This window comes from Thermobia domestica, chromosome 10 (genome assembly GCF_964235325.1).
Source record: "Thermobia domestica chromosome 10, izTheDome1.hap1.1, whole genome shotgun sequence".
Classification (NCBI taxonomy): domain Eukaryota; kingdom Metazoa; phylum Arthropoda; class Insecta; order Zygentoma; family Lepismatidae; genus Thermobia; species Thermobia domestica.
Genome location: NC_137463.1, coordinates 162,760,843 through 162,832,931, shown reverse-complemented (window position 1 = coordinate 162,832,931; position 72,089 = coordinate 162,760,843).

Here is a 72,089-nt window from a genome sequence, read left to right as displayed (position 1 = left end):
GGAAAATATATTAAAGACAACTCAGTTCTCAGAAGAAATTGTGCCTAAGAAGACGGCAGACAGGACGAAATAAACAGTTTAAATGCGGTTAACATGTAGCGACTGAGAGAAGTATCGCCATTGTTGATTGAACTTCCAGCAATGAAGCATTCTGCGCTGTCGATTGAAGTATAAAATAGTAGTAAACCCAGTCACGGGGAAAAATACGTTCTTTTCCATTGAAAGTGATATTCAAGAAATAATTTACATAACATATATGGCCTCTCTTGAATATTTTTCTAAATTCTTTTTTTCCCGCTGAAAGTTAAACAACCCAGTGAACGAAAGAATGGATGTGATTTCAAACTCCCTGATGTTTGTTTAGTAAAATTAATTGGTTACACAAATCTTCCGAAAACCTTCTGTTTTAGGTGAGACATACTAGTTCATCTGAAGAAGAAAAACCGGGACAAACAGGCGTCCCGAAAGCCTTTTTCGGGACAGTTAATTCTTTCATGGAAAACCGGGACGTCTGGCACCCTAATCCCACGATCTTTCAATGTCCCCGAAACCGAAGCCGCTTTCTTATACAAAGAGAAAGAAAGAGGCCACCATAGCAATTTATTGTCTAATAGTATCAAAAATTTGAATAATGTTATCCGGGATACAACACTAAATATTCAGTGAAAATATGTTCGTGTTGCATTTTAAAAGCAAAATAGGCTATAAGGTCTAGCCGAAGTTTTAGTTTCATTCTATACAGTTCAGAGTTACTTGTCTACACAGTTTGTAGAAATATTGAAGTCAGCTAGCGTACGTAATGCCACTTTCGTTCATAAGTACTTAGTTTCTATTATTTACGATTTTGCGTATGAACAAACTTCATCAACTTTCTAGATGAAATAATACAGTAAGAATTCAAGTACATGAGTGCAATAATACCTAATATGTAGTAAGCATAGACACATCAAAAGAAAAAAAAACGATAAGACAATGTAATTACACATTTCCACTAAGGAAGATATGTTTAAAATTATGTTACATCGATATTGTTTAATACTAACGATATTTCAGTTTGGCATAGTCTATTATATAATTAACTCCTACAATACACTTCGAGTTACTCTGTCTAAACCTTTAGAAATTGTAGTTTTACTTTAAAATAACCTTATTAATTTTTTAAAAAAAAGTAATTCATGACGGGCATAGATATCCTATTTACATGTAGAAACAGTAATGATTACTACAGTAAGTTTAAAATATAGATTATTCGTTATCAAAAGTTTTCTGCTTATAACTGGTTGTGTCATCCAGAACAAGAAAAATAATTTCTCAACCAAGCTAATTAATGTAACTCGCTCCGATACAAAGTGAAAAAACACCAGCGATTGTTTCTGCAAATGAAGAGAGATTATAAGGATTGTACCTAGGTAGAAATAAATATTTATATTCACTATGTGGCAGAATTTTTATTACAATACATGAGGAAATATTGTACTTCAAAAAGGAAGAAAAACAGCTTTGTGAAGAACAATTACTTGTTATTGCTACTTTATTTTGCTTTGTGTTACGGAACTTTAAACATTCGTATACGTAAGTACTATTCTCGTAAATTTAAGTGCAAAGTAACTTTAATGAAAAGTACTCTGACATCCAGAACATTATGATCACCTACTTAATGTAAGATATGTGATATCCAGCTTTAGAACGCAGGACAGCAGTAATGCTTTCTGCCATGGAAACAATGACATCTTGGTAGATGGCTGCAGGCATGGCACACCAGATCTGCACACGTAAGTAAGTGAATTCCTGTAAATTCCACAGAGGAGGTTGATGAGTTTGGATCTGACGTTCAATTGCAGCCGAAAGATATTCAAGATTAGGTTGGGCTAAGATCAGGTAAAGTTTAGGGCAATTGTAGCAATTGAATTTCACCACTGTGTTCCTCGAACCACAGCAACACAATTTTGACCTTGTTAAAAGGAGTAGTGTCCTACTGAAAGATATCCTTACAGTTGGAAATATGACCCACATAAATTCATGTACGCAATGAGCTCCCGATGCTAAGAGAAGTCTTGCTGACTTCCAAACGCACAACCGGGCCATGGATGATCATTGAAGGTTCTTCATATCGTAATGGAGACACCACCGGCCTATCATCATCATACTGTGCATGTCTTGAGTAAGGATGGCCATTTCCGAAAAAAAAATTCCGGGTTCCGGAAATCACATTTTTTGTTTACCGTTTTCCGGAAAATTTTCCGTTTTCCGCTTTTCCGGAAAACTTTCCGTTTCCGTTTTTCCAGAAAATTTTTTGTCTTCTTTTTCTAATATTATGGTTTCCGGAAAAAATATTTTCCGTTTTCCGTTTTTCAGGAAAATGTAGCCATCCCTAGCCTTGAGTAGCTTTTGCCCTAAAAGACGATGATTCGACTCGGTCATCGATGTGATTAAGGCATATCGTGTTTCATTAGAGTATTAAGTTGTGCCATTGGCTTGCGGCCAATGGCAATAGACACGAGCCAACTCCAGTCCTTATCGATGCTGTGAGATTGACATTGGTACACGTGTGGGATATCGACTGCGGAGGAACATATTTAACGGTGTTCCGTAAACTGTGTGCACAAACATATTCGTGCTTTGTGCACTGTTAATTGTGCTACAGTTTGCGCCCTATCATGTAATGCCAACCTCAAAAACTTTTAATGAGGTGAGGTCGCCCCATGTCTTGTGATTTGTTGCTTGTGGAGAGTTATTTTCCCGTCTTTCAAAGACACTCACATGGCACCTCGCTAACACTCGACATGTCACTATATATATATATATATATATATATATATATATATATATATATATATATATATATATATGTAGCCACCAAATCCACTTTTACAGAAATTGAGTTATAGGCTATATCGCTTATTATAAGTTTGATCTAAAGGAATTCCATGGAAACAGAATTTTTGTGTTTGAATCAGTCTGTTTCCAATATCAGGACAACTCAAACAAACACATAGTGCAATTAAGTGACTTTCGAATGTAAAGATGTACTGAAACTGTGAAGAATCGGATGGCCATTCCGCAGAATATCAAGTCATGTGGATCGGGAGAGACAGCAGTAGCAAAGGAATGAAATGCGATATTAAGCGATGGTAATAGTTTCTTTCTTCGCCATACTTGTGACAATGTGAGTATCTGTACGTGTGCAATAAGTGAGAGTTTCCACCTTATTTTCTGTCACCGCTTCTTCAGTAGAGAAACGCACATCCTCAAACTGCCAGAGAACGCAGTCTGTCCGTCGCCGAACCTAAGACTATTGACCATTTGTGAAACACGTTAGCAGGGCGCTACATCACCGGCCGGACTTTGGTAAGGATCACTGCTTAGGTATACCAAATTTACAGCGAACTTGAGATATCGTATAACATAACAGACATTCAGTATCTGTATGATCGGCTAAAAAGTATGAATTGATGCTCTTAAAGTCACTCAGAATGATTATACCTGCTGTTAATATGAGCGATGTAATCTTTTGAAATCTGCGTAGCATATTTCTGCAGTCTTATAGTCACTATGTTGGGATCATTAACATTGCCCTTACCTGTTTCTATTTTCTGAACGTTTGGACCAGATCCGTATATTTTCCTCAATATTCTTAAATGTATTTCCACCAGTTATTGAAATACGAATCTGAACACGTTTTACGATCGTTTGGTATTAGGTTACTGTGCCCACCCCCTTGTCCGAGCACTTCGCCTTTTCGCCACCAGATGCTCACTTTTTCATTTAGCAATCACTACTGGCACCTCTACTGGGAAGAACTGAAAGATCGTACCGCTCAGTTTAAATGTGTCCAGGATATCCACAATTGAAGTGGGCGGGGAGAGGAATCCAACAGTTTTTTTTTCCTTCGTGCACCTGCAGTCAGTCAGAGTCTATTTTTACAAGCCGTGTTGTTCAGCCGCAGGGCAAAATCTCAACCATTGACGGGTAACAGAAATCTTTTCTTTTTGCAGGTAGGAATAGAGTTTTTGTACGAAAAACGTGAATTAGGTTGCAGAGAACGTCATTCGCATCGCGTTGACAAATTTTCTTTCGTCCGTTTATCACATGAAGCTCTTTTCTTTTTTTTTCGATTATTACCAGAATATGAGATAAAAAACCTAAATGGTTCTTTGTATACAGAAAACAAACAATACCAATATTTTCTTACATATCAGTATTATATGATTTTTTTCCCCTGAAGTGTATGATGCTTGAAAAATGGACAGAATTAATTTTGATTATTCTATTTGTCCCTATCCTTCTGAGTAGAGAGAATGCTGTGGCGCAACTAAAGGGCCTGCAGGGCCCAGAACAGAAAGAGGCCCATTTCAGTTTCGAAGTTAAACTTTATAATGTTAGGATGTTAAAAATTATGTGATGTTCCAACTATATATCATTTTTACTTGTGAAGACGGTAACACCTGAGCGATTATTTAGTAAATTAAATGCCAACAAAACTTATACTGACCAGCGAAAACATTATGACCACTCGCTACTTTTTGAACGAAATCATTGTGCAGAGATAAGAGCTACAAGGCATAACAACCGCGCGCCAAACGTGACAAGAATCTCACTCGATTAGTCAGTGTGGTGCTTGTGCCTTGAATGGGGAAGGACGACGATATATCAGGGTGAGTAAATGGCTGGGAGCTTCATTTCGGAAACAGCGCGACTTGTCGAGTTTTCGCGATCTGCCGTGCTTATGTATTTCAAAGGTGGAAAAAGAACAGTGAAACCAGCATCGAACCAAAGAATAAAAAGTGGGGCGACTACGCCTCATTAAAAATGTCAGATGTCGTAGACTCTCGAGGTTGGTACAGCAGAATAGACGAAAACTATAGCACAATAATAATAATAATAATAATAATAATAATAATAATAATAATAATAATAATAATAATAATAATAATAATAATAATGTGCATTTTTTTGCATATGAGCAAGTTGTGACTTACTGATAGAACATAGAAAGTCAAAACTGTTCTCTCTAAATTTTACGTGACTCATGGATGTGGATAGAGGGGGTCCGTTTAACATTTTTGCGGGGAGGCCCATTCGTCCTTACTTACGCTACTGAGAGGTAAGGTAAAATAATAACACCAATATATATATATAAACTCCTGGCGCAACAGTCCCTTGTGATCTGAGTCTGCAGCGGGCTTATGTTAGTGATCAGCACAACTACACCCAACGTAGCCGGCTGTCTAGATTGAAGTCCGCTATCTTTTAGTTTCCCAACTTTTCTCTCGATGTTTGGTCAACACAGCAATGTTTGAGTGCCACACCGGGAATTAAACCCTGGACGACGCATACCGTATCACTTTCGCTAATCTTTTGGTAAAATTCAGGTTAGGGTGGTACTGAATTATTTTTGGAATATGCCATTTCTCATAAGGTAAAGTTCAAAAGTATTGTGACATAATTAAAAAGCTCATTATCAACCACATATTCTTGCCTCTAATATCACTAAAAGTTTTCGAGATATGTGTCAAAAATGGTTGAAACACTTGAAGTTAGTTTAGCAACTTGAAGAAGATAGTGGCCTTATACATACATAATTGCTCCAATTTTTATTTTTATTCTTCTCTCTCGTAAAGAAATACAAAATCATAATTTCAACCATTTTGGTACATTTTTCATAATTTGAAGGGCGAACAGCCGGTTTCTTTCCTTAAGTTTTGAACTTGGGATTTATATTCTTCTTGTCACTTATCGTGAAAGTCATATAATGACATGGGTCCCAAAGCTAGAATATATTATGCGACAGAGGTAATGACAATTTCATCTCTAAGATCTATTAAATTTGACATTTATTGAACGATAGCGGTTTTATAATACGAATACATTTTTCGCAATAAGGTGCATATAGTGGTCGTAAGAAATGACAAAAGCTACCATTGACCTTTATAGTTTGACTGATGCTTTTTCGATCATGGTATTCCCCTTAAATTTTGTAATCCTCTTGGCCTAATTTCCTAAAGCCTCTCATTCGTACGCTAAAAGAAAGATTTCTATTTTTTATGTATAAGAATTCAGGGAATGCAAATTTATTCAAAATTCGTTTACAATTAAAGTCGGCTAAACAGATATTCCTTCGAGATTTCTGTATTTTGAAAACAAATTCACGATTTCAGTTCTTTGTCTTTACTTGTTTCCATTTTTTAAATATATATATATATCAATACTGTATGATCAATTCCAAGAATTAGTTTAGTTCCCCGGTAAATCAATTTATAACAAATTGATTATACATGTAGCTCCAAATACTGCTACAATTTTAGTGTGGTTTCAGGAGAATCTGCATATCTCATCCTTTTGTTACTCTCTATATATTCATCTACTATGTAAACAAACATCAGTGAAAGGAAGAGGCTGAGAGCTAACACGTGCTCCGTGAGGAACGTTGTCATTCCTTTTACTGATATAACTAGAGAGTCTAGTGTTGCCACGAGACAAGACGAGATTTCTGGCTGTGTCGTCTCGTCTAGAAAAAATGTGCCCGTCTCGTCTCGTATCGAATGGTTCTGTCTCGTCTCGTGGCAACACCAGAAAGGCTGAGGCCCACAAAAAGAGCTGTTATACCAAGTGGTTAAAATTACAACTTTTAACCAAGTTTTGTTTGGTAGCACAACACACAACAAGACTGCAATCTTCCAGCAACGACTGCTTAGATTCGACTGAACCAGTAATTACTTCGATAGGAACATTTGTCAATACCGTCAGTAGAGTCGAAAGGCAAGATTTCTCCATTTATTCTGATATCCTTTTTTCAGAACCCCTGGCGCCACTTCAACAAATAAGGAGGCCTATGTAACTTTCCCATTTAAAAAATGGTTTAGCTTCGAATAACATCATAAAACAATAAAAAAGATAAATTTTGTTGTCAAATCAGCATCTTTTCAAAACTCAGTATCGAGAAAGGCTGACACGTTTCTGTCTTGGTTCGGAACGAGAAAGACCATGAAACAATAGTTAGTTACTGATAAAATTGCCACTTCTACTTGTACTTCTATAACAGGATTTTTATACGTAGATATCTCCACCAGCCCCCGGAATAAAATCTTCTGAAATACTGATCTCAATGAACGCTTTACATTTGTATTTGAATCTGGAGCACTATCACAAAATAATTAAACTTGAATCGATTGAAAAATGGAAGTGAAAGCTGTTTGTAAGAATCATTTTTAAAAAATTCTTTAGGTATTCCCTGTTCTTTGTAGGATTTGAAACATTGAATCATTTGGATCATTTGAAATAATAAAAGATGGTTTACATTTCGAAGGCAAATAATTTATTCCGAGTTAATAATTTTTTAGCAAATTCAGAAACTGTGTTTGTATTTTTCGAGACACGAGACGAGACATTTCACAAAACGTTTCGTATTGTATCGTGTCTCGCTTCAAAGAGTCGAGTCCCGTCTCGTTGGAACACTAAGAGAGTCTTACGCATTCTCTTTCCAAGAAAGTGATACTTGAAAAGCACATTCAGTCAATTGTTATCATAGAATATACTATGGGCATAGCCACTGATGTGTAGAAGGTGACACAGGCGGAATTTGTTCTTATGGAGCCCTTGGCGAGTTGGAGCCGTGGGGCTCTATTATTTGGATTGGAAACATTGGTTCAAAAATATTTTACATTTAGCATACATATATACATATATATATATATATATACATACACACACACACACACACGTACATGTGTGTTACATATACTTTAATTAATGTGTGGACCTGCGGACAAGGTATAGTTCGCCCGCCCAAAAAGCCGCCTCTGGGGGGTGGGTTCGAAGCGCACTCCTGAAACATAGAATTATGCTAATCGTAATTTTCTGAGATAGACTACCCCCCGAGGAATAAGTAAATAAATAATTAAATAAAAATAGTTTCGTAATGTTTATCTTCCGTATACGAGTAATTGAAAAATTTTAGTGTCTCAACAATGAGAGCTGTATACAGGTGATTCTGCGTTCCTGGGGGAATTTCCCTAGTTCCGGCCCAAAATTTCGGCTCTCTCCCCCACGGTAGTTTTAAGAATTTTTGTCTATTATCTACTCCCTTGGAGTAACTGTTGCTCTGTATTTTCACGGGCTTGCAACCGTCAGAATGAATATCCTGGCTGCTTTCCCAGCTACCCATTCAGCATGCAATAACAATCAAATCCAACACAAACTACTCTACCCATCAAATATTTTAACATGGAAAGTTCTTTTACGCAACGTATTTCGTTTGTTTAAAATGGAATAGACCTAAATACAACTTTTTTAAATGTTCTTCTGGAAATTCGATAGCGAGATCGCTCACATCAAAAAATGAGATAATTAGTGCTCTGACAATCTGGTAGAAATACAACATGCCATATATACACATTACTGTGATTACATTGCTATTTATTCAATAGAGCTTTCTTACTCTCCAGGGTACTCTTCAAGGGTATATAATTACTCTTCACTTATGTCGCGAAAAAATATTCAGCTTGCAAATTTATTTCGAGAACTTCTCATTCCCTAATACATGTTTATTCTCTGAATTTGTACGTACAGCCGACAAACTTACATAGAATCTCAACAGAGTTCAAATGTGAGGTGTCTGCTGGGAAGCACAGGTCAGTTGTATGGGAGGGGCTTTTAGAGTGCAATTCTAGGAACACTGTGGGCTTTTAGAGTGTAATTCTAGGAACGCTGTAGGGGGCCATCCCGCTCCACCTGAGACAGAAAAAAAAATCTGGAGGCACACAACTAGTTCGCACTGGTTATAAACAAGTTCTGGCGCAACAAAGTTCTGAATGAAATATATTTTTTTTTTTAACTATTCCATTTTCCGAACAATAACATTTACCGATGACCTGTTAGCCCCTCCTCCACCATCCACCATGAAAACAAATTCAATCGGAATTTGTCCAGCTCGTTTGATCACGAATAATTATCGTTTGATCCCAACGCATACTGATGTATTACACACAATTTGGCTAGGGCTTGTTAGCCCTTGATAATCGACATGTATCATTCCATAGATATTTCAATCGTAAATAGGTAAGCAAAGTTTGCTTAGTTTCTGGTAGCAAGTATGGAAAATAGTTTACTGTTTATTTAAAAATGGAGGCCTCCAACAATGAAACTAACAACAATATGAGAAATCGACATGTACCATTCTCTAGATATCTGAATTGTAAATATGTCAAGTTTGGTCAGCTTCTGGTAAAAAGTATGGAAAATAAAGTGAATCGTTTATTTAACAATGGTAGTCTCCAACAACGTAACTAAAACAATATGTGAAATCGTCACGAAGCATAGGATAGATATTTCAATCTTACATAGGTACGCAAAGTTTGGTCAGTTTCTGGTAGAAAGTATGACAGATAAAGTTTATTGTTTATTTAACAATGGTGGCCTCTAACAACAAAACTAACAACAACAAGTGAAATCGACAAGTACCATTTCATAGATATCTAAATCGTAAAGGAGTGTGCTAAGTTTGGTTAATCTGTGGTAAAAAGTATGGTAGATAAAGTTGATTGTTAATTTAACAATGGAGAAATCCAACAATTATTTATTGAACAATGGTGGCCTTAAACGATAAAACTAACAATAATATGTGAAATAGACAAGTACCAATCCCTAGATATCTCAGTGGTAATCCGATTGGTGTGCCAAGTTTGGTCAGTTTCTGGTACAAAATATAGCAAATAAAGTTGACTCTTTATTTAACAATGGTGGCCTCCAACAATGAAACTAAGAACAATATGTGAAATCAACACGTACTATTTCCTACATATTTCAATCTTAAATGGGTGTGCAAAGTTTGGTTAGTCTGTGGTAGAAAGTATGCATATGGCAGATAAAGTTGATCGTTTATTTCACAATGTAGAAATCAAAGGATTGTGTATTTAACAATAGTGGTCTTCAACAATGAAACTAACAACAATATGAGAAATCGACACATATCTTTCCCTAGATATTTCAATCTTAAATGAGTGTGTAAGGTTTTGTCAGTTTCTGCTAGAAAGTATGGCATATAAAGTTGATTCTTTATTTAATAATGGTGGCCTCTAACAATGAAATTAACAACAATAAGTGAAATCGACACGTACTGTTCCATAGATGTCTCAATTGTAAATGAGTGCGCCAAATTTGGTTAGTTCTGGTAGAAAGAGTGTAACATAAAGTTGATTGTTTAGGTAACAATTTAGAAATTCAACGATTGTTTATTTAACAATGCTGGCCTTCAACAATGAAAGAACAACAATATGTGAAATCGACACATACCATTCCATAGATATCTCAATCGTTCATGAGTGTGCAAAGTTTGCTTAGTTTGTGGTAGAAAGTATGGCAGATAAAGTTGATCGTTTATTTAACAATGGAGAAGTACAACGAATGTTTATTTAACAATGGTGATCTTTACAATGAAACCAACAACAATATGAGAAATCGACACATATGTTTCCCTAGATATTTCAATCTTAAATGTATGTGCAAGGTTTGGCCAATTTCTGGTAGAAAGTATGGCACATATAGTTGATTGTTCATTTAACAAACCTGGCCTCTAACAATGAAAGTAACAACAATAAGTGAAATCGACACGTACCATTCCATAGATATCTCAATCCTAAATGAGTGTGCCAAGTTTGGTTAGTTTGTGGTTGAAAGTGTGGCAGATAAAGTTGATTATTTAACCATGGGGAAATCCAACGATTGTTTATTTAATATTGGTGGCCTCGAACAATGAAACTAAAAACAATATGTGAAATCGACTAGTACATTAAGTAGATATCTCTGTGCAAATCCGATAGGTGTGCCAAATTTGGTCAGTTTGTTTTAGAAAGTGTGGCAGATAAAGTTGATTGTTTATTTAAGAATATTGGCCTTCAACAATGAAACTAACAACAATATGTGGAATCCAAACGTACCATTCCCTAGATACTGCAATCTTAAATGGGTGTGCAAAATTTCTTCATTTTCTCGTAGAAAATACGAAAGATAAAGTTGATTGTTTACTTAACAACGGTGGCCTCTAACAATGAAACTAACAATATGTGAAATCGGCACGAACCATTCTATTGATATCTCAATCGTAAATAAGTGTGCCACGTTTGGTTAGTTTGTGGTAGAAAATATGGCAGACAAAAGCTGACTGTATACTTAACACTGGAGAAATCCAACGATTCTGTATTTAACAATGGTGGCCATCAACAATAAAACTAACAACAATAAATGAAATCGACACGTACCATTCCATAGATATCTCAATCGTAAATAAGTATGCCACGTTTGGTTAGTTTGTAGTATAAAGTATGGCAGATAAAGTTGATAGTTTATTTAATAATGGAGAAATCCAACGATTGTTTTAAAATGGTGGCCTCGAACAGTGAAACTAACAACATGTGAAATCGATTGGTACCATTCAGTAGATACCTCTGTGGTAATCCGATGGGTGTGCCAAGTTTGATAAAGTTGACTGTTTACTTAACAATGTAGGCCTTCAGTAATGAAACTAACAAGAATATGTGGAATCGACACGTACTATTCTTTAGATATCTCAATCTTAAATGGATGTATAAAGTTTGGTCAGTTTGTGGTAGAAAGTACGGCAGAAAAAGTTGATTCTTTACTTAAAATGGTGTCCTCTAACAATGAAACTAACAACAATATGTGAAATCGACCCATACCATTCCATAGATATCTCAATCGTAAATGATTGTGCAAGTTTGGTTAGTTTGTGGTAGAAAGTGTGGCAGAAAAACTTGATTGTTTATTTAACAATGGTGGCATCTAACAATGAAAGAACAATGTGTGAAATCGATACGTACCATTCCCTAAATATTTCTATCTTAAATGCGTGTGCAAAGTTTGGACAGTTTCTGGTAGAACGTGTGGCAGACAAAGTTGATTGTTTTTTTTAACAATGGTGGCCTCTAAGAATGAAAGTAACAACAATAAGTGAAATCGGCACGTACCGTTCCATCGACATCTCAATCGTAAATGATTGTGCAAGTTTGGTCAGTTTGTGGTAGAAAATATGGCAGATAAAGTTGATTGTTGTTTAATAATGAAGAAATCCAACTATTATGTATTTAACAATGGTGTCTTACAACAATGAAACAAACAACAATATGTGAAATCGACACATAGCATTCCGTAGATATTTCAACTTTAAATGGGTGTGCAAAGTTTGGTCAGTTTCTGGTAGAACGTATGGCCATTAATGTTGATTGTTTGTTTAACATGGTGGCCTCTAACAATGAAACAAACAACAATATGTGAAATCGACCCATACCATTCCATAGATATCTTAATCTTAAATGATTCTGCAAATTTTGGTTAGTTTGTGGTAGAAAGTGAGGCAGAAAAAGTTGATTGTTTATTTAACAATGGTGGCATCTAACAATGAAAGAACAACAATATGTGAAATCGACACGTACCATTCCCTAGATACTTCAATCTTAAATGCGTGTGCAAAGTTTGGTCAGTTTCTGGTAGAACGTGTGGCAGGCAAAGTTCATTGTTTTTTTAACAATGGTGGCCTCTAAGAATGAAACTAACAACAATAAGTGAAATCGGCACGTACCGTTCTATCGACATCTCAATCGTAAATGATTGTGCAAGTTTGGTCAGTTTGTGGTAGAAAGTATGGCAGATGAAGTTGATTGTTTATTTAATAATGGAGAAATCCAACGATTGTTTAACAATGGTGGCCTCGAAGAACGAAGCTAACAACAATATGAGAAATTGATTGGTACCATTCAGTATATATCTCTGTGGTAATCCGATGGGTGCGCCAAGTTTGGTCACTGTGTTAGAAAGTATGGCAGATGAAGATGATCGTTTATTTAACAATGTAGAAATCCAACGCTTGTGTATTTAACAATGATGGTCTTGAACAATGAAACTAACAACAATATGAGAAATCGACACATATCTTTCCCTAGATATTTCAATCTTAAATGAGTGTGTAAGGTTTTGTCAGTTTCTGGTAGAAAGTATGGCAGATAAAGTTGATTCTTTATTTAACAATGATGTCCTCTAACAATGAAACTAACAACAATAAGTGAAATAGACACATACGGTTCCATAGATGTCTCAATTGTAAATGAGTATGCCAAGTTTGGTTAGTTTGTAGTATAAAGTATGGCAGATAAAGTTAATTGTTTATTTAACAATGGAAAAATCCAGCAATTGTTTGTTTAACAATGGTTTCCTCGAACAGTGAAACCTGTCGAACAATCGACAGGTACCATTTGCTAGATGTCTCTGTGCTAATCGGATGGGTGTGCCAAGTTTGGTCAGTTTGTTTTAGAAAGTGTGGCACATAAAGTTGATTGTTTATTTAACAATAGTGGTCTTCAACAATGAAACTAACAACAATATGTGAAATCGACACGTACCATTCCCTAGATATTTCAATCTTAAATGAGTGTGTAAAGTTTGGTCAGTTTCTGGTAAAAAGTACGGCAGATAAAGTTGATTGTTTACTTAACAATGGTGGCCTCTAACAATGAAACTAATAACAATAAGCGAAATCGACACGTACCATTCCCTAGATTTTGTAACGTCTATTAACCAGATTATATCCGTTTTTGCTTAATTTTTGAATTGTTCATTTTATTTTTGATTGTTTTAATTTTATTAGTTGCATATGTTAACATTGGTGACGGTGGCGCCATCTACCGTTTTAGACACAAACTATTTGGACGTAATGAATAACCTTTTGCCTGAATATTTTTTCTTACATTTCAAAAGTTTGTTACAAACCTTGTGCACTTTATGTTAAGAACAACTCTTACAGAATTAATCTTGTTACTTGTGGCACTATCGAGTGGATTATTAATTTTGAAACTCCCTTTCAACTTCTACACTATTGTAATAAATGATAAACGCTGACAGTTTGTAATAAATATTAATAGGGGTAAATCATTTGTCATATTCTGTGATGTCACTAGATGAACAGCGTTATCAACTCAACTTGAGATTGTAATTTTTGAAATAGTACTGTCAGATTAGTTCATATTTCCTATTTATAGGTAAAATAAAAATCTATAAACTTGCTATGCAACACACTAAGTCCGCTTCAGTGTTGTTACAATTTGTCAAATTAACTCTTGCAAGCATAAGTTGCCATGCAACTTCAAACGCACAAGTGAGATCCATTGGACCCTCGTAAGATAGATATAACAAAAACATGTTTAACATTTTACAATTACAGAGCCTTATGTATACAGAAGTACACGTGTTAATAATGTTTATGAGGTATTTATGCCAATGCAAAGTGTATGTTGTAATATCTGTTATTTAACAGTTTGAGAAATACGAGGAGCGTCCGAAGAGTAATTTCCTCTAAGACGGTAAACACAAAGATCATACAGTGATCTTGAAACGTATTGCCACACAAACAGCACAGGTGAAACTACTTTTCAACATAGTCACTACCGGAATTGAGACACTTGTCGTACTGTGGAAATAACTTTCATATCCCGGTGTCGTAAATGTCAGCCGCCTGGGAATGGAACCAAGGTATGGGATCGTCTATAATAGTTCATCACAATCAGAATGCTTACTTACCATACTGAATCTTGTTGAGGTCTATGAAGATCTCTCTCAACTCACCTCATACGGCTCACGTGACAACTGGTGTTCTGTGGTCTTTCCTCTGGAACGTGTTTTGATCATCCACTTCATAGTTCGGATCTTTCTCCGAGCAATTCTTTTACAAATTATTTTGTAGTGATATATGTCTAGTGATAAAGTATTGTGACAAATGGTTAATTTGAAACCTGATTGATATGTAGTACAAGCAGAATACAATTTTCTCTTACATTTTGAGCAAATATAAAGGAATTTACATTTGTAATTTTATCTATAGTAATATGCAGTAATTATATTATCCTTACTCAATAGCTATTCAATTTCGCATATTATGCTAACTTCAATTTCTCTCTTGTCTCCCCTTCTAAATCTCCATTTATCTCTCTATTAATAAACAAATTGAGATTGAGAAGAGAGAGAGAGATAAAATATGCGAAATTGAATATTTATTGAGATGGCCGCTGTGTTCAGCAAGAATAATGGGTATAATTATTATATATTGATTAGGAGATTGAAAGATCAAAAAGGCACAGACATTAAAAAGGCAAAAATATGCTTTATAAACTATATCAGGATATAGGAAATGAAAATAAAATGAAATCTTTAAGTTTTACGTCCCACGGTTATGCCAGTTAGGCTAAAGGAGACGATGAAGATGAGAAATGAATGAAATGGTGGAATAAGGAAAGTGGAAGGAAACGGGAGAACCCCGAGAAAACCCACGAGCACGGTGTTTGTCCACCACAAGGTCCACACGGAGCGAGCTGGGATCGAACCAGGGACCCCAAGCACCGGAGGTGAACGTTCTACCACGGAGCCACCGCACCCCTATCAGGATATAGGGTCTACTGGACTCATATTATGTGCTTGTTAAAATTGATGAATTTTTTTACAGCGTCGCTACTAAAAGTATGTAAACTAATATCCAGTGCGCAAATAAGGTATCCGGGTAGAAGAATATCTAGAGTACTTAAGGTGGATCGCTACCCGGAAGTCAGTATAAGCATTAGTTTATTGCCTTAACCAACGCGTAAAGAAATGGCACATATTATAAGTATTACACTATAAAATAGAGTTATGCGTCAGCTACAACTTGAGATACTATTTTCTGTGCTTATGTATTCTGTTAGCTAAAAAAGTAAAATATAAGAGGAAAACTTGATCAGTTTTAAGATGAGTACGCAAGATGGCGCTTGCTGTTAGATTTTGCTACTCCTGTGCTCAGTTTTACGAAATTTTTACTTACAAGCATAAATTATTTTACAAGTAGTTGTCTCATTACGGAACATGAATATTATATTACCGTTTTTCGTGTTATGTTTTACATTTTATCCAAATATTATTTTGTGTTTACGGAAATAGTTTTAGCGACTGAATCTCATGCTTGCGCAGGACGCCATAATGCTTCGTTGCCAAACTTACATGTGTACTGTTGCAGTCACAGTAGTAGGGCAATTCCTTGTTAGCGTTTGTAGTCCAGAGGCGGAGCCTGTGAACTGTGACAAAACTATTACAAATAATACAAGTGGAAAATGGGAAAACGGAAGGAATCATACACAAAAAAGAAGAATCCAACTCAAAAGATCGAAGAGCCAAGGGAAGCGAAGAGAAAGGGAGAATAATTCGAAGAAACAGCTAAGCGCTTTTCAATTTTTAACTGTTTGTTTCCACATAAATATTATACACACGTGTAATACGAAGATAGTTTATTTTGACGATCATTTTGAACGTTAAATATGTAATATGTGTTCTTTCATTTTCTTCTTTTCTTTTCTTTCTTTTTTCTGAAACTCATTTTGCTTAGGTAAAATATTATATCTTCTAGAAAATAATGTATATATGTTTTTGAGCTTTCATACATACCCGTTAGTGTCTGAACCCGTTAATGAAAAATAGTAATTAATTCCACTTACTAGGGAAGTTGTGGGGTGTTACACTGACTTCATTTTGATACTATGCTCAGTCGACTCCTTTTTACATATGAAACAATTAGGAGAAATCCTCGATCGCAAGCTTGTTCGAATTATGGACGTTAAAATTTCAAAATTGAACAGATTTTGAAAAAAGTGTGAAGAAACCATTTTTTGAGATACACGCTTCATTTTTGGTACTGAGGTGTTTTCTTGGATACTCGACGGAATGGTGAGGCATTTTGCAAGATAAGGGAACTTATTGGGGAAGGGATGAAGGGTAATGGCGTCTTACAACTTGCAAATTGCACCCTATTTGGCACATCGGATAAATGGGCTAATAAAATTTATTTGAAACCAACTGCATTGTCCTTCAAATGTCACTTTCTATGTGGCCATCTAAACATTAAACAATGACATGTGTCTCCGAAACGCTTTGCCGCGGGACTAACTTCAACGCGACACTCACCCCAGCCGGCCTCTGTGGATTGTGGAAAAAATAAAATATTTCGTGAAAAAATAAAATGAAATAAAATATTAACATCCGATGATTATACCCTTTAGGCTAAGGAAGACGATGATTAAGGTAAGTGAATGATGATGGAAGAATTGATGGAATGAGAAGAAGGGAGGAAACAGAAGTACCCCGAGAAAACCCATGGACATGATGGTATCCATTGTGGAAGACGGTGTTTCAATATTTCATCGCTAGCCATTTTTTAAAATTTTCAACGGATTTCAATGGCGATTGTTTGAAAATAGTGGCCAAACTTTAGACAATATTTTACGTATTTTGCGAGAAATGTGACCAAAAAACAAACAATCGGATAGAGATGATGTATTGAAACAGCGGTTTTCTCGAGAATAAAAGTCACCTAGTTCACAACTTTGAGCGCACATTCCCGTTAACCATTTTTTCTTCTTTAAATTTTTTGGTCTATTTTCTCATTGAATATCTTAAAATATTTCCTGGAGTTTGACCAATATTTCCCAATAATACTGGCATTCTAATTGCTAAAAACTAAGCACATGGCTAGCGATGATGTATTAGAACACCGTATTCTGCGATGCATAAGCATAGGCCGACAGGATTCGGAGTACCGCGACAGTGCAAGCCTGCCTGGCGCTCCTCGAACTGTTTGGACCTAGCTACAAAAGGGGAAGAACCAGGCCAGTAGTCAGTCCAAAAATGCGGGGGAGCGGTAGAAGTTAGGGGGGCAGATCCAACCATATTATAGTTCATCATCATATTATTGTTCATTTGCAAGCTTAATGTGAAAATTTTAGTGGAGCAGTAAAAATTTAGGGAGAGCCCGGCCCCCTAGATCCCCAGGAATGCGGGCCTGGGAAGAACCACAATATAGATCATCACAAGTTTAATTATGAATATCACGTCGTTCTTCATTGAATTTTGCACGCCTGGCAAACCGTTCCCAAGACAAATGTGATTGTTCAATTTGAAGGTGGCCACACAGGATAGAGATATTTGAATAACAATATAGTCGAATGGGAGTATCAAATACATTTTATTAGCCTATTGGCCCCAGGGGTAAAAGTGAAGAATGCGCGGATGCCGTACCCCACCTCGAAAAAAAGTTAAGGCGTCCCCCAGTTCTGAAAAAAAAAACTATAATGGGTATAGATAGGCAGGGGAACGGCGTGGCGTCATGCCGCTACCTACCGTCTTCCTATCCTTTCAGATCCACTTTTACCACTGGTTGGCCCAGTATGTCAAATGGGAGGCAATTTGCATGGTGTAAGACGCCATTACCCTTCACACCATTCCAAATAATTGACCTTATCTTGCAAAATGCATACGTTTTGAACTTACTACTGTGTTGGGTATCCAGGAGAACTCCATGATATCGAAACTGAAGCGTCTATCTCAAGAAATGGTTCTTCAAACTTTCTGCAAAATCTGTTCAATTTTGAACTTTTAACGCTCATAATTCGAATACGTTTGCGATCGAGGATTTCTCCGGTTGCCTAACTGTTTCATATGTAAAAAGGCGTCGACTGAGCATAATATCGAAACGAATTCAGAGAAATATCCCGCGACCTTCTCTAGTTAGTACTTAAAAATTCATAAAACCGTAAAGTTTGATTTTTTTTTTCTATAATGAAAATAAAGTATTCAGACCCTATAGCTTCACTTGAGAAACGCAACCACTCATGTAGAAATCCCTTTTCTACTCCGGAGCTACAGTGACCCCGTGGTAGAACATTGACATCTTGTATGCGGGGTCACTGGTTCGATCCCAGATTAGCCAGGTGAGCTTTTTGGTGGACACACACCATGTGTGTGTGTGGATTTTCTCAGAGTTTCTCTTTGTGCTCCTACTTCCTCATTCTACCATTTAATTCATTCTTATCATCACCGTCTCGTTTAACCTATATGGCATAACCGAGAGACATGAATGTTTTTTTCTGTAATGTCCTATCATTGTGCTTCGAAGGAAAGATAGAAGGTGATGATGACAACGAATGAAATGGTTGAATGAAAGAAAGAGAGGGACCCGGAAGAAACTCCACTCATGGTTTCTTCACCACAAAGTTCACTTGGCGCGAGCTGGGATCCAGCCAAAAACCTGACCCACCAGAAGTGAGTGATCTATGTCTAGCTCTTATTGATCCAATATTCTGACGAATATTGTCCGTGAATTCTGATTTGTAAGTGATACGTTTACCGCTTGCGGTTCAACATAAGAATAAGGAGTGGAAATGGAACCCATGCTTGGGACGCTGAATCTATATCAACAAATAATTTCTTGTTATCGCTTACCGTTTTGCTCTATGTAAATGGAAAGTGAGATAAGGGGCAATGCAGAATGACTGGATGAAGTAGCTACAATCATTGGCATAAGTCACTGTTCAATCTGTAATATTATCCACGCTGTACTCAGATTTCGGAAGGTGTGTGCCAGGATGGTATCACGCCAGTTCATAGGCGAACTAAAGCAGCGATGTGTTGATGTGTCACGAGATTTTGCTACGCCATAAACGAGAACGTAGTGACTTTCAGAAGAGATTCGTTACTGGGTATGAAACACGAGTGCACTACTACATTCCCGAGCTCCTCCGTGGCTAAGCGGTTAGCGTACGCGCCTTTCGCGTGGGAGGCCCGGGTTCGATTCCCGGCGGGAGCTCATGTGGTTCGGATTCCAAGTTAATCAGTAGGTCCACGTCTCATATAGCCTCGCTGCTAAACGGGACGTTAAACTCAAAATCAACTCAACTCAACTACTACATTCCGGAAGTAAGAAAGCGAGCATGCAATGGCAGTATCCATTATCGGACACAACCATCTACAGGGAAGTTAGTACTTTCTTCTGGGACCAAAAGGGTGACATTTTGGAACGTTACAGCATAGTGAACGCATAGTCAATAATATCTTGTATTCCGATCTCCAAAAAGGCCCTAAACTTACTATACGACGTAATACGGACTTCTGAAAACAAATTTCCTCTATAACATAACAATACTCGGCCTCATACTACTGCCTGTGCAATGGCTGAGATCATTGAAAATCTTCATTTCATCCTCCTTTCGTACCGAATCTCGCCTCAGTGGTGAAAGATAAAGAAGTTGCAATCTGATGAAGAGGTGCAACGAATGGTGTATGACTGATTGCGTATCAAAAAAAAAAAAAAAAAAAAATCTTTAGAGGCATTGGGACACTTTGGAAGTAATGGGAAACTTATATTGAGCGTAGAGTGGATTATGTAGAAAAATGAAATTTATTTTTTCCATGCTCTCTCAATATTTTCCTTTTTTAAGTTTTAAAGGTTTTTTGACACCTCGTAACACTAGAAAATTGTTGTTTCCGTAAGTACCGAATATGGAAGTGGAGATACGATTTTAACAACCGGTTCCAAGAACCTGAGAAATTTTAATAACCGGTTCGGACGAACTAGGTGAATGACACCATTGAGTAAAACAATAGACCCGTATGCTCTGTCAACGATCAGACTATGAGCGTACGCAGTGGAGGCAATGGGACAATCGCTTTACCCTGCATTTTCGAAAGGTGTTTGGTTGTTTCAAAACGCTTTTACCCAGAAACACACATGAAGGAACATTATATTTGGTTACACCTACTAGAATATTTAACATAGACCTATTTAATGTAGTCCACAAAGATATACAATGTGCCTGAATAATAACTGTTTTGCATCATGCGTTATGCGCATCAATGTATGTCGGGCTTTTGCCCCTTCCCCGGTCTTGGGAAAATCCTGCGGGTGTTTCTGGATAAAAGTGTTCTTATTCGGAACTGTTATTATCTTCAGGTGTGCATAGTATCAAATATGAACCAGTACTAAAATATAGCGTGAAATTGTTTTGAATATATGCCACTATAAACAAGGATCACAGAATTCATACTTGAGCTTATTATTGTTGAAGATCGTGTTATATACATATGAAGTACATCAATCAAGGTTCAAAAGCAAATACTTGCAAAACACATGAAGAAATGAAGTAGGTTAAATATACTAGTAGATTTTAATAAAATTAGCTGTAAATAGCTTGGTAGGTAGAACACCTCTGGCGCACGAGATCGCTGGTTCGATTCCACTTTTCGCCAGGAAGACTTTCTGTAGGACCCATAGTGTGCGTGGATTTTCTCGGATTTTCCCCCACTTCCTTCAATCCACCATTTCGATAATCATCATCACTGCTTCTTTTAGATTCAGACTATAATCGTGGAATATTAAACTAGAAAATTTCAAATAGCGCCTTCGGCACCCGTGCTAATCGCGTAGTTTTACTCGCTGCGAGAATTTATGCAGAGTCATTCTGACGCGTGATTACTAAAGAGTTCGACTAATATATGTTTCCTGCAGTAGTCAGGCCTTTAGTATGACGCTAATCATACGTCACAACGACTCTGCATAAAGCCCTATCTTAGTTTCCTTATTACACCTGGATTGTGGAACAAATCTGTATGTAAGTAAGGAACCTAGTAAAAGTTGGTGATAGTTTTCATTTAACGTAGCCATGTTTGGTCCAGAAAACGCTGGAATTTTAGCCATAATGAATATCATCCCGGTAGCCACTCCAAAATTGTAGGGGGGCTCGGCTGAAGTTAGAGGGGGCTCGATCCAACAATATTATAGTTCATTTGCAAGCCTACGGTGAAATTTTAGGGGGGCCCGGCCCGCCTAGACCACCCCCTGGATATGGGCCTGATGATTATGCCATCTAAAATAAAGTTACACTAAGACATTCAACTTAAAAAATATATATACTGGGGAACACAACTTACAAAATACCTGCACGGGAATACAACTGACAAAATACCACGCTTGAAGGAACTGAGTCTGTTTTGTTGAAATGATCGGAGCCTGATAGTAAATATGACATGTGAGCATATGACAAAAACTTATTCCTTGGATTCATTGAATTCTAGGTGTGATTTTTAGGGTTAAAGGTCTCCACCAGAGATGTAATATGGGTATACCCTGTAAAGCGTATACAGGAGTATAAGAAGTATACCATGTCCAGCGTATACTCACCTTAGATTTACGAAAGAACGAACGTATACGGGGATGGGTATGAGCTATGTTTTTTTAGTCGATCTTATAGCAACCAAAAATTCTAGTGTTACATCACTAGTATCCACAACAATAACAGCAGAAGGAAGTGCAAAGGGAAGGCACAGAAGTACTGCATAGTATAACTTCACTCAGCGTTAGAGTCGAAAATTACGGATTTACGCAGCCGTAGAGATAGGATGTTTGAACCGTAATTTCTCTACTTACCTTCAGTGCGGGAGACCAAGGATTTCCGTGGGAACATACGATTCGGGTCCCATATTAAGTTGTAGGTCTTTTTTTCATATTTACTCAGTGCTCAAGGGAGTACTAAACTCCAAATCAATCAACCAAATCATTTCTCAAACGACTACTTCCATAAATATTATGGTTGACCATTTAGATGTTTTTTTCTTAGGCATAAGGGCTCATAAAGCCATTTGCACGAAGTTGATATCTTATACCGTTACGGAGATATGAAGTATACGTGTGAAATTTGTAGTTGTTTAAAATTCCTTGTACTCACGAAATGTTGACCTTTTCCATATATTATGGTATTGCTAAAGTGCCTTCAATATTTTGAATCCAGTTTACCTTGAAATGTAATTGTCGAAGTTCTTTATGTGCATGCGACACAAAGTTATCCACAATACTCAGCAAGCAAATAAATTTAATAAAATCGTTGAGTAAACAGGTCTCCCCTATAAATCTCTTGACAACATTCTAGTAGATTAGAGGAAAGTCTCTTAATTATAAATGCAATATCGAGAGAACAAACTAAAAAAAAATAAAAATAAAATACGAGTGATTATATCAGATGTGTTTTTATCCTACTTCAGCAACAGTCGTTTTACTCTAGATAGCTATAACCTAAATAGTACGAAGGTAATATACTTTTCGATACTGCAATTTAGAAGATACAAATCCATTTTAACAATATAACTTACCTGTAATATCAAGTATATTATGCAAAATTTTGAGTCTGCGTCTTGTCTTTGTCAAAATCATTCGCAGCGTAACTTTGCAATATTATCCTACATTCGTATTACCATAACTGCAAAAATAACAATATATTATAATTAACATATAATTACTAATGCGAAGTACAAAACCTTCTTCTTCCCTTCTATTTTAATCGGTACAGTGAAACTACAATTATCCGGATTATTGAGTTCTGGATACAATCTGGATAATTGGCCAATCATCAAGAAAGGTTACGTAGTTAAATAAGAATTTATCTAAGGTTTGATCACAAGAATTCTTCCATTGCTTAAACCCTTTCCGGATCCCGGCTTTTTGGGCTATTTTTTTAGACTTTCAGTCAAGCAGCTACTGCATCGTCACTATTTATCCTAGGATCATGGTTCATACCTCATTCTCTTCAGAATAGAGCTGGCTTTCAAATGATACCACTCATGCATGCATGCTCATTCCATATACCAGAAGCGGGGAAAATGATGTCAAAGGGAAATTTTCGGAGGGAAATATTTTCTCGCACTTTGTCCCCCCCCCGGACCCCCCTGTGTGAAAGTAGCCATCTAAAAAATCTGATAAATAGTACTTGGTATACTGAATGTGTGTGCCAAATTTCAAGTTTCTATCTTGAATACTAAGGGCGGGAGAAATTTTATCAGGAATTCCCACAATGCCCCAAATCACCACAAAAATCTATGACCTCAGGGAAAAAATTTCCTGAGACATCCCTAATTACCCTAGGGTCATGTGTCGCCCATATTCTCTTCTGAATAGAACTGGCTTTCAGGCGGTACCATTCACACGTCTCCATCATGTATCTAAGGCGGGAAATTAACGAAAAAAGGGATTTTTTAGTCTAAATTTCCCTTTTTTGAACTTTTAGCCCCTCTGGACCCCCCCTGTTTTAACACAGAAATCTGAAAAAAATCTGTTAAATACTACTCGGTGGACTGAATGTTTGTGCACAATTTCAATCTTCTAGGTGCGAAAATAAGCCCGCCAAAACTTCAGAAAATGCCCCATATTACCCTATACAGAAGTATATTTTGAAAAAAATTCACTGAGACGTACCTAATTACCCTAGAATAATAATTCGACCGTCATTCTCTTCAGAATGGAACTGCCTTTCAGACGGTATGACTCACGTGTCCCCATCATGTATGTGAGGCGGGAAAGTCCTGAAAAACGGGATTTTTGGGGTAGAAATATCCCTTTTTTTAACCCTTTGCCCCTCTGGTTCCACCCTGTTTCAACTCACAAATCTGAAAAAAATCTGGTGAATACTACTCGGTGGACTAAATATTTGTGCAAAATTTCAATCTTCTACGTGGAAAAATAAGCCCGCCAAAAATATTGAACATAGGCTTAATAAATGAAAAAATAAATTTTAGACTTATGACGTCATCACCTCCTATGTCTGGACGCAGGAAGGTCTGAAACCATACGTAATGTCTTCTACAATGCCTCTGGACTTGAAAAACAAAAAAACAAAAACTGACGAAAAAGCTCAAATAGAAGAGAAATAACGCAATGTACCATGAAAAATGCGTATGGTACAAATTGTACCATAGGATCCCCAAAGGGTTTTAATATCAGTATTACTTGCCAAACGTCGTCCAGCTAAAGTTGATTTTATATTCTGGAAATAGGGTAGATGAGAAGCAAGTTCAAATCCACATTTATGAATAGTGGCCATGGCAACTGTTGATGTGTGGCCTGGAGCATTGTCTTAATGATAAAGTATTTCTCTGGTCAGAAGTTGTGGCCTTTTTTCTGGGATTTGAGCTCTGAGTTTTCACTAAGTAATAATAATATTGTCTTATGATTGTGTGGCCATTTTAAAGGTAACCAATCAATACCATAATTCGTGATCTTCAAAAGAATTGATGCTGGCACCTTCCAGCTTTGGGGGTTTACCATTGTCTTGTGGAGAATTATGAGCTATTGTTGCTTGGTTTCGGAATGATAATGATGATCCTAGCATTTGTCTACAGTGATAAATCGCGACAGCGAATTGTCCACATCATGTTCAAACAGTTTAATATTGTTCAATGACGCTGTGTACTGAGCTCAAGATTCAAAATATGTGAGACCTACCGAGCTGAAACATTTGATAAACCAAGTTTAATTTTTAGAATGTGATCTGCTTGCATCTGTGATATGCTCAACATACGTTATCTGACGGGTTGATAATCGCTGGTTTTCCATGATCATATTAAATATGAGAGTAACGTTTTCCTTTTAGTGCAAGACCTGCCAGGGTGTAAGTGGGAAAATTTTTACCGGGGCTAAACTCTGTTGTTTTGTGATCCTCAGGTGGTCGGCATTAAAACGTAATATGACTTACAGTTTGATTCAGGTAGAATCCAAGATACTTTCTGAAATTCAAGTGAAGCTCGAACTGGAAGAATTTACATTTTGCACTGTAGACTAGAAACGGCTGGTGATAATTGGATCATTCTTGGCGAAATTAGTCAGAAGAACCTAAGCATTAAACTAACACCTTATTTATAAGTTTATGATGATTGGTTAACATTTTATCTCTGTTTAAAGCTTTAATTAAGACTTGAGTAAACTGCCCAGTTTCCACAATATAGACCTACCTTGAAATATTTGAGGAACGTTCTTCTTAATATTTTCTTCCCTCTCCCGACCTGAATAGATTTTTGCCAGTAGGGTCTACTGTAGTTTCATTATTGTGAGATCTTTCACATAGTTGTTATGTTACATAATAATTTAAGAGTTAGGCACACCGCGAGGTCTGTAATGAGAAATTGGAAATGAAAAATACCAAAACCGAGTTAAAATGACAAATGAAAACTTTAAATTAATTTTTGGAAACATTGTATTTATTAATTAATAAAGTTAAACGTAAATGTGAAGAGTAAGAAATACAATGCGTCAGATAATAGACTGAAAAAAGAGCAATAAGCCGAAAACAAGAGTACGTATATTTTTTCGGTGCTATTCATTAAACGTCTTATTTACCATTGAATGAATTCTTGCATTTTGTGTCACAAGAGCAATATTGACAATACCTGATCTGATTTCTTTTGCATGCTCATGATGCTTTAATGCAAGATACACATTTGCGGGGATCTATTAGATTTGTTGGGTACGGTGGATTGGAAATAACAAGAGGCTTTAATGTATTATTTTCTGTGATATAACCGTACTCCATAGGATCCAGCGTGGGAGGGAAAGTTTCCATGTATCGTATCCACTGATGTGTTTGAAATATGATCCGTGGTATGTGGAGTTTCAAGTAATGTGATGTGGCAGGAATGATGACAGTTCACTTGCAACTGATAGTTTGTGGATAAATTCGTTGAATCGACACTCATCTGTGCTGATTTCATTTTTCTTCAATAGCTTCAGGTAAATATTCTCTAGATAAAACACCTCAGTTTCATCAGGTGTGTGTGTGGCTGACTTGCACAGAATCTTCAATTGATTTCTTAACTTCACTTTGATGTGCTAACTTCAGAACGGCCTTCTTTGTGTTCTCTTTAATAGTGGTATCACACCCTGTGAAGGCTTGAATTGCTGGAAGAATGTCACACATGTCGTTTCGCAGAGTCAAAGCTGCTGAATGTAGCGCGAGTAAACGTGTTTTCTCCCAGAGCCAATCTTCATTCACAGCGACGAACATCCGGTAGTCGGTGTCTTAACTTTGAACAACGACTGTAGACCTCGAGTTTTTATCTGATTTAATGAATGAAGAAATATCCTGCTATCAGCTTCCACTTGATTGCTGCTTAATAGTTTCTCCTGGTATATACTTTGTCAAGTAGTTTCAATGCAGTCAAGGCCTGCATTTCCTGTGTCACCAATTACGAATAATGTGTTATCTTTGATACTCAGGAAAAACTTTGAATGAGCGTCATTCCATTTTTGTGTTTTAGTTTGCTCTGTGAAAATGTCACTTGAAGAAGTACAACCCGTCAGCTCTTCAATTGCATGCATAAAAACCGATTTATTAGCTTTCTTCAGAGACTTGTCGGCGTTGCACAGTGATAGTGGATAAGATTTTTAACTCGTATTTCAGGAGATTTTTCATATTATATCGACGTGCTGTTGCAATAGACAGTATTGTCTCCACTGGTTTTAGATCTGAACCTTTTGCTTCACGCTTACCAGAGTCTACATGTTGCATTGCCAGAAATGTTTTCGGAACTGCTCGTTCGGTTTTCTCGTTAATCTTAACTTTTTCACTACGGAATTGTTCTTCAGGAAACTTTCGGTACGCTGCATCTCCCGTCACTTGCACATTTCATAAGAAGTTAATCACTTCTTCTGAAGCATTTACACTACTGATAATGTTGTGCAACTCTACATCAAGATGTGGGATCTCGAAAATGTTGTCATATGTCTGAATGAAGATAATAATTTTTATGTCTCCTCATGATTTTGATGTTGTCTTGTCTCCGACCATTCTGAATGGTGGTATTTATCGATATCTGCAGTTGAGTCTGATATCATGTCACAGTAACTCAAGAGGGTATCGTTCATCATACTTTACTTGTGATAAAGAAGCTTCCATTCGTTGCGACTAGAAAGGCGTGTTGATATAGCAATGAAACCGCCTTCAACCTTTGTGGACCGAATCAATGTTTGTTTCAATGCGTGGTCCTATGAAACTTGATTAAATCTGCAAGGTTTGACTTTGTTATTGACTTGAATGTTCATTGACTCCATCTGCAGAAACGGATACCAAATCTTTCAGTCGTCGAGATAAGAAAGCTAATTCAAAAGTTGTAGTTTTAAGTTGTTCGTATATCTCCTTCAGAAGCACCTCCAATGCCTTCATTAGAATGTTGCAGTTTTTGTCAGATGAAACAAAGATTCCCCTCTGATTGAAATACTCCCAACGACAAGCATTATGATATAACACATCAGCAGCAAAAATATCTTTGACATCATTACACATGCATGGCCAAGTGAATACTTCATTCTACTACCGACAGCATGTGTACGGTACAGTAACCTTTAAGCCATCGTTTCTTCACATATCCTGTACAGAGGATAATTTTTCTTTTTTGTTAGTTTTTGGCGCAAAAAAAAAAAAAAAAGGAATACATTTTTCATATCAGATTTCCAGCCCATTGATGCTGTAGTCGCAACAGTGGATGACACTTATCTGAATCACTATGCAGATTTTTCATGATATTCGTCTTCTTTGGAAATTGCAGCCTTGTCAATGATGGACACATTTCGTTCATTGGCACAGTTACAAAATCGTAAGCGATGCCATAAGGGTGTGCAGTTTTCTTCAGTAGCTGCTGTTAGACGATCACATAGTCAAGTGTCCTGCCTTTTTTCAGCACTTGATTTCAATTTTTCTAAAGACATCGATTTGGGATTTGTATATACATAATTCTATTAAATGGTACCCTATCTCTAAAAACCAAATGAAGTAGCTCGATACATTATTTTGGTGTTTGAAATCATAAACAATATTTGCATAAAAATATTCACTAGAAATTTCCGTTTCTCACAGAAAGTACTTCTTCAAACTGTTGTGAAAAATAAAGGAAACATCTTAAATAATCAGAGATAACTAAAACATATAAAGTCTATTCTTTCGAATTTTATAGCAGAATAACACTAGCGACACTGTAAGTCGTAGTTTGCAGAAATTTTTCCAACAACCCTCATATATAAACTCCTCATTAAAAATAAACAGAAATGTGTTGCAGAAAATTCTGATTTTAAGGAGGGGAAGGGGTCATTTCCTATCTTTTTTTACTACATTAAAAGAAAGTTGTCTGTTCTTTGTAATCACACCATGAAAAAGCACTTAAATAGTTTTGAATGAAGTTTTGAAATAGTACCTAGCTCAAATTAGCGTTCTATCATGTCACTTTGATACGTATTCTAAAAGGGTTAGGAAAATCAAACCTTCAGAAAAAGTAGAACATTCCAACAAATTAGGAAAGTAAAAATCGGAATATAAAATAATCGGTATAAATGAACAGACATGTGTTCTAGCGTTTCAGAAAATTTCTATGATATTTTAAGGGGGAAATTTTTGTGATATTTTCATTTCCTACTTTATGTTCATAAAATGATGAAATGAATAAACGGTTGAACCGTTTAACCCTTCGTATACCAAGAGCCTGCACGCAAGACAGCGTTACCAAGAGAGGGTTTAAAAAATGTTCTCAACATAAATTGTTATTTTTCTTTCGGAAAACTGTAATATTAAACTATAGTTTGTACTGAACATATACTAAATAATGAAAGACTATAAACAGAGCAAGTATTAAGTATGTAACCATTTTGTTACATACTTTTCTCAATGTCACTTTTCTATAAATAATATCTGCTTTATATGCTATGCTAATAAATTCATGTGATTCATAATTCACTCACTCCTTGCACTGAAAATAACAATTGTCACTTGTTTCTATAATACCCAAGGATGTTATAAATAGAGGATCTGCCCATTTACATCTTCATCCTATTAAATCAGTGAAGCCAAAAAGCAACTGAGCATCGGCACGTCTGATTGGCTACTCTCGTTTCTGCCATCGCCTGAATGGCTACTTTCGTTTCCGCCACGATTGTTGGCTCAAAACATTGTGATCCTATTGGGTGGAGTGGGCAGAGTAAGGGTGGCGAAACTGTGACCTATGGCTTCAAGATTTTGTTGTAAGGTCAGATCCTCTATTTCATAAGATCTTTGATAATACCAGTGTATTTTATTGACAAACAACGCCACCTATACCCAACCAGAAACAACTTTTCGTGCATTATTATGACAAGTTATAGGAAGGGAGGGATAACTTTGTCCATAACGAAATCTATTCTTTAAAAGATTCGGTTATTTTTGAGACAAATAAAATATTGAGACAGACAGCAAAATTTAGAATATTTTAAATACAAAACCAGAGCTCTAACACGATACTAAAAATTATCCATAAAAATAATTTAGAAGAGAAAAAGGTGTGGAAATTTTCCAGCTTTCCCTTGGTGTTTTAAGGGTTAAAATGAGTTTTTGAACATGTTTAGCACTTGGATTGACCTAGTTTTTTTGTCATTCAACTTTGATTGAAGTGTGTATTTTAATGGGAAAAAGAGATTCAAATATTCCATTCATATATTTTCCATTAACCTGCTCTTCCCGTGCGAAGAACTGGCGATACATCTAGTATATATTCAGAATGAATTAAATAAATGTATTTATAGCAGAAAAACTTATGTGCATAAGCTCAACATCCTTGAAGGTTGACATTATGATGTACGAGTACAAGTGTACGGGTATTATTACCCGTCAATATGTAATGTTAATAACCAAGACGCTTTCCTCACACCGGCATTTTCTAACACGCAAAAGCCTTATTCATTTTTGCAAAGAGAATGTCATATTGATCGATTAATAAGTAATCAATTTCAAAAGGAATTACCTTTAGTATACTGTAAGTCAAATCATGCTTTTCGTGCATGTAGTAATTAATAATGTCTCAGGCAGAGATAAAAGGAAAAGAACATTGACACATTGATAACAAAAAAGAAAATTGTGAAGATATTAAGCAACCATATTGGTTGGTATTCATGAGTTGCCAATACTCGTAAATCACTATTAAGAACAGCTGTTTCAGATTCGAATTTGAATCTGTTCTGAAACAAAGAGACCATTTACTGTTTCTAAAGAAATATATACAATATTTTATGAAGAAAACAGTGAAATACATGATGTATATGTAATAGATTGTGCATATTAAACAAGCACATGTACAAAGACTCTTGCAAACATTTCTAACTTCAGAATTTACTTACAATAGAGAAAAATAAATTATTAGAAAATTCTCGAAGTTTTATGATATTGCCAGAGTTATTGAGATCGAAATGCAATATATATAAAGGGGAAATGAAAATAAGCGATCATGATTGCACGCTTTCTATGCAGTCCAAGTTTACCTGCTGTACACTTTTCCGGATGTCTAGCAGATGTAGGATACCGCAGAGAGCCCTTGTTTTGGAGAGGGTTTCGAGAGCAGGGCGCTTAAAGGAAAGTATTGTGGGTGAACATTGTATTAGGAGGACATGGTAAGCTTACAACTAGGTGTACAAGAAAAACTTTTAAATTTTAGTATTATTGCTCTAGAGAACAATAGAGTTTCGACTATTTTCCATGATAACATAATCAACCTTTTTGCTGCTAAAATACATCGCAAGTAAAATATTTAAGAGAATTAATATATATTCCACTAATAATTATATTTGCATTGGAGAGAAAATTTGTGCTTGTGTCATTATAATGATCCAGATACTATATTTATTATATTTCATTAGTTCTTTCTAATTAGAACAGAGTTGGTTCCCTTCATTCCACGGTAACGCGGAGCCAATTGACATATTACACAGTTGCATATTTGGCTTGCATTCTTCAAAGATTCATAGCTTGAAGTTGGTACAGAGTAAGGATTTGAAGGATAGGATGTCATTTCATATGAACAATGGAACCTTTGGAGCAATGTTAGCTAACAACGGAATGTCTGAACAATTGCTGCATTTTAATAAAAAATGTGTTTCCTGACAAGTACGGAAACAGAAAACACATCATATTATAAGTTGCATCATCTCCTCTTCTAATACTCCACCAAAAATCCACTCCAAGCTTTCATTTTACAGCCTTTCTACAGCTTTCAAACAGGGGCGGATCCAGGGGGCGATCGGGGCGGTCGTCTTCCCCCCAGAAGAGTTAACTTTTTTATTTTATATATAAATAAAACCCATCTCAGAGTATGGAGCTCTTAAAACTACCTCTAAGTAGCAGTATTACAACCCAGTACCCCCCAGAAGTCCGTCCTGGATCCGCCCCTGCTTTCAAATATAAAAGTTGGCTCCGAGGCACCTGAAAAAGATAACAATTTATTTTGAAGATATTGTAGTTTGTTTGTGTTGTTTGTGTAATTACTACTAAATGTTTTCTTTCAATGATAACTTTATAATATTGTGGGCATTTTCTACTTGTATTTTAATTTATACCGGTTTCTTATTCTTTTAACTAAAACTCATGTACCAAGTAATTGTTAAAATTTTTGAATCCCTTCATTATTAACATGAACATTATTACCAACCGATGTAACAGTAATTATGATGAATGCATCAAGATATCAAATAATACTTTCAAAAAAGTTGATACTTTCAAACATTTGGGATCAATAAACCAGAAACATATCAACGAAGAAAATAAATGTCGACTAAAAGCAAGGAATTCATGTTATTATTCAATTCAAACTCTTTTGATTCTCGAATTCTGTCGAGAAATTTGAAGCTTCAAATATATAAAAGGATAATCATGTCTATGGTGCTGTATGGTTGCGGAACGTGGTTGCTTACTTTAAGGGAAAAACGCAGACTAAAAGTATTTGAGAATAAAATCCGGAGACGAATATTCGGACACAAGAGGAACGGGAATGGAAAATGGCGGAAACTTCATTTCGAGGAATTGCATAATTTATACCGTCTCCAAACATTGTTAGAGTCATCAAGTCTTGGAGGCTCAGATGGGCAGGTCGTGTAAAAAGAAAGGAAGAAAGTAGGAACGCTTTCAAAGTTTTTACTGAAAATCCAAACGGAAGACGTCTATTAGGAAGACCTAGACGCAGATGCGAGGATAGTATAAAGCTGGACTTTAAGGTCTACAGTGTAGAGCTCTGCCGACGACAACACACTGGACATTGTTTATAAAAAGACCGAGAAACATTATTCGCTAACTTATTGTCTATGGTTTGAACTGCAAGAAATGATCATATTTCTTCGCGATAATCTAAATACAAAAGTGAAATGTGTTTCTACACAATTTCCTTTTCTCGAATTACTGGATAGTTTTAAAAATTTCCATTGTTGTAAAGAAAATAAAAACTGTCTTTAGTGGAATCGATCTGAGGACCCCGTGAACTTGAGCCCACGGTGTTACCGATTACACCATCAAGATCTGCTTGCAAGGAAAGCGCTACATTGAGTGATTTGTCGAAAGAGTCCAAGTACTTTACATCGAATTGTATTTTTTCCTTGTTTCGTTTTTATTGCTTTCACTTTTTATATTTGTAGAATGCACGAAAAAGCAAATACATTTTTCGCCACGATGCCCAGGAATACTGTTTTAACTGATGAGCAAATAGAAAGCTACTGGCGAAATGATATGGGGAAATGTGTAGTATTTTATTTTCAAAACAGCAAGGGACAAGATACTATCCCGCGGAAAACATGCATAAATTTTCTTGAGAGAGAATACACAATCGCTTAGAAAAAGAAGCAACTACTTCATCAAATATGGGATATGAATTTAGAAGACCTAAATGGTGCATGGCTTGCACATTTTGTGCCGTTTGGATATTTGAAACAGTATGTGTCTAAGGGACGTACCCAGAACATGACACATATACGTCCTAAGTAACGACATGAAAACAAATGACTGTTAGAGTGCAAAACTGAGCCAGGTATATAAATGCTATTTTTGTGGTATATAGTTGCAAATATCAATTAGGTGTAACAAGTACCTAAAACTGTAGGTAGCTGAAGTACCTACAGCACATGAATATAATATTTAGCATATGAATATTATATGTGCCAAGTGTCAAGTACCTAAAAAGTAGCTAGGACACCTAAATGCCACATGCCTAGCACATCTTGTGCTGTTAGGGAATTCAGATACTTTTGTTTAAGTTGTAGTACACAGTTCGGTTTTCAGTATTTTTTTTCTGTTAGAATCAACGTGTTTCACTCTCTCCGTTTATACTAGGGTCCAAGAAGAAGAAAAACACAAAGTTATCATTATGATTTCTTATTTAATTACTTCGCCATTTAACTCATGAGTATCTTTCAACATGTTTGTTTCTTTGTTTGTCGAAGTGTAGCCATCCGTTCCAGCATCAAAGCCATAAACTTACAATTTAAGATGGAATCCGAAACACTATAATGCGTTCAATACTCTCTTATTGGGAATCAATCCTCAGACCCGTTGCAGAAGTGCCGAGTGCACTAGCCTGTACACTAACAGGAAGTCTATATTTGACTTATCAAACAACTTCGTATCTTCTTTGAAGATTTCAAAATTCATGTGGTTCCGAAAATTTGGGCCTTTTGCGAAAGCTACATGTGGGCCCTGTACATAGAGGTAAACGAAATAGAATGTTTCGTCTACGATCTGCATATTAGATTTGCCGATTTGAAATATTTTTCTCTCTTCTTTAAAATCTATTATTTGTATTGAAAACTGATTTATAGATACAATTAACTAGCTTCTCCTAAAACTCATACTAAAAGTTTTAAATCGAATAGTCTAATCACACAGTGTATTTTTAGGCTTGTATTTTATTTTCAAGCATAAATGCAGAATAAAAGTACCGAACCAAAATACTAAATAGATGCTGCGTCTTTAGCATTAAAAGTTTGTGTGCAGAGCAAAATAATAATTTGGATCATTTAAGATTATTTTGGTCTAATATTGTAAAACATACATGACACAAGAATTGATAACAATAAATAGTCGGAGTGAAATAACGAAATACTTTCCCAGTTTCTACGTTAAAATAATTTTGATGGCGGAACTTCGTCTCCATCCTTGAATCGGGCTCAATTTAAAAATTAGAGAATTGCGTACACGTGGAAAGAGAAGAACTAAAACTTTGCAAGCGAATACTACTAGGGATGATCAAAATACGGAGCGGAGTAACGTTCCACGTGTCTTCACACCAGGGTTGGCTGATTTAAACCAAGGTGGTTTAAACCATGGTTCAAAACCTTGTTTAAACCAATTGCTTTTTAAAAACAATCAACTGGTTTAAACACCAAAAAAAAAAAAAAAAAAACGAAAAATGCTTTAAATCGTGTGAACTTCATCGTGTCGTTTCACATATTAAACCATCTGCATAGTTTTATCTCCTTTTGACCTTTTTTTTTATCAAGACGTCCCATTTTCAATTCTTGGTCGAACCACAACCTTTCTTTCAAGTGTAAACCAAGTAAGAGTTCGGGTGTCACTTTAAGTGAAAGTGTTCTCCTTGATAACCTCTGTATTACATAAGGATGTTAAGCCTAAACATACGAAAAGACATCTAATTGCATATTTCTGCTTGCCTGAATGCCTGTTGTTTTATAAAGAAACTGAAGTGTCTTAAATATATTGATAGAAGTTGGAAAAATTTATTAACTGCCTACGCAGTTTCCAACATTAACTTGGATTGGACTTTCAGTTTTAATTTTATTGAATGATATCTACATACTAAATTTGTAATTTAATACCTCAGTTTTAACGTACAGATTATGATACGTTTCCTTAAAATTTTACATAACAAGCAATAATAGGATTTTCCCAATGGCTAAGGTGGGAGTTTGCCGTAATGGTTTCACTTGTGCAACTGTTTATCTTTTTGTCCTTCTGAAATGACTCTTGACGATTATATTACAAGTATGTAAAGATCAGTACAACGTATTTTTTGTCAGGAGTGCTCCGTGAGTCGGCAGACTAATCGTATTTGTGGCCAATTAGTCCCGGTGTCTATTTCAAATGAAGGGCAATTTCTCTCGCATGTAAGCCGAGCACGAGAAGCAGTTTGGACTCCACTTTAAGCTTATGTGACTCCTTCCAGCATAACCCCGTTGTTGCATAATAACACCAAGGCAAAACAAACTTATTTCTGTCCATATGTAATATAAATACATAGAACAAATCATTTAAACAAAAAAACCTGGTTTAAACAAAAAAACAGGTATTTTGTCTCTTTTTTTTTTAAAAAAAACATTTTTTTGCCAACCCTGTTTCACATCATGCTAAATGTAACCAGTGTTTTTTTTTTTTAACACCACTCACTTCAAGTAAACAAACACTCTACAGACGGCAGAGAAGAAGAAGACCTAAGTCCATCATCGCGAACATTCTACAAGTGACGCAGAGGCAAGCTATCAACAACATTTTGGTATAAGAGTTTAGAGCACACTTCAGGAATTATCAATCGTCCCTATTTGATCGAACTACCAATTCTCTAAAGCGCCTGGTCATTGAAAACGCCCTACCCCTCTCTAAGACGCCTGGTAATTGAGAGGCACCTTTACTACATGCTTCATGACGACTGGTCATTTAGCTCCTTTTCTTCTCTAAGACGTCCGGTCATTGAGAGGCAGAGCCGTAGCTAGAGGGGGGCAAGCGGAGCGGTTGCCCCGGGAGCTCATAGCAAGGAGGCGCCGAACAAGCAAGAAGAAAGGAAAAGCGTTGGAAATGATTAAACGACGCGTCACTCTATTGGCTCGTTCGGCGCCCTATTAAATCAATATTGTTGTTGGTTTGCAGAGAAGTAGATCTGTTGAAAATTTTCTTGCTCGCTCCGCTCGCAACCCAAATGTTTCAATATGAGTCACAACAAGTATTTACTTATTACTTAAAGAAATCTACTATATATCATTTCTTAATGATGATGTGATATAGACGGTGCCGAGTGATCACATAGGGTGCGAGCAGGAGTATTTTCAAAATCAGAAACGGTCAAAGTCTGAAACACGAGTTCGGCTTTTTGATGGTGATTTTGCTTAGTTACTCATGCTTTTCTACCTTATTGGATTAATCACGATGGTAAGAGGAGTGAAGAAACGAACGCAAACTGCTGTTTACGCAAGAATATTATAAATAAAAGTAGTCGAGGGGAATAATAACATTTTCTAATTTGAAGCAGTTGTAGAATAGATTTTAAGGGGTCAGAACTTAACCCAACGAATTTCGTCTTTTCCAAAGACTGATCACTACCAGTGATTTTGTTTATTCCATTAACATATTAAATACTTCTAATTTGAATGAACTTATTGGGATCATTTCTCCATTAACTACTTGTATCGCCAGGATTCAGAACTTTCATTCATTAAGAAATTAAGTAATTTCCATAATTTCATACACATATTCTCCACATCCATCCATCAATATTGGAGAAATTCACAAAGAAGGCTGCTTCTCAATTTACGTTACATTTCACAAAATATTTTTACCGTAAAAGAATCGAAATTAAAATGCTATTTTTGTGGTCGCATACAAAATAAAATTACAGAAGTTTACAATTATTACTGGAAATTAATGCTGTCACTCATTTCTATCATTTGAAAGCACATAGTTTTTAAAGTATTTAAATTTAATTTCTTATCGGTAGTATGAAATGTAAATAGCATGGAGAATATTATATTAAAATCCTCCCACCGTAAAGAAACTGTGTTAGACATGGAGTTGGTGGACGCGGGTGGTGACGTTAGAAAGGTCTGGATCTCCTTAGCACAATAGTGATGTCAGAAGTCGGGCCTTGGCCATGAAGCCCCAGAAATGGAGTCCCGAATTTTGGAGCACGTGTCCCTTCTATTCATTATAGAATACGCTACCACGTATACGCCACCACGTACTTAACCATGGAGCTGTTAGACGTACGTGGTGGCGTTGGAAAGGTTCGGGTTCCCTGAGCACAAGTGTGTTGTCAGAAATCAAGCCTGGTGGGAGCTCATGTGGTTTGGATTCGACGTTAATCAGTAGGTTAACGTCTCATATAGCCTCGCTGCTGAACGGAACGTTAAACTCAAAAGCAACTCAACTCAAGAAATCGAGCCCTGGCTCCGTGGCTCCAGAAATGGACTCCGGAAGTTTAGGATTCGTGTCCATTCTATTTATCTTTTTAACATGGAGATTTTGGATGCAAATGGTGGTCTTGGAAAGCTTCGGGTCCCCTTAGCACATTAATGATGTAAGAGATTGACTCGAGACCTGAGGCCCCAGAAATTATTATTATTATTAAGTATTCTGCCTTTCGGCAGGTCCTGGGACTAATGAGAATTTTTTTTCAATTTTTGATTTTGGCCTGGAAATGTTTCTTCCACTTTCGTCGATCTTCAGCTTCCTCTTTTAACTCCCAATATTTTCTCCTATCTTTCAAATCATCGATCAGCTGTGTTCTTCTCCCTGTTCCTCGCTTCCCTTCCATCTTTCCTTCTATGGTGGTGTGAAGAAGACAATTTCTTCGCAAGATGTATCCAATCCAATTGGCCTTTCTAGGAAGGATGGTGGCTAGAAGTGTCCTCTTTTCTTCTATTCGTTTTAAAACATCTTCGTTTGTTGCTCTCTCTGTCCATTTTATCTTCTCCATCTTCCTCCAATACCACATTTCGAAGCTCTCCAAATATTTCCTCTTTAACTTCCGTAATGTCCAATCTCTGAATCATACAGTCCAATGCTCCATATATAGTACTCGACCAACTTCTTCTTAAGTCCAATATTGAGCCTGCTAGTTAAGAGTGATCTTTTCTTGTTGAATGCTTCTTTCGCTGTGGCAATTCTTGACCTGATCTCTTTGGTGCAGTAAGCGTTTCACGTCAAAATACTTCCCAGATACTTGAAATTATCGACCTCTTCTAGTTCTCTTTGTGCTACTCTGATCCGTAAGGGCGTGCTTTCACCGGATATTCTCATGACTTTCGACTTTTCGATATTAATTTCCATTTCATACAGTTTTCCAGTGTCAACTATTTTGTCAATCATCTCCTATAGCCCTCCTTCGGTTTTAGCTAATATAGCCGTATCATCTGCATAGCTGATCTTGTTAATGATCTGCCCTCCAATTTTGAAATCTCCAGTTCCCATTAATGCTTCCTTCATTAAACATTCACTGTAAATGTTGAATAATTGGGACGACAAACTACACCCTTGTCTGACTCCTCTTCCAATCTCCACACTAATGGTTTCTCCTTCATTCAAGCGCAGCTTCACTCGTTGCCCTGTGTACAGGTTTTGAGTGAATTGTCGATCTCTCCAGTTGACTCCGATTTCTTTAAGTATTTTCAGAAGTGTCGTCCAATTCACTCGGTCGAAAGCTTTTCGCCAGTCGATGAAGCAAAAACACAACTATTCCTTTACATCAATAATTCTTTCTGATATAATTCTCATCAATCCAATAGCATCTCTGGTGCATTTTCCTTTCCGGAGTCCAAATTGATCTTCTTCTAACCTCTCATCTATATTACTTTTCAGCCGCCTGTTCAGTATGCGTGCAATGTTCTTTCCAGTATGGGAAATTAGGCTAATGGTTCTGTGATCACTGCATTTCTTTGCTTGGTTTTTCTTCGGCAATGCAATCATTATAACATCAAGAAAATCCTTTGGCCAGTCTCCACTCAGCTAGATCTTGTTAATAAGTGAAGTCAGTACTTTCATTGCGTTGTCTCCTAATCCCTTGAGCAAATATACTGGTATGTCGTCTTCTCTAGTGGCCTTTCTCCTTCGCATGTCTTTGATTGCTTGTACTACTTCACTTTTCAATATACTGGGTCCTTTTTCATCATCATCCACCTCTTCCCCTTTCTCGATCGCAATATCTTTGAGGTGGTTCTTCTGATCATACAGATCTTCTATGTATTCCTCCCAAATTCTAAGGATTCTTTGATGGTCAGTGGTTACATTGCCTTCTTAATCTTTGATGCCGAACGTTCGTATACTTTTGTTAGCTTTCCCTCCTAATTCTTGTGCTTTCTGGTACATCAGATCATATCTGCCGCGCCGTTGAAGTTCCATTATTTCTTCACTTTTCTGTTCCATGTACTTTTCTTTGGTTTTGTCTGTTTGTCTTCTCAATTCATTATTCAGCCTTCTGTATTCCTTGATGTCCGTGTTTTTCGTCCTTCTGCGTTCTTCCATCTTCTTAAGCATTGCTTCAGTTATCCATGGTTTTTCCGTGTTCTTTCCATCCTGCCAATGTTATTGTGGAGTGTGCCAAGTAGAATCTTTTTATCTTTTCCCTAACTATTCTCTTTATTGTCAACCACATTACCCATTGCACATAATTTTTCTTCAATTTCTTCTTTCATATGATCGTCGATATTTCTTAGTCGCTCCAAGTTCCATTTTCGTTTTCTCTTTCCATCTTTCTTGATCGACGTTAACTACGTTTGCACTTCCGCCACCAGGAGATTGTGATCCGATTCAATATCCACTACTGGCAGTGTCTTTACGTCTCGTACACTATTCCTGAAACGTTGCTTCACAAGAATGTAATCAATTTGGTAGCGTTTCGTATCTCCTGGACTATTCCACGTGTACAGCTTGTTTTTTCTTCTTAAATCACGCGTTCATGATCACCAGATCACGTTGCCTACAGAAATCGATAAACATTTGACCTCGTTCGTTTTTTCTACCTAGTCCAAAGGGTCCCACTACCTTATTTTCAGCTCCTCCTACTACGCTGTTGAAGTCTCCCATTACTATTGCGTTGACCTTACCTCTTCCTTCCTGATGCAATATGTCACTAATCTGATCATACATTACTTCTACTTCATTATCATCATGGCCGGTTATTGGCATATACACTTGTATTATCAGAATATCCACTGGTTTTGCATGTAGTTTTACAAACATCAAACGGTCCCTGCAGTATTCCACTTTGGTTACACTTCTTCCTACTTCGTTCTTCATTGCTATCGTGACACCATTCTCGCCCTTATCACCACCCGAATAGTATATTCTGTAATTTCCCAATATTATCTTATCTTTCCCTGGCCATCTCACTTCACTCAAGCCCACTATGTCCACTTTACATTTGTTCATTTCAAGTTTTAAATTTTCAAGTTTTCCCTCACGTCGTAGAGTCCGTACATTCCAGGTTCCTATGCTGAAATTAAAGTTATTATTATTTTCTCCTCTGATGATTCTTCTTGGAGCAGTTCCCACCCGGAGAGCCGAACGGAGGACTATTTTACCGCCGGAATATTTTACCTCAGGAAGAACCATCATATTTATTTATTCTCCTCCTTCGTTCCTTCTGGGAAAAAGATTATGTGGTAGTATTCCCATTTCCTTTCCACATCTCCATGCCGTTGACCATCTAGTGGTTCATCAGCCTTTTAGGACAGTTTCCTCTCCTAAGGACAAGAAGGTGCCCTGATTTCCACCCGCTCATCCGCCCTCCGAGAAGGCCGTTAGAACTTGGTAGAACCTGCCTCCTTATCCCGGAAGTCGGTCGGTCCCCACCTACGTTAGCCGCCAAAGACGTTGCCCGCTTTCTTTCGCGAGGAGGTGTAGGATTTTCCGTTCGTTTAGGATGAGACCCGAAGGCTTTTCTCAAACCTCTCCAGTACTTTTAGAAAGCTTCCCCAGAAATAGGATCCCGAAATTTTGGGATCGAGTCCATTCTATTTCTCTTTTAAGCATGGAGTTGTTGTATGCGGGTGGTGGCGTTGGAAAGGTTTGGGTTTCCTGAACATAGCAATGATGTCAGAAACCGGCCTGGCCCCAGAAATGAGGTTCCAAGATTTTGGGCTCGGGTTCCTGCTGTTTACGTAGTAAATATGGAGTTATAGGACGGAGGTGGTAGCGGTCTATGCTTAATAAGAACAGAGAGATTCCGAGCCCTAAACTTCAGGACTATTTCTGGATCCTCGGGCTAGCCCGATTTCTGATATCATCGCTGTATTTGGAAGACCCGGATCTTTCCAACACCCACGTCTAACAACTCTATGTTTATAGACGTATTGAAAGGAAGCTGGCCAAAACTTCGGGTCGCCATTTTTGGTACTTCATGACCGAGGCCCGAGTTCTGACATCACTATTGTGCTCAGAGACTCGGACCGTTTCAAAGCCAACACTCGCGTCCACCAACTCCATGTATTGAAGAGGAGACTTTTTGTAATAAACAGTGATGGGAATGTCCAATCTGCCGTGCAGCGTATTTTGCTCTACCTTAGAGACAAAGGAAACTTTACACTATTACGGCTTAGGTGAGACAGTTGATATATCCAATACCTGATGATAGAGGGCACTCAACTCTAGTTCTCGACGTAATTATAACTTCTGTTTAAGCACATGGCACAACAATAGATGAGGTTTGCCACATCTGTTGTATAGAAAACCGCGTCAAGTTCCCTTAGCCACCGTGAGGCTTTGACATCATCATATGTCAGGTAATGGTTCCCAGTCATGTTCTGTTTTGGAGCAGGGAAAAGTTGAAAGTTCTGGGCGCTAGGCTAGGACTGTAGGAAGTGCTCTAGTCGTTCCCACAGCATACGCAAAATACCCTCAACAGTCTTTTTTTTTAGAATGGGGTCTCACATTATCATCCAGAAAAATCACACCACGGCGGAGGGGATTAGGAAGTTTTCGTCTGAAGGCAACCCGTAATTTCATAAGTGTCGTGCAATACCTTTCAGTATTTACAGTTTCTTCCTGTTCCAAACAACTTATCAGCAGCATTCTTTACATGTCTCAGAATACAGTGTAGCTACAGAACTTTTCTGGACAAAACAACCACTTTGAATGTCTTTTCCGTGGAAGAGATGCATCTTTGGTTATTTAATTGTTTCTCCAGACTATACTGCTGCTACTGTTAAAGTACAAAACTGGATTTCCGATCTCCTGAAACAATAAAAAAGGAAAGTAGTGGCTTATTCCGTATACCACTCTGTATATTGCATTGTGAGCCTACTGGATTGTGAGCCTATCCAATCGTGTGTTCAATTCGACTCTCATACCTGCAGTCGTTCTTTCAGAAAAAATGTTTCGGGGTGTCAAACTTAGTATTCCGGATGAGGCCACTGCTGGTACTATTCTATTTATTATTATATTATAGACGTATTATTTTGATCCCCTCCGGGAGGGCACTCTGAGCTCCGGGGGGGGGCAGTGCCCACCAAAAAACATGTCTGGAAGGAACACTCCATACCTGTTCATCGTATTTTTCTGCCACAATGGAAATTACTATTATTTGTTTCAGAATTACTAAATTTATTTGTCGTGTTGTTTCTAAAATTACTATAGTTTGTACTTGTCTTATTTTTCCCATAGTTTTCTAAATTTAAAATCATTTTGGTTTTGTTGCAGTTACAAGGGCAATATTTAGGTACACAAAACGCCTGTATTTATTACAGTACAATGAAAGTGGTTTAATATTCGAAGTATAGCAATAGTAGGTGTCCTATCCAAATATCCATGTTTCAGAATCCTGTGGCACTTTTGCAACAATTTTTATAGGGGTAGTTGGTGAGTACTTCAAATTATGTGACCGTAATCAAATTCCCTCTATAAAAATTGTTGCGCTAGTACCTTAGAATTCTGAAACATGTATTTTTGGATAGAGCACATATTAATTCCTAGGTGAAGTCTTGACTCGAGTACGGTAGGTCCCACAGTTTTGGAGCTATGGACATTTAAAGTTCTTTTATTTTTGATATTTGAAGCAGTCTTTAAATGAAATGAAATCTTTAAGTTTAACGTCCCACGCTTATCCCGGTTAGGCTAAAGGAGACGGTGATAATGGGAAATGAGGGAAATGGTGGAATGAAGAAAGTGGGAGGAAACTGGAGAACTCCGAGAAAATCCACGAGCACGGTGTTTGTCCACCACAAAGTCCACACGGCGCGAGCTTTGATAGAACCAGGGACCCCAAGCACCGGAGGTGAACGCCCTACCACTGAGCCACCGCGCCCGAAAGCAGCCTTTAAGTCCGAATGGAAGTATTTGTGTACCCAGGTTGGTCTACACTTTTTGTCTTATCTTGGTGTGATGAATCACCTCCCAAACGTTGTCGATGTTGTTTTGAAACACCCTGTATATTATTTTTGAAGTAATAGTAGACATTTTACTAAAATGGGTCCAAATCACATTTTTTATTTCATTTAAGTCTTTCTTTTATATGTCGAACTTATTCCATGTTTCATTTATAAATGCATGTTCTTATCGCATCATAAAGAAAAACAAACTATTATATTGAAGTCCCTCCCCAAAAGTCTGGAAGGTTAAATGAGAGACCAGTTGCCCCCTGCATTGCATGCCGATAATAATTATGCAGTAAATGGCTTTCAAGTTAGATTAATTGATTGTGTCTTTGGAAAATGGTGTAAGAAGAATTGTTCCATTTAAAAGCATTAGGAAACGTCCTTTCATGATTGAACTACTCCGAGACGACTTGCGCTACATACATTAAATCTGCATGTTATACATCTTCAAGGTCAAACAACATGTTTATGATCGACTATATCCTGGTAACAGGAAATCTTTTTAACTTATATTTTGCATTAGCAGAAAAATAGACGCCTTCTCTGATCACATTCGTCTGAGACTGTTTTGCACGGTAAACAAACTTTGGTCTATGATACTGTACAGAGTGCCCGAGAAGTCACCACGCCCCTGGGTTTGGCTATCACAGAGAACAATGTCTTGTCAGATTATTCACAAAGATCTAAATGCTTTCATATGCTAACCTTTTTAATGGGGCTATGTTTTGTTGAACGATATATTCCGTTCAGTTCATTTGTGAAACGATTTATATAGAGATACTGCAAATGACCGAGCGATAGCAACAGATATTACCTCACAAGTCTTTTTACCTCCACTACGTGGCCATCCTGAAGCAAATGTATATTTCTAGCAATTAAGCAGGTTACTTTTCGAGATGGGTCTTTCCAAAGCGACTTTTAAATGCAATCATTACCTGAGTCATTGTTTGCCCTGTGTCTGGGCACTAAACGTTCCTCAGCTGTGTAATTATAATCATTCACATTAACTATAGGTGACCTTGATGGCAGGGATACTAGACAATGTTTTATGTCATGAAGGCAGTCTAGGGGAACGACGACTTGTCGGACACCCGGTAGATGATTTCTAATCAGTGTTGTTATGGTTCCGATTTTGTTCTTGAGGAGAGGGAGCCGACAAAATTTTCTGCATGACTATCATTACCAGATTGAATACATTTCCAGTCCTTTTTGCGGAAACAAGACACAGATTGATGAGGTGCATTTATCACAATTTGTACGGCAATAGCTGTAAGATGGGTTCGTTCATTCAGATCATTTTGAATCTGTTTAGGACAGGGGCCTCCAAATTACGGCCCGTGAACCAAGACCGGCTCGTGAGCATCACCAATACAGTTTATTTTGTCATATTTTTTTCTACTTACATTGGAATGTGCTTAAACCGATTTTTCTGGGGCGATTTCAATAAATAACATTATTTGTCGATTGGTAATAATACTTATTCTTTTTATTACGTCCGTGTCATATATTATCTTATGTCATAGTTGTCGGAAGTTTAAGGTTGTCTTGCAACACCAAGGCTATATAAGACCTGGACATACACTTTAACGTGGAATCTGCAACAAATGCAAATGGAAATCCGAAAAATATTTGGAAGATTTATTTGCACCTCCTTCCTCTTCTTAGAATACGAATTTAAATCAAAGGGGACTGATGAAAACTAAGCTCGACTCAAGTACTATGTTCAAAAGTTATTTCAAGTAATGCAGTTGTTTTCCCGTGGTGAGACAAGCACGTAAGTTTTATATTAAAAGAAAATAGGATAGAAGGGGGAATTGGGCGTTGGGGTTAATTGGGTGGAAAACTTTTTAAAAATTTATAATTTACATTTCAGTATATGTTTATGGAAATTAATTACACCAAAATTTTAGGTGGGTAGATGTTGATCAGAAAGAAAAAGCTTAGATGAAGTTTGAGAGGGTGTAATGACAAGAAGTGACATATTTGAAACCGAGTTTCAGATGTGTGTGTGTTTTAGTTTGAGTCACAATAAATCGCTCATCTATTAATGTTTTGAGCCAGATTTTTTACTGCTGCTTAAAAACATCTTAAGGACGGTGCCATGAAGATCAGCCATCTTGAATCCTCATTGTGAGACAGTTAAAATTTTTATCTCCCAATTACCCCCACGGAGTAATGGGGCGCATGAGGTGGGGGTAAATGGGTGGAATGCCTTAAGTGAACATTTTTTGCTTAGAATTCATTTGAATGTTGGTGTACAGCTTTGTCTTTTGTGGTGTACACTTTTCTTTCACAGTGCTTTCTGCTTATTAAGCTATTTTAAGGATTTAGGATTTAGATTTCTGGGCTTTCGGCATCTAACCCATTTAGCCTGTCACGTATGAGGGATGACGTCCCTCAACAAGCACACTTTCCGGGGAAGGGAAGAAAGAAAGGATTGAGGAGGGAAGGAAGCGGTCTCGGATCTGTAAGTTAGGTACCACCCCGGCATTTGTCTGTTATGAATGAGGAAAACCCAAAAAAATCTCATTCAGAATGGCTGGGCTGAAAAGCTTCTTTACACTTTTTCAACCGAGTACCCCCACAGGGAATCAAACCTGGGACCGCTCGCACCGAAGGCGAGAGTTAAGCTATTCTGTTCAACTTAGGCCTCCAGTTGCCGTTGCGTATGCCAATAGGGCTGATGCTGTAAATAGGACCTGTCTATCAATCAAGAGTCCCAACACATGTTCTATTGTAATAGTTTATAGTTATTTAGCGTTAGTCTTATTACCTTCTCCTATGTTTGTTTAAATATCAGAGCCTGTTCTCTTGGTTTTTCTATTTCTTTATGTTTTCGGCCAAAGTTTTGACCGCTTATAGTTTTTTTTTTCTTTTCTTTTCTTTTCTTTCTTTTTTCTTTTTCTTTTTCTTTCTTTTCTGTTTTTCTTTCTTTTTTTTGTATGTGATATATTTCGGATTGACTTCACAGGACAATAAACAATAACTGAAGGCTTGAAAGAGTATTCAAATGTCTTTGAAATTTAGAAATAGATTATTCCTAATTTTGCGTAAATTATTCCTATTTTTTTTTCTAAGCCACATAACACTATTAGTTTTTAAGTGGGATACAAGTTATATACACCAAATGAAAGCTTGAGTTTTCTTCATTTACATCCAATCACTCCCACGGGTTTATGTGCACTGACAATAGCTTTAATCATTTTGCACCCAATTACCCCCTTGGGCGTAATTGGGTGGAAATCAGATCACAAAACTAAAAATGTTGCAGCATCAAAAATAAAGATGCCGAAAGTTTACCATTATCACAGTAGGTGCAGAAGTACCTGCGACAAACAATCTGTTATTAAAAACTAGAAAAACACCTATTAACTGTGAGGAAAAAATGTTGTCAAAAACATACCTCCAAATTCCCCCCTTCTATCCCTATAGAAGTTAGCTCATTTCCCCTTTACAAGTCGATTTTTTTGAAAACCTTAGAGTATATCTTCAGTTATTTTTGAGGATTGATAGTTTACTTTAGCGTCCCTTTCAGCAGCGAGGCTTTATAAGATGTGGACCTACAGTTTTAATGTGAAATCCGAACCATATGAACTCCCACCGGGAATTCAACCCGGGTCTAGCACGGCAAAGGCGCGTACACTAACCGCTTAACCACAAATGAGATCTTATTTTTGAGACTTCATTGTACTAACATTAGATGTTCGTGAAGTGCTCAATTCTTTGACTTAAATTTTGAACCCACTAACCCCCATGGATACAAATTTTAATAAAACTAACATGATAAAGCCCAGTTTGAGCTATGTGCTTTCCATGTTTCATAAATCATTTTAAACGGCTACAAGTTATATCCAATACGATGAGATGGTTTTTGATTCGATCGTGAAAAAAATCATAGAAACAGACTCTTCCTCTCCTTAAAAGCAGAATTTTAAAACGCTAGAATACATGTCTACTACTTTAACCCTTAAAGCATCAAGCTTAAATCGTCAACGTTGTTTATCAAGCTCAAGTATTATTTTAATTTCTCAACTTATTTTTTGTACGAACGTATCATTGACCTAATTATGTAGTAGATATCCCAAAAGGATGCAGGGCACATATAAAACTTGAGAATAAATTGACTCTTATAGTTGCAGCAGTATCACCAAATATCACTCTCTGGGGTCCCTAGAGGACCCCGATGGTGGGTTAAGGGTTAAGTTAGAAATCTATACACTATGTTCAATGCTCTAGCTTAAAGATCTCATGAGATACTTTATTTTCGGCATAAATTTTGAATACTTTTTCTCCGTTGTGTCTGTAGTTATGCAACGGGAATGAAAGGGTTAAGTTATTATTGTTGTAAGTGTTGGGATGATATATCATAATAATAATAATAATAATAATAATAATAATAATAATAATAATAATAATAATAATAATAATAGTAATTTATTTATTTGTACTTTACACTCAAAGGCAATTACAAAGTACAAAGTTTATACATCATTAACGAAGGATATGCAACCCAACTCCAAATATGGAACTAACATTGGTAACACGAAATAATACTATAAATCTTTTTTTTTCTCTTTTCATATGTTGTACAAAAATATTTTACAATTTATCATTTAGTAACTGAAAACACTTTCGCTTAAAGGTCTTAAATTCATACTGAAATAAATCCAATCCCATAGATTCAATTTTGTTACCTGCATCACATAATTTACACAGTGGTGAATTCCTGTTTACATTTATTCTGTTTTCAGGCATATAAAAAACCTGTCTACCTTTGAGATTTTGCCGAGGACAATAAAAAGGTAATCTGCTTAAAAAGAATGCATTATCTTCCTTGTTATCCATTATTTTTTAAGATATAGTACTCGCTGTACAAATCTCCTATTTTCAAGTGATAATAATTTGAATTTTTTTAAAAGTTCATCATAAGGAATATAACGAGTTTGAATACCATATATTTTATACGCAGTATATCTCAATAACTTATTTTGAACTTTTTCTATTTGCTGTTTCCTACACTGATAAAATGGATCCCAAAAAATAGATGCATATTCTAGTTTCGATCGAACAAATGCATTGTACAACGATAAAATAGTACCCTGATTTTTAAAATAACGACTTGAAATCTTAATAAAACCCATCATTTTAAAAGCTTGGTTAGTTATTATATTTATATGATGTTTAAATTTCAAATTAATATCAAACCAAACACCTAAATCTCTTATAATATCCTTTCTTTCTAACGTCTGATTTCCAATAGTATATTCAAATATTGTGCGTGCTTTATTAAGAGTAAAATTCATTACATAACATTTTGAAATATTCAACAGAAATTTATTTCTGCTACACCACTCATTAAGCCTATTAACATCTGTTTGTAATTTAATTCAATCACTTTCCGTGCGGATTTCTTTGTATAACTTGGCTTCATCTGCAAATATCAAGCATGAACTATATTGAAACATTTTGGGTAGATCATTTATCATAATAAGGAAGAGTACTGTGAACTTGAGCCCACGGTGTTACCGATTACACCATCAAGACCTGCTTGCAAGCAAAGCGCTACATTGAGTGATTTGTCGAAAGAGTCCAAGCACTTTACATCGCATTGTATTTTTTCCTTGTTTCGTTTTTATTGCTTTCACTTTTTATATTTGTAGAATGCACGAAAAAGCAAATACATTTTTCGCCACGATGCCCAGAAATACTGTTTTAACTGATGAGCAAATATAAAGCTACTGGCGAAATGATATGGGGAAATGTGTAGTATTTTATTTTCAAAACAGCAAGGGACAAGATACTATCCCGCGGAAAACATGCATAAACTTTCTTGAGAGAGAATACACAATCGCTTAGAAAAAGAAGCAACTACTGCATCAAATATGAGAGATGAATTTAGAAGGCCTAAATGGTGCATGGCTTGCACATTTTGTGCCGTTTGGATATTTGAAACAGTATGTATCTAAGAGACGTACCCAGAACATGACACATATACGTCCTAAGTAACGACATGAAAACAAATGACTGTTAGAGTGCAAAACTGAGCCAGGTATATAAATGCTATTTTTGTGGTATATAGTTGCAAATATCAATTAGGTGTAACAAGTACCTAAAACTGTAGGTAGCTGAAGTACCTACAGCACATGAATATAATATTTAGTATATGAATATTATGTGTGCCAAGTGTCAAGTACCTAAAAAGTAGCTAGGACACCTAAATGCCACATGCCTAGCACATCTTGTGCTGTTAAGGAATTCAGATACTTTTGTTTAAGTTGTAGTACACAGTTCGGTTTTCAGTATTTTTTTCTGTTAGAATCAACGTAAGTTTCACTCTCTCCGTTTATATTAGGGTCCAAGAAGAAGAAAAACACAAAGTTATCATTATGATTTCTTATTTAATTACTTCGCCATTTAACTCATGAGTATCTTTCAACTTGTTTGTTTCTTTGTTTGTCGAAGTGTAGCCTTCCGTTCCAGCATCAAAGCCATAAACTTATAATTTAAGATGGAATCCGAAACACTATAATGCGTTCAATGCTCTCTTATTGGGAATCAATCCTCAGACCCGTTGCAGAAGTGCCGAGTGCACTAGCCTGTACACTAACAGGAAGTCTATATTTGACTTATCAAACAACTTCGTATCTTCTTTGAAGATTTCAAAATTCATGTGGTTCCGAAAATTTGGGCCTTTTGCGAAAGCTACATGTGTGCCCTGTACACAGGGGTAAACCAAATAGAATGTTTCGTCTACGATCTGCATATTAGATTTGCCGATTTGAAATATTTTTCTCTCTTCTTTAAAATCTATTATTTGTATTGAAAACTGATTTATAGATACAATTAACTAGCTTCTCCTAAAACTCATACTAAAAGTTTTAAATCGAATAGTCTAATCACACAGTGTATTTTTAGGCTTGTATTTTGTTTTCAAGCATAAATGCAGAATAAAAGTACCGAACCAAAATACTAAATAGATGCTGCGTCTTTAGCATTAAAAGTTTGTGTGCAGAGCAAAATAATAATTTGGATCATTTAAGATTATTTTGGTCTAATATTGTAAAACATACATGACACAAGAATTGATAACAATAAATAGTCGGAGTGAAATAACGAAATACTTTCCCAGTTTCTACGTTAAAATAATTTTGATGGCGGAACTTCGTCTCCATCCTTGAATCGGGCTCAATTTAAAAATTAGAGAATTGCGTACAGGTGGAAAAAGAAGAACTAAAACTTTGCAAGCGAATACTACTAGGGATGATCAAAATACGGAGCGGAGTACCGTTCCACGTGTCTTCACACCAGGGTTGGCTGGTTTAAACCAAGGTGGTTTAAACCATGGTTCAAAACTTTGTTTAAACCAACTGTTTTTTTAAAAACAATCAACTGGTTTAAACACCAAAAAAAAAAAAAAAAACGAAAAATGCTTTAAATCGTGTGAACTTCATCGTGTCGTTTCAAATATTAAACCATCTGCATAGTTTTATCTCCTTTTGACCTTTCTTTTATCAACGCGTCCCATTTTCAATTCTTGGTCGAACCACAACCTTTCTTTCAAGTGTAAACCAAGTAAGGGTTCGGGTGTCACTTTAAGTGAAAGTGTTCTCCTTGATAACCTCTGTATTACATAAGGATGTTAAGCCTAAACATACGAAACGACATCTAATTGCATATTTCTGCTTGCCTGAATGCCTGTTGTTTTATAAAGAAACCAAAGTTGCTTAAATATATTGATAGAAGTTGGAAAAATTTATTAACTGCCTACGCAGTTTCCAACATTAGCTCGGATTGGACTTTCAGTTTTAATTTTATTGAATGATATCTACATACTAAATTTGTAATTTAATACCTCAGTTTTAACGTACGGTACTGATTATGATACGTTTCCTTAAAATTTTACATAACAAGCAATAATAGGATTTTCCCAATGGCTAAGGTGGGAGTTTGCCGTAATGGTTTCACTTGTGCAACTGTTTATCTTTTTGTCCTTCTGAAATGACTCTTGACGATTATATTACAAGTATGTAAAGATCAGTACAACGTATTTTTTGTCAGGAGTGCTCCGTGAGTCGGCAGACTAATCGTATTTGTGGCCAATTAGTCCCGGTGTCAATTTCAAATGAAGGCAATTTCTCTCGCATGTAAACCGAGCACGAGAAGCAGTTTGGACTCCAATTTAAGCTTATGTGACTCCTTCCAGAATAACCTCGTTGTTGCATAATAACACCAAGGCAAAACAAACTTATTTCTGTCCATATGTAATATAAATACATAGAACAAATCATTTAAACAAAAAAACCTGGTTTAAACAAAAAGAACAGGTTTTTTGTCTCTTTTTTTAAAAAAACATGGTTTTGCCAACCCTGTTTCACATCATGATCACTGAATGTAACCAGTGTTTTTTTTATACCACGTACTTCAAGTAAACAAACACTCTACAGACGGCAGAGAAGAAGAAGACCTAAGTCCATCATCGGTAACATTCCACAAGTGACGCAGAGGCAAGCTATCAGCAACATTTTGGTATATGAGTTTAGAGCACACTTCAGGAATTATCAATCTTGCCTAGTTGATCGAACTACCAATTCTCTAAAGCGCCTGGTCATTGAAAACGCCCTACCCCTCTCTAAGACGCCTGGTAATTGAGAGGCACCTTTCCTACATGCTTCATGACGACTGGTCATTTAGCTCCTTTTCTTCTCTAAGACGTCCGGTCATTGCGCCGGACAAGCAAGAAGAAAGGAAAAGCGTTGGAAATGATTAAACGACGCGTCACTCTATTGGCTCGTTCGGCGCCCTATTAAATCAATATTGTTGTTGGTTTGCAGAGAAGTAGATCTGTTGGAAAGTTTCTTGCTCGCTCCGCTCGCAACCCAAATGTTTCAATATGAGTCACAACAAGTATTTACTTATTAATTAAAGAAATCTACAATATATCATTTCTTAATGATGATGTGATATAGACGGTGCCGAGTGATCACATATGGTGCGAGCAGGAGTATTTTCAAAATCAGAAACGGTCAAAGTCTGAAACACGAGTTCGGCTTTTTGATGGTGATTTTGCTTAGTTACTCATGCTTTTCTACCCCATCGGATTAATCACGATGGTAAGAGGGGTGAAGAAACGAACGCAAACTGCTGTTTACGCAAGAATATTATAAATAAAAGTAGTCGAGGGGAATAATAACATTTTCTAATTTGAAGCAGTTGTAGAATAGATTTTAAGGGGTCAGAACTTAACCCAACGAATTTCGTCTTTTCCAAAGACTGATCACTACCAGTGATTTTGTTTATTCCATTAACATATTAAATACTTCTAATTTGAATGAACTTATTGGGATCATTTCTCCATTAACTACTTGTATCGCCAGGATTCAGAACTTTCATTCATTAAGAAATTAAGTAATTTCCATAATTTCATACACATATTCTCCACATCCATCCATCAATATTGGAGAAATTCACAAAGAAGGCTGCTTCTCAATTTACGTTACATTTCACAAAATATTTTTACCGTAAAAGAATCGAAATTAAAATGCTATTTTTGTGGTCGCATACAAAATAAAATTACAGAAGTTTACAATTATTACTGGAAATTAATGCTGTCACTCATTTCTATCATTTGAAAGCTCATAGTTTTTAAAATATTTAAATTTAATTTCTTATCGGTAGTATGAAATGTAAATAGCATGGAGAATATTCCATTAAAATCCTCCCACCGTAAAGAAACTGTGTTAGACATGGAGTTGGTGGACGCGGGTGGTGACGTTAGAAAGGTCTGGATCTCCTTAGCACAATAGTGATGTCAGAAGTCGGACCTTGGCCATGAAGCCCCAGAAATGGAGTCCCGAATTTTGGAGCACGTGTCCTTTCTATTCATTATTAACCATGGAGCTGTTAGACGTACAGTACGTGGTGGCGTTGGAAAGGTTCGGTCGGGTTCCCTGAGCACAAGTGTGTTGTCAGAAATCAAGCCTGGTGGGAGCTCATGTGGTTCGGATTCGACGTTAATCAGTAGGTTAACGTCTCATATAGCCTCGCCGCTGAACGGGACGTTAAACTCAAAAGCAACTCAACTCAAGAAATCGAGCCCTGGCTCCGTGGCTCCAGAAATTGACTCCGGAAGTTTAGGATTCGTGTCCATTCTATTTATCTTTTTAACATGGAGATTTTGGATGCAAATGGTGGTCTTGGAAAGCTTCGGGTCCCCTTAGCACATTAATGATGTTAGAGATTGACTCGAGACCTGAGGCCCCAGAAATTATTATTATTATTAAGTATTCTGCCTTTCGGCAGGTCATGGAACTAATGAGAATTTTTTTTTCAATTTTAGATTTTGGCCTGGAAATGTTTCTTCCACTTTCGTCGATCTTCAGCTTCATCTTTTAACTCCCAATATTTTCTCCTATCTTTCAAATCATCGATCAGCTGTGTTCTTCTCCCTGTTCCTCGCTTCCCTTCCATCTTTCCTTCTATGGTAGTGTGAAGAAGACAATTTCTTCGCAAGATGTATCCAATACAATTGGCCTTTCTAGGAAGAATGATGGCTAGAAGTGTCCTCTTTTCTTCTATCCGTTTTAAAACATCTTCGTTTGTTGCTCTCTCTGTCCATTTTATCTTCTCCATCTTCCTCCAATACCACATTTCGAAGCTCTCCAAATATTTCTTCTTTAACTTCCGTAATGTCCAATCTCTGAACCATACAGTCCAATGCACCATATATAACACTTGACCAACTTCTTCTTGAGTCCAATATTGAGCCTGCTAGTTAAGAGTGATCTTTTCTTGTTGAATGCTTCTTTCGCTGTGGCAATTCTTGACCTGATCTCTTTGGTGCAGTAAGCGTCTCACGTCAAAATACTTCCCAGATACTTGAAATTATCGATCCCTTCTAGTTCTCTTTGTTCTACTCTGATCCGTAAGGGCGTGTTTTCACGGGATATTCTCATGACTTTCGACTTTTCGATGTTAATTTCCATTTCATACAGTTTTCCAGTGTCAACTATTTTGTCAATCATCTCCTATAGTCCTCCTTCGGTTTTAGCTGTTATAGCCATATCATCTGCATAGCTGATCTTGTTAATGATCTGCCCTCCAATCTTGAAATCTCCAGTTCCCATTAATGCTTCCTTCATTAAACATTCACTGTAAATGTTGAATAATTGGAACGACAAACTACATCCATGTCTGACTCCTCTTCCAATCTCCACACTATTGGTTTCTCCTTCATTCAAGCGCAGCTTCACTCGTTGCCCTGTGTACAGGTTTTGAGTGAGTTGTCGATTTATTTAAGTATTTTCAGAAGTGTCGTCCAATTCACTCGGTCGAAAGCTTTTCGCCAGTCGATGAAGCAAAAACACAACTATTCCTTTACATCAAGAATTCTTTCTGATATAATTCTCATCAATCCAATAGCATCTCTGGTGCATTTTCCTTTTCGGAATTCAAATTGATCTTCTTCTAACCTCTCATCTATATTACTTTCTAGCCGCCTATTCAGTATGCGTGCAATGATCTTTCCAGTATGGGAAATTAGGCTAATGGTTCTGTGATCACTGCACTTCTTTGCTTGGGTTTTCTTCGGCAATGCAATCATTGTAACATCAAGAAAACCCTTTGGCCATTCTCCACTCAGGTAGATCTTGTTAATAAGTGAAGTCAGTACTTTCATTGCGTTGTCTCCTAATCCCTTGAGCAAATCTACTGGTATGTCGTCTTCTCTAGTGGCCTTTCTCCTTCGCATGTCTTTGATTGCTTGTACTACTTCACTTTTCAATATACTGGGTCCTTTTTCATCATCATCCACCTCTTCCCCTTCTTCGATCGCAATATCTTTGGGGTGGTTCTTCTGATCATACAGATCTTCTATGTATTACTCCCAAATTCTAAGGATTCTGGTCAGCGGTTACATTGCCTTCTTGATCTCGACTTTAACCACGTTTGCACTTCCGCCACCAGGAGATTGTGATCCGATTCAATGTCCGCTCCTGGCAGTGTCTTTACGTCTCGTACACTATTCCTGAAACGTTGCTTCACAAGAAAGTAATCAATTTGGTAGCGTTTCGTATCTCCTGGACTATTCCACGTGTACAGCTTGCTTTTTCTTCTTAAACCACGCGTTCATGACCACCAGATCACGTTGCCTTCAGAAATCGATAAGCATTTGACCTCGTTCGTTTTTTCTATCTAGTCCAAAGGGTCCCACTACCTTATTTTCAGCTCCTTCTCTTACTACGCTGTTGAAGTCTCCCATTACTATTGCGTTGATCTTACCTCTTCCTTCCTGATGCAATATGTCACTAATCAGATCATACATTACTTCTACTTCATTATCATCATGGCCGGTTGTTGGCATATACACTTGTATTATCACAATATCCACTGGTTTTGCATGTAGTTTTACAAACATCAAACGGTCCCTGCAGTATTCCACTTTGGTTACACTTCTTCCTTCTTCGTTCTTCATTGCTATCGTGACACCATTCTCGCCTTTATCGCACCCGAATAGTGTATTCTGTAATTTCCCGATATTATCTTATCTTTCCCTGGCCATCTAACTTCATTCAAGCCCACTATGTCCACTTTACATTTGTTCATTTCAAGTTTTAAATTTTCAAGTTTTCCCTCAGGTCGTAGAGTCCGTACGTTCCAGGTTCCTATGCTGAAATTAAAGTTATTATTATTTTCTCCTCTGATGATTCTTCTTGGAGCAGTCCCCACCCGGAGAGCCGAACGGGGGACTATTTTACCGCCGGAATATTTTACCTCAGGAAGAACCATCATAATTATTTATTCTCCTCCTTCGTTCCTTCTGCGAAGAAGATTATGTGGTAGTATTCCCATTTCCTTTCCACATCTCCATGCCGTTGACCATCTAGTGGTTCATCCGCCTTTTAGGACAGTTTCTTCTCCTAAGGACAAGAAGGTGCCCTGATTTCCACCCGCTCATCCGCCCTCCGAGAAGGCCGTTAGCACTTGGTAGAAGCTGCCTCCTTATCCCGGAAGTCGGTCGGTCCCCACCTACGTTAGCCGCCAAAGACGTTGCCCGCTTTCTTCCTCGGTCTATGCTTAATAAGAACAGAGAGATTCCGAGCCCTAAACTTCAGGACTATTTCTGGATCCTCGGGCTAGCCCGATTTCTGATATCATCGCTGTATTTGGAAGACCCGGATCTTTCCAACACCCACGTCTAACAACTCTATGTTTATAGACGTATTGAAAGGAAGCTGGCCAAAACTTCGGGTCGCCATTTTTGGTATTTCATGACCGAGGCCCGAGTTCTGACATCACTATTGTGCTCAGGGACTCGGACCGTTTCAAAGCCAACACTCGCATCCACCAACTCCATGTATTCAAGAGGAGACTTTTTGTAATAAACAGTGATGGGAATGTCCAATCTGCCGTGCAGCGTATTTTGCTCTACCTTAGAGACAAAGGAAACTTTACACTATTATGGCTTAGGTGAGACAGTTGATAGATCCAATACCTGATGATAGAGGGCACTCAACTCTAGTTCTCGACGTAATTATAACTTCTGTTTAAGCACGTGGCACAACAATAGATGAGGTTTGCCACATCTGTTGTATAGAAAACCGCGTCAAGTTCCCTTAGCCACCGTGAGGCTTTGACATCATCATATGTCAGATAATGGTTTCCAGTCATGTTCTGTTTTGGAGCAGGGAAAAGGTGAAAGTTCTGGGCGCTAGGCCAGGACTGTAGGAAGTGCTCTAGTCGTTCCCACAGCATACGCAAAATACCCTCAACAGTCTTTTTTTTTTTCAGAATGGGGTCTCACATTATCATCCAGAAAAATCACACCACGGCGGAGGGGATTAGGAAGTTTTCGTCTGAAGGCAACCCGTAATTTCATAAGTGTCGTGCAATACCTTTCAGTATTTACAGTTTCTTCCCGTTCCAAACAACTTATCAGCAGCATTCTTTACATGTCCAGAATACAGTGTAGCTACAGAACTTTTCTGGACAAAACAACCACTTTGAATGTCTTTTCCGCGGAAGAGATGCATTTTTGGTTATTTAATTGTTTCTCCAGACTATACTGCTGCTACTGTTAAAGTACAAAACTGGATTTCCGATCTCCTGAAACAATAAAAAAGGAAAGTAGTGGCTTATTCCGTATACCACTCTGTATATTGCATTGTGAGCCTACTGGATTGTGAGCCTATCCAATCGTGTGTTCAATTCGACTCTCATACCTGCAGTCGTTCTTTCAGAAAAAATGTTTCGGGGTGTCAAACTTAGTATTCCGGGGGGGCCACTGCTGGTACTATTCTATTTATTATTATATTATAGACGTATTATTTTGATCCCCTCCGGGAGGGCACTCTCAGAGCTCCGGGGAGGCAGTGCCCACCAAAAAACATGTCTGGAAGGAACACTCCATATCTGTTATCGTATTTTTCTGCCACAATGGAAATTACTATTATTTGTTTCAGAATTACTAAATTTATTTGTCGTGTTGTTTCTAAAATTACTATAGTTTGTACTTGTCTTATTTTTCCCACAGTTTTCTAAATTTAAAATCATTTTGGTTTTGTTGCAGTTACAAGGGCAATATTCAGGTACACAACACGCCTGTATTTATTACAGTACAATGAAAGTGGTTTAATATTCGAAGTATAGCAATAGTAGGTGTCCTATCCAAATATCCATGTTTCAGAATCCTGTGGCACTTTTGCAACAATTTTTATAGGGGTAGTTGGTGAGTACTTCAAATTATGTGACCGTAATAAAACTCCCTCTATAAAAATTGTTTCGTTAGTACCTTAGAATTCTGAAACATGTATTTTTGGATAGAGCACATATTAATTCCTAGGTGAAGTCTTGACTCGAGTACGGTAGGTCCCACAGTTTTGGAGCTATGGACATTTAAAGTACTTTTATTTTTCATATTTTAAGCAGCCTTTAAATGAAATGAAATCTTTAAGTTTAACGTCCTACGCTTATCCCGGTTAGGCTAAAGGAGACGGTGATAATGGGAAATGAGGGAAATGGTGGAATGAAGAAAGTGGGAGGAAACTGGAGAACTCCGAGAAAATCCACGAGCACGGTGTTTGTCCACCACAAAGTCCACACGGCGCGAGCTTTGATAGAACCAGGGACCCCAAGCACCGGAGGTGAACGCCCTACCACTGAGCCACCGCGCCCGCAAGCAGCCTTTAAGTCCGAATGGAAGCATTTGTGTACCCAGGTTGGTCTACACTTTTTGTCTTATCTTGATGTGAGGAATTACCTTCCAAACGTTGCCGATGTTGTTTTCAAACACCCTGTATATTATTTTTGAAGTAATAGTAGACATTTTACTAAAATGGGTCCAAATCACATTTTTTATTTCATTTAAGTCTTTCTTTTATATGTCGAACTTATTCCATGTTTCATTTATAAATGCATGTTCTTATCGCATCATAAAGAAAAACAAAGTAGCTATTATATTGAAGTCCCTCCCCAGAAGTCTGGAAGGCTAAATGAGAGAGCAGTTGCCCCCTGCATTGCACGCCGATAATAATTATGCAGTAAATGGCTTTCAAGTTAGATTGATTGATTGTGTCTTTGGAAAATGGTGTAAGAAGAATTGTTCCATTTAAAAGCATTAGGGAACGTCCTTTCATGATTGAACTACTCCGAGATGACTTGCGCTACATACATTAAATCTGCATGTTATACATCTTCAAGGTCAAACAACATGTTTATGATTGACTATATCCTGGTAACAGGAAAACTTTTTAACTTATACTTTGCATTAGCAGACAAAAGTCGCCTTCTCTGATCACATTCGTCTGATACTGTTTTGAACGGTAAACAAACTTTGGTCTATGATAGTGTACAGGGTGCCCGAGAAGTCACCACGCCCCTGGGTTGGCTATCACAGAGAACAATCTCCTTGTAAGATTATTCACAGAGATCTAAATGCTTTCATATGCTAACCTTTTTAATGGGGCTATGTTTTGTTGAACGATATATTCCGTTCAGTTCTTTTGTGAAACGATTTATATAGAGATACTGCAAATGACCGAGCGATAGCAACAGATATTACGTCACAAGTCTTCTTACCTCCACTACGAGGCCATCCTGAAGCATGTATATTTCTATCAATTAAGCAGGTTACTTTTCGAGGTGGGTCCTTCCAAAGCGACTTTTAAATGCAATCATTACCTGAGTCATTGTTTGCCCTGTGTCTGGGCACTAAACGTTCCTCAGCTGTGTAATTATAATCATTCACATTAACTATAGGTGATAGAAGGGGGAATTGGGCGTTGGAGTTAATTGGGTGGACAACTTTTTAAAAATTTATAATTTACATTTCAGTATATTTTTATGGAAATTAATTACACCAAAATTTTAGGTGGGTAGATGTTGATCAGAAAGAAAAAGCTTAGATGAATTTTGGGAGGGTGTAATGACAAGAAGTGACATATTTGAAACCGAGTTTCAGATGTGTGTGTGTTTTACTTTGAGTCACAATAAATCGCTCATCTATTAATGTTTTGAGCCAGATTTTTTACTGCTGCTTAAAAACATCAAAAGGACGGTGCCGTGAAGATCAGCCATCTTGAATCCTCACTGTGAGACAGTTAAAATTTTTATCTCCCAATTACCCCCACGGAGTAATGGGGCGCATGATGTAGGGGTAATTTAGCCCGTCACGTATGAGGGATGACGTCCCTCAACAAGCACACTTTCCGGGGAAGGGAAGGAAGAAAGGATTGAGGAGGGAAGGAAGCGGTCTCGGATCTGTAAGTTAGGTACCACCCCGGCATTTGTCTGTTATGAATGAGGAAAACCCAAAAAAATCTCATTCAGAATGGCTGGGCTGAAAAGGTTTTTTACACTTTTTCAACCGAGTACCCCCACAGGGAATCAAACCTGGGACCGCTCGCACCGAAGGCGAGAGTTAAGCTATTCTGTTCAACTTAGGCCTCCAGTTGCCGTTGCGTATGCCAATAGGGCTGATGCTGTAAATAGGACCTGTCTATCAATCAAGAGTCCCAACACATGTTCTATTGTAATAGTTTATAGTTATTTAGCGTTAGTCTTATTACCTTCTCCTATGTTTGTTTGAATATCAGAGCCTGTTCTCTTGGTTTTTCTATTTCTTTATGTTTTCTGCCAAAGTTTTGACCGCTTATAGTTTTTTTTCTTTTCTTTTTTTTTTTTTTTTTTTTTTTGTATGTGATATATTTCGGATTAACTTCACAGGACAATAAACAATAACTAAAGGCTGTAATGCGCGGCTAAAATTGATCTGAACCTTAGCGCATTACATGGTATTTGGACAAGTAGGAATTTGAATTCTGTCTGCATCCGATGAGGATTAAAATTAAAATCTAAAGGAAAGCTAAATTTTTCGAATCGAAAATAAGAAAAATAATATCGGAAGTTACACATTGAAAGGTAAATAATTTTAAAAGCTACGGGATTTGAAAAAGAAGGTCAAGCTACCCTCTGCAGATGGACTTTAAGAACTAAAAAAAGGACAAAGGTAAAATTAGAAAATTGATTAATTGCTTCATTGGTGAGAAAGTACAATAAATAATAATGGATTGCTAAGTTAAAACATATCTGGGAGAGGCTTTCCTTCTCTTTCCCTATCATATTTACCACCATGCCAAATATGATCCAATATTTAGATATTCCAATAGATTTTACGTCAAGGTGTCATGTTTTCTTACTTTGCGTTGTGATCCAACAATCTCCAGGATGTTGCTCCTCATGTCACCTTGAACCATTTCATATTCTGAAGTTTTCCTGCAAAACTAAAACAAGTGGGATGGCGACCGTTGCAATGGGCCAAACATTTGGCTCAGTTCGTGCCAGGAGATGGCTGATGTGACCTGTTGCAGAACCGAGCTAATAATAATAGAATTGATATTAGAGAAAGTGTGAATAATGACATTGTTGTTGTTGTACTGCCATATGAAAAGAGTATCGAATACCATCTGTATACGTTGACCAGCGTGTGACAGCGACAAATAGTGGTTAAAAAGATTTGTATAACGGTTTAAATATCAACCGTGTGTGATACTGTGGAAGGAGTATTACAGTTTTTGGCGACCCAGCCAGAATTTTGTTGTGACTATAACGTCGTGGAAAAAGGGACACTGAGTAAGCAATCTGGAGAAATTCTGTGAATATTTTATTGAGGAATAAGAAAAGGTGGTAGATAGGAGAAGGGAAGAAGATAAGACTCTTCCGAACTGTAATCAAAATAATAAATAAATAAATATGGAAGAAAATAGAAGAAAAACAAAAGTTGTATAGGAAAAAGAGAAGCAAATAGTAAAAGATAATACAAAAGATATCAAGGAAAAGAAGAAATCAAGCAAAAGTGAAAGTAATATAGAAGAAAAGAAGAAGAGAAAACATAAAATTACCACAAAGAAGAAAAAATAAATAGGGATAAAAGAAAACATACATATAATTGTAAGAGTGAAGCAAAGGAGAAAGAAAAGATGAAGCATAAACACAAAGAAGACAAGAAAGAGACGACAATTATCAGAAATGATTCCGCAAAATGTAAGAAAGACTCGAGGAAAAATGAAGAGAACCTGAATAAAGTAAGAAAGAAAATAAGAAGAGATCCTGAAGAAAAGTATGTGAGAAAAGAATGGAGGAAACTAAGAAGCGATAATGAAGAAGAGAAGGCCAAAAAGGAAAGAAAGAAAACAAGAAACAATACTGAAAACCATAATTCGAGAAAAGAAAGAAAGAAAACTAGAAGTGATACAGAAGATGTAAAGGCTAAAAAGGAAAGGAGGAAAACGGTAAGTTATATTGAAAATCTGAAGAAAGAAAGACAGAAAGAAATCGAAACGTGATATTGAAGATGAAAAGAAGGAGAATAGAGAGAAGAAAGAAAGTTGGAATATAGGAATCAAAAGTAAGAGAATAAAATCCAAACTTAAAGATAAAACTGAAGAAGAGGAGAGGCAAATAAAAAAGCCAAAGAGCTGTATTGAGAGTGAAAAGAAAGAAGATAGTAAAACAGAAACTAAAAAGAGGAAAACAAATTCTGATATTGAAAATGAGAAAAGCAAGAAGAGAGAAAAGGAAGAAGGAATTGGTGGAAAAGTTGGAAGAAAAGAGGAAAGATGTGAACCAGAAGATAGGAGATAGGAAAGCAAGAAGCAAGAAGATAGGAAAAAATTAAAAGAGACAGATTTTGAGGACAAACATAAAAGAAGAGAGAAGAAACGTTTAGAGATTAATAAAGAGAGTGATGATCAGTTGAGAACAAGCTTAAAAGAAATGAAAAGGAAGTCTACAAAAGAGAAACTAATGAAAGTTCACAATAGGATACATGATGATGAAATTCCGTTTGTTGTTTTACGGGAAGTAACAACTGAAGAATATGAAACGATAGAGAAATGTATTGACGACATTGATTTTAATGAGATGACCCGGTATGAAATTTGGCGGTTTATGTTCAAACAGAATATGCAGTTTCTGAAAGAACTGAAAAACGATACGAGTCTTACTTTGTCTCAATTATCATCCTACTATAATAACAAGATGGACAAAGTGAAAGAATCGAAGAACAGTGAAGTTAACATCGGAAAAATAGATGAAAAAGAGAAACACCAAGATAATTTTATAGACAATGAAGACACTGAAAAGCCAAATATTTTAACTGAAGAACAAATTGAAAATGAAACAATGATTGTAAATGAGGATGGGAGTAACTCTCTCTGTGAAGAAGATAAAGTAAATCAACACATGGAAGAAGAGAGCAATTACGAGAAGCAAATACAATTACAAGAGAAATGCCAGTTTCAGAAAATGGGACAATATTATCATGAGGAAAAAGGAAACTATGAAATTGGAAAGAATGACAATATTAACGATGACAACTCGGAAGAAGAGAAGCAAGGTATGGATTAAAGAAACAGACGTATAAGAAAACAAATGTTGAAAGATGTGAAAGATATCGAAAGAAGAATAAGGAACCTGATGAAGGACATCAAAAGAGAAAAAATGCATCAAGAAGGAAAAGAAAAAGAAAATTCGCGGAAAGGAACAGAATGAGGAAAAGAAAAAGAAAGAATACTGAAGTTCCTACATGTTGGACACCAAAGATAAAGAAAGCAAGATTCCAAACCCGGAAAAGGACGAGAAGAAAAATGAAACAATTGATACTATGTGAATTAAGCTTTAGTAAACCAAGATTCAAAAGACAAACCGGAGAAGTAAGGCGAAAGAAAGAAATAGAAATTCAGAAATGGAAGTGGAGAAAGAATAGAATGAAATCCAAAATTGAAAGACAAATGAAAATAAAGAAGAAAAATATTTGTTTAGTAACAAGAAAAGAAGGAAGAAGCCAAGAGCAGCTTGGAAACATGTAAAACATAAAAGGAAGAAATATTTGGAAATCACCAAAGGACATAGAAAAATTAAAAATAGAATAGGCATTAGTAAATCATGGTATTCGGAGAGACAAGAAGAATTCGTGTTTGATCCAGGTGGATGAAATTGAGCAGAAACGTTCGGATGAGCTTTGTTAATGCATATTGGTTAATTTTCGTTCAAGTTCATTGTTATAATTTTGTGTTACTTTATTGATTTGTTGTTCATTATGGATTGGTCCCTATATAGTTACAGGAATTTTAAGAAATGATACCCAGTGGAAAATTTTGTTCATACTTCAAAAAAAAATATTCAGATGAAGAAAGTGTGGACACTGAATTTCTGAAAAATTTTTTTCCATTACAAAATTTTTCTTTTAGCCAGGTGGGAATCTGTAATGCGCCGCTAAAATTGATCTGAACCTTAGCGCATTACGTGGTATTTGGACAAGTAGGAATTTGAATTCTGTCTGCATCCGATGATGATTAAAATTGAAATCTAAAGGAAAGCTAAATTTTTCGAATCGAAAATAAAAAAAAAATAATATCGGAAGTTACACATTGAAAGATAAATAATTTTAAAAGCTACGGGATTTGAAAAAGAAGGTCAAGCTACCCTCTGTAGATGGACTTTAAGAACTAAAAAAAAGACAAAGGCAAAATTAGAAAATTGATTATTTGTTTCATTGGTGAGAAAGTACAATAAATAATAAGGGATTGCCAAGTTAAAACATATTCGGGAGAGGCTTTCCTTCTCTTTCCCTATCATATTTACCACCATGCCAAATATGATCCAATATTTAGATATTCCAATAGATTTTACGTCAAGGTGTCATGTTTTCTTACTTTGCGTTGTGATCCAACAATCTCCAGGATGTTGCTCCTCATGTCACCTTGAACCATTTCATATTCTGAAGTTTTCCTGCAAAACTAAAACAAGTGGGATGGCGACCGTTGCAATGGACCAAACATTTGGATCAGTTCGTGCCAGGAGATGGCTGATGTGTCCTGTTGCAGAACTGAGCTAATAATAATAGAATTGATATTAGAGAAAGTGTGAATAATGACATTGTTGTTGTTGTACTGCCATATGAAAAGAGTATCGAATGCCATCTGTATACGTTGACCAGCGTGTGACAGCGACAAATAGTGGATAAAAAGATTTGTATAACGGTTTAACTATCAACCGTGTGTGATACTGTGGAAGGAGTATTACAAGGCTTGAAAGAGTATTCAAATGTCTTTGAAATTTAGAAATAAATTATTCCTAATTTTGCGTAAATTATTTTTTTTCTAGGCCACATAACACTATTAGTTTTTTAGTGGGATACAAGTTATATACACCAAATGAAAGCTTGAGTTTTCTTCATTTACATCCAATCACTCCCACGGGTTTATGGGCACTGACAATAGCTTTAATCATTTTGCACCCAATTACCCCTTGGGCGTAATTGGGTGGAAATCAGATCACAAAACTAAAAATGTTGCAGCATCAAAAGTAAAGATGCCGAAAGTTTACCATTATCACAGTAGGTGCAGAAGTACCTGCGACCAACAATCTGTTATTAAAAACTAGAAAAACACCTATTAACTGTGAGGAAAAAATGTTGTCAAAAACATACCTCCAAATTCCCCCCTTCTACCCTATAGAAGTTAGCTCATTTCCCCTTTAAAAGTGGATTTTTTTGAAAACCTTAGAGTATATCTTCAGTTATTTTTGAGGATTGATAGTTTACTTTAGCGTCCCTTTCAGCAGCGAGGCTTTATGAGATGTGGACCTACAGTTTTAATGTGAAATCCAAACCATATGAGCTCCCACCGGGAATTCAACCCGGGTCTAGCACGGCAAAGGCGCGTACACTAACCGCTTAACCACAAATGAGATCTTATTTATGAGACTTCATTGTCCTAACATTAGATGTTCGTGAAGTGCTCAATTCTTTGACTTAAATTTTGAACCCACTAACCCCCATGGATACAAATTTTAATAAAACTAACATGATAAAGCCCAGTTTGAGCTATGTGCTTTCCATGTTTCAAAAATCATTTTAGACGGCTACAAGTTATATCCAATACGATCAGATGGTTTTTGATTCGATCGTGAAAAAAATCATAGAAACAGACTCTTCCTCTCCTTAAAAGCAGAATTTTAAAACGCTAGAATACATGTCTACTAGTTTAACCCTTAAAGCATCAAGATTAAATCGTCAACGTTGTTTACCAAGCTCAAGTATTATTTTAATTTCTCAACTTATTTTTTGTACGAACGTATCATTGACCTAATTATGTAGTAGATATCCCAAAAGGATGCAGGGCACATATAAAACTTGAGAATAAATTTACTCTTATAGTTGCAGCAGTATCACCAAATATCACTCTCTGGGGTCCCTAGAGGACCCCGATGGTGGGTTAAGGGTTAAGTTAGAAATCTATACACTATGTTCAATGCTCTAGCTTAAAGATCTCATGAGATACTTTATTTTCGGCATAAATTTTGAATACTTTTTCTCCGTTGTGTCTGTAGTTATGCAACGGGAATGAAAGGGTTAAGTTATTATTGTTGTAAGTGTTGGGATGATATATCATAATAATAATAATAATAATAATAATAATAATAATAATAATAATAATAATAATAGTAATTTATTTATTTGTACTTTACACCCAAAAGCAATTACAAAGTACAAAGTTTATACATCATTATCGAAGGATATGCAACCCAACTCCAAATATGGAACTAACATTGGTAACACGAAATAGTACTATAAATCTTTTTTTCTCTTTTCATATGTTGTACAAAAATATTTTACAATTTATCATTTAGTAACTGAAAACACTTTCGCTTAAAGGTCTTAAATTCATACTGAAATAAATCCAATCCCATAGATTCAATTTTGTTACCTGCATCACATAATTTACACAGTGGTGAATTCCTGTTTACATTTATTCTGTTTTCAGGCATATAAAAAACCTGTCTACCTTTGAGATTTTGCCGAAGACAATAAAAAGGTAATCTGCTTAAAAAGAATGCATTATCTTCCTTGTTATCGATTATTTTTTTAAGATATAGTACTCGCTGTACAAATCTCCTATTTTCAAGTGATAATAATTTGAATTTTTTTAAAAGTTCATCATAAGGAATATAACGAGTTTGAATACCATATATTTTATACGCAGTATATCTCAATAACTTATTTTGAACTTTTTCTATTTGCTGTTTCCTACACTGATAAAATGGATCCCAAAAAATAGATGCATATTCTAGTTTCGATCGAACAAATGCATTGTACAACGATAAAATAGTACCCTGATTTTTAAAATAACGACTTGACCTCTTAATAAAACCCATCATTTTAAAAGCTTGGTTAGTTATTATATTTATATGATGTTTAAATTTCAAATTAATATCAAACCAAACACCTAAATCTCTTATAATATCCTTTCTTTCTAACGTCTGATTTCCAATAGTATATTCAAATATTGTGCGTGCTTTATTAAGAGTAAAAGTCATTACATATTAAACCATCTGCATAGTTTTATCTCCTTTTGACTTTTTTTTTATCAAGGCGTCCCATTTTCAATTCTTGGTCGAACCACAACCTTTCTTTCAAGTGTAAACCAAGTAAGGGTTCGGGTGTCACTTTAAGTGAAAGTGTTCTCCTTGATAACCTCTGTATTACATAAGGATGTTAAGCCTAAACATACGAAACGACATCTAATTGCATATTTCTGCTTGCCTGAATGCCTGTTGTTTTATAAAGAAACCAATGTTGCTTAAATATATTGATAGAAGTTGGAAAAATTTATTAACTGCCTACGCAGTTTCCAACATTAGCTTGGATTGGACTTTCAGTTTTAATTTTATTGAATGATATCTACATACTAAATTTGTAATTTAATACCTCAGTTTTAACGTACGGTACTGATTATGATACGTTTCCTTAAAATTTTACATAACAAGCAATAATAGGATTTTCCCAATGGCTAAGGTGGGAGTTTCCCGTAATGGTTTCACTTGTGCAACTGTTTATCTTTTTGTCCTTCTGAAATGACTCTTGACGATTATATTACAAGTATGTAAAGATCAGTACAACGTATTTTTTGTCAGGAGTGCTCCGTGAGTCGGCAGACTAATCGTATTTGTGGCCAATTAGTCCCGGTGTCTATTTCAAATGAAGGGCAATTTCTCTCGCATGTAAGCCGAGCACGAGAAGCAGTTTGGACTCCACTTTAAGCTTATGTGACTCCTTCCAGCATAACCTCGTTGTTGCATAATAACACCAAGGCAAAACAAACTTATTTCTGTCCATATGTAATACAAATACATAGAACAAATCATTTAAACAAAAAAAAACTGGTTTAAACAAAAAAAACAGGGTTTTTGTCTTTTTTAAAAAAAACATGGTTTTGCCAACCCTGTTTCACATCATGCTAAATGTAACCAGTGTTTTTTTTTACACCACTCACTTCAAGTAAACAAACACTCTACAGACGGCAGAGGAGAAGAAGACCTAAGTCCATCATCGCGAACATTCCACAAGTGACGCAGAGGCAAGCTATCAGCAACATTTTGGTATAAGAGTTTAGAGCACACTTCAGGAATTATCAATCTTGCCTAGTTGATCGAACTACCAATTCTCTAAAGCGCCTGGTCATTGAAAACGCCCTACCCCTCTCTAAGACGCCTGGTAATTGAGAGGCACCTTTCCTACATGCTTCATGACGACTGGTCATTTAGCTCCTTTTCTTCTCTAAGACGTCCGGTCATTGCGAGGCAGAGCCGTAGCTAGAGGGGGGCAAGCGGAGCGGTTGCCCCGGGAGCTCATAGCAAGGAGGCGCCGAACAAGCAAGAAGAAAGGAAAAGCGTTGGAAATGATTAAACGACGCGTCACTCTATTGGCTCGTTCGGCGCCCTATTAAATCAATATTGTTGTTGGTTTGTAGAGAAGTAGATCTGTTGGAAATTTTCTTGCTCGCTCCGCTCGCAACCCAAATGTTTCAATATGAGTCACAACAAGTATTTACTTATTACTTAAAGAAATCTACTATATATCATTTCTTAATGATGATGTGATATAGACGGTGCCGAGTGATCACATAGGGTGCGAGCAGGAGTATTTTCAAAGTCAGAAACGGTCAAAGTCTGAAACACGAGCTCGGCTTTTTGATGGTGATTTTGCTTAGTTACTCATGCTTTTCTACCCCATCGGATTAACCACGATGGTAAGAGGGGTGAAGAAACGAACGCAAACTGCTGTTTACGCAAGAATATTATAAATAAAAGTAGTCGAGGGGAATAATAACATTTTCTAATTTGAAGCAGTTGTAGAATAGATTTTAAGGGGTCAGAACTTAACCCAAAGAATTTCGTCTTTTCCAAAGACTGATCACTACCAGTGATTTTTTTTTTATTCCATTAACATATTAAATACTTCTAATTTGAATGAACTTATTGGGATCATTTCTCCATTAACTAATTGTATCGCCAGGATTCAGAACTTTCATTCATTGTGAAATTAAGTAATTTCCATAATTTCATACATATGTAGTAGCCAAACTATATTTTGGATTTAATTACAAACATATTCTCCACATCCATCCATCAATATTGGAGAAATTCACAAAGAAGGTTGCTTCTGAATTTACGTTACATTTCACAAAATATTTTTACCGTAAAAGAATCGAAATTAAAATGCTTTTTGTGTAGTCGAATACAAAATAAAATTACAGAAGTTTACAATTATTACTGGAAATTAATGCTGTCACTCATTTCTATCATTTGAAAGCTCATAGTTTTTAAAATATTTAAATTTAATTTCTTATCGGTAGTATGAAATGTAAATAGCATGGAGAATATTCCATTAAAATCCTCCCACCGTAAAGAAACTGTGTTAGACATGGAGTTGGTGGACGCGGGTGGTGACGTTAGAAAGGTCTGGATCTCCTTAGCACAATAGTGATGTCAAAAGTCGGGCCTTGGCCATGAAGCCCCAGAAATGGAGTCCCGAATTTTGGAGCACGTGTCCCTTCTATTCATTATTAACCATGGAGCTGTTAGACGTACAGTACGTGGTGGCGTTGGAAAGGATCGGTCGGGTTCCCTGAGCACAAGTGTGTTGTCAGAAATCAAGCCTGGTGGGAGCTCATGTGGTTTGGATTCGACGTTAATCAGTAGGTTAACGTCTCATATAGCCTCGCTGCTGCACGGGACGTTAAACTCAAAAGTAACTCAATTCAAGAAATCGAGCCCAGGCTCCGTGGCTCCAGAAATGGACTCCGGAAGTTTAGGATTCGTGTCCATTCTATTTATCTTTTTAACATGGAGATTTTGGATGCAAATGGTGGTCTTGGAAAGCTTCGGGTCCCCTTAGCACATTAATGATGTTAGAGATTGACTCGAGACCTGAGGCCCCAGAAATTATTATTATTATTAAGTATTCTGCCTTTCGGCAGGTCCTGGAACTAATGAGAATTTTTTTTTCAATTTTAGATTTTGGCCTGGAAATGTTTCTTCCACTTTCGTCGATCTTCAGCTTCCTCTTTTAACTCCCAATATTTTCTCCTATCTTTCATTTCATCGATCAGCTGTGTTCTTCTTCTCCCTGTTCCTCGCTTCCCTTCCATCTTTCCTTCTATGGTGGTGTGAAGAAGACAATTTCTTCGCAAGATGTATCCAATCCAATTGGCCTTTCTAGGAAGGATGGTGGCTAGAAGTGTCCTCTTTTCTTCTATCCGTTTTAAAACATCTTCGTTTGTTGCTCTCTCTGTCCATTTTATCTTCTCCATCTTCCTCCAATACCACATTTCGAAGCTCTCCAAATATTTCCTCTTTAACTTCCGTAATGTCCAATCTCTGAACCATACAGTCCAATGCTCCATATATAACACTTGACCAACTTCTTCTTAAGTCTAATATTGAGCCTGCTAGTTAAGAGTGATCTTTTCTTGTTGAATGCTTCTTTCGCTGTGGCAATTCTTGACCTGATCTCTTTGGTGCAGTAAGCGTCTCACGTCAAAATACTTCCAAGATACTTGAAATTATCGACCTCTTCTAGTTCTCTTTGTTCTACTCTGATCAGGGTTTGCCCAAGTGGGCCCAACCCGAAAAAATCCACCGGTTTTTTTCGGGTTGGACCCACCTGAAAAAACCCACCTTAAAACCCACCTGGGTTTTTGAGCTTTTTGTTAATATATTATTGCTACAACTAAGTTGATCACATTGAAAGTGATTTTTATCAAATTTTGGACTTTCCTCGGGCGAATTAAATACTTTCACGTTAAGGTATACAACAACATTCTACATAAGACCTTTATAAAATTCTGAATGCACTGAATAAATGAAAAAAAACTTACCTTAGCTTGATATAATTATATAACAAATTATTGTATTGATTATGCTTCTATCCTATTTAAAAACAATGCAATTTTATAATTTAGAAAATACTTTCCGTAAATAGTGTGCTCACCGACTCGGCTACGCCGAGGGACGTTATCCCTCATAGGGGAGACCGGGGAACATTGTCACAATTTTCACGTTTTATTTTCTTGTGATGTTCGTGTAAGGCCGAAAATTATAATTTTTAGTATACACATACTTTGTTATCTTGTGCATAGCATATATTTCTCTGTCCAATGTAACTCGCTCTGAACTGGACTTATGTACTATGTTTTATGATCAATACAGTTGTGACAATGTACCCCATATGCGGGGTAAGTTGTCACAATATATGGGGCAAATTGTCACATGTTATTCTTGTGGCACTTTCAAGTAATTGGTAGATATTATTAATGCAACTATTACTAATGCAAAAAGACTGTAAATGTTACCAGCATTAAATACTTAGCGTCTGAAAGAGAATCAAAACATAATTAAATGAAAGGGGAAACTATATTAGTTAAATAGGAAAGAAAGTAGGGGGACCTGTAGCTTATATTTTCTCAACCTAAAAGCTTTATTGTTACATCAAGCTTTGTAGGAAAACCAAAACTGTCATGAAAACAGAACTAACTCATAGCTAAGGAATCAAAACTACAAACTGAAAGATCATAACAAAATGACGAAATTATCATATCATAGCGTACATCTCCAGTAGGCCAACGCAAAATTAGCCAATTGCATTTAAGTTGTTTCTGATTGTAGTTTATGAACTGCAAAGAATTTCTCTGATAGGACTACTGTATAGCTAGAA